The following is a 72,089-nucleotide window of genomic DNA, read 5'->3' as shown; positions in this document are numbered from 1 at the left end:
TGTGAATGGAGGGGAAGGTGGCAGTTAACAAAGGCCAGCACTGAGACTGGGCTGGAGGAAGTGAGATGTGGGGAGAAAACAGGATTAGTCTCCTAGTAGGAGGAGGGAGAGGTTGGGCTCCATGCTAGGCACCTTTCAGGGACAAGGGAGGCCTAAAGGAGCTGCTCTGTGGAAAGGGCTACAAGGATCAAGGAAGTGACAGTCCCATGAAGGAAGAGCGGGTTATTCCTGGGGGAAGAAGAGTCATGATCCTGGAGTGATTCAGGAGTTGAGCCTCTGTGGTGGGTGCTGGACAGGAGTTGGGCAGGGATCTCCAGGAAAGGAAGTGGCACAGAGGCAGGAGTAGGGGACATCCGCTCATCACCATGTCAGCTACCAGAGAGAGCAACAAACCTTAGATGGCATCACCAGATTCTACGCACCCTGTCTCCGGCCTCAGCGCTGAAGTGGGTGCAGGGCTCTTCCAGGAGATGAGAGGAGTGTCTCTGGCACACCCTACAGCTTTGCCATCATTAGTGAAGCCCACCCAGAGACTGTGAGAAAAATCACACAAGTCTTTGTAAGATAGCCAAAGTCACTAACAAAAACTAGTGTCCTCACCTGAAGTATACTTAGCACCCACGCACAAAGTCAGAGCTTGGTTCAGTTACCAAGCACTGTGTGAGCTTAGGAGATGTGTCACATTTCACTGAGTCCCAGGTCCTTCATACACAAATGAAATATAAACAGCTGGCTCGCAGAGGTCCTGAGAGTTAGGGTACCACAATGCTTGTTGACCACCTGCTGTGCACCTGGAACCTGGTATGAACTTCCAGTTCAGCAGTGAGAAAGGAAAGCAGGGTCCCAGCCCCACAGAGGCAGCTGCTGGGGCAAGGGCATATCCCGGCCAGCAGTCCTCACAGCAGGACCAGGTTCTGAGAAAGTGAAGAGGCAGATGCGACAGGGTGAGATGGGTCCATCCTTGTGACACAGGGAGGTGTGGTGTGAGGCACCTGCATGCTTGGCCCTCAGGAAGCATCTTGCCTGCCCACTTCACTTTCTCCTCGTGGTGACCCAGAGGCCACTGCTGCAGAGGGAGGCATAGGAACCGTGGGACATTGGTGGACACCAAAATGTACTTTGTTGTGTTATCTACTAGGTCGCTACCACAGCCGAGCCGAGCCTGTCTTGCAAGGGAGCCTGAGGCATTCCAGAGTGGCTGCCACAGGAGCGAGCCTGAAGCAGGTCCTCCTCCTGTGGATCCAGATCACCATGGCCTGCCTGATGCCCTCATGGGGGAGCCTTCTGAGAGACCCTGAACCGGAGGTGCCCAGGAAAGCTGCACTCGGATCCTGACCTGCAGGCGCAGTGAGAGAGTGAAGTTGCTTTGTTTCCACTAGGCTTCTAAGTTTTGGTTCACTTTGTCACTTGGTGGATAATCAGTACAAACTCAGGTGTGCATCAAGAGGTAACCGAATCTGCTTACTCATACACTGGAAGGCCCTGGTGCAATGAAAGGAGAATGAACTTTTGAAGAAGACTTCAAAATTTCAGGTGAATCCTGAAACAGTTATGTTGAGTGACAGAGCTATATAGAGTACACAGAGCAAGAATCCATCGATACAGAACCTAGACAACGAAAACAAATGTACAGTGCAAAAAAAAAAATAGTGTCCACTGCCTGTGGACACTGGGGCAGGGAGACAAGCAGAGGGGTACAAAGGTGGCCAGGGGGATGAAGGGGCTTTGGGGGGCGTCTGGTGTGCTCCCTGCCTTGATTGCAGTGACAGCGCCACAAATGTCTAATGTACCCTGCAGACTCATGTGCTTTATTGGGTGTGAACTATGATTCGAAGAGGTCATTAAAAGGTGCTTGTTTGGCCAGGCATAGTGGTGCATCATGTCTGTAACTCCAGTACCCTCAAGACACAGACGGTAGCATCATGAATCTGAGCCCAACCCAAGCAACTTGGTGTAAAGCAAGACCCTGTGTCAAAAGAAAGAAAGGAAGGAAGAAGGAATAAAAGAAGAAGGAAGGAAAGAAAAATAAAGGAAGGAAGGAAGGAAGGAAGGAAGGAAGGAAGGAAGGAAGGAAGAAGGAAAGAAAGAAAGAAAGAAAGAAAGAAAAAAAAAAGAAAAAAAGAAAAAAAGAAAGACACTAGGGAGGTACTAGGCTAGCACAAAGATACAAAGATCCTGGGTTCAATCTCTAGTGCTGAAGGAAAGAAAGAGCCTTGTTCTGGTTACGTGATTCTGAAAGGACTACTTTTGCTTGCAGAAGTGATTTTCTTGTTACTTAGCACCTGGAAACCCAAGGCATTTTCTTCTAGCCTTTGCTTTGCATAGATTTGTCTTCTGCTCATCTTTACTATGCATTTTCCTGCCTAGGGCTCCCAGTCAAAGCAATACCCCACCTGCTTTCCCCCCAAATAATGACCCGTTCTAAATGACTAACTCTATTGTTCCAGGTGACACAAGTGAGTATGTCATGTACACTTTGGGCACCGACCTTCCCCGTCTAACCATGCCCCAGAGACAGGACTAAGGCAGCTAGCCTGGCACATTTCCAGCCCATATACAAGCTGGAGGAGTCTGTCAAATAGTATCAGAGAAGTGTTTACTTAGCCACGTTCATTAGCCATGAAAAGGGGAATTAACACTGCACTTTAGACACTGTAGATCCTAACAAGAGTCACAAGACAAACAGGAGTCACAAGACAAACAGGAAGCACTTTCACTCCCCAGGACTCTACACTGGCATCAGGGCCAACCCCCAACTTGTCCACCCTCTAATTTTGTTTGTTGGTTGGTTGGTTCGCTCATAAGGATAACTAAATTTATTGCTAGCCTTCCTCCACTCCTCCCTTCATTGTTCCAGGGACTGTGCCAGCTTCCTGGAGTCACCAGTCTCCGTGACACAAGACCTGTCTGATGTGAACACTAAGTGAGGAATCCAGACAAGATTCTGCTACAAACCCACTACTTTCTAAATCTTACGTGTAAGTGGCTGGAACATTTTAATAGCTAAGCTTCTATCAGCTGTAATTCAGAAGACACTGGATGCATTTCATAATAATTGATTGGATCATTTAATATCAGGAGAGCTGAACAGAGCTCAGATTTTAATTAATTCTGATTGCACATTTTTTATTTCCTATTTTTAGGAATTGCCAATGAAATGATCTCAATACTTTCCATGGACATACACAAATAAACACATAGGCATAGAAGTTAACAAAATTATAGTTTAATTGTATCCTTTTTATGAGAGTCATTTTATAAGGTTGTCAAAAATGCAGTTTCTCAGACATTTTTTGGAAATTTTGAGATGCCCAGGGCTACCAGATGGCACCATGTTTTTCTGTTCCTGTGAATTCATTTCTCCTCCAAATTGAGTGCTAAAAAGAACTGTAGGAAGAGTGTTCTCAGCCCCTCACTGGCTCCCTCTGGACACCCTGTTCTCTTCTGATCTTATGTTGCTCCTCTGTTCTTCTTTCCTTCCCCTTGTCATCTGACACCACAGCTCCTCTCTTTAGCCCTACCAGGAGGGGCTGTGGCAGAGTCTGTGAAGTGTGCAGCTAGTCTGTCTCCTAGTGTCAAAATTATTTGAAAACCAGACAATAAACGAAAGTCAGAGCCAGAAAAGCTGCGGAGGACATGAAAACTGAGAAAATAGAGTCTTCTAGAGGACTATGATGAAGAAGAGGTGGAGCTCTGGAGTTTGAAGCAAAGTTAATGGGAAGAAAATGTGACATCACTTCTGGGGTGGAAAAATGGATCTGCTACCCAACTGGGTGACTTATGGAAGAAATCAGAATCACAGCTGCATTACTAAAAGCTGTGGGATATCACTGTCTCAATGGCCTCATCTATAAAGAAGAGTTAATAATATTTACCTCATGATATTTACTCATTCTCCAAATCCAACACATGGTAAGTAATATAAATATGCAAACTTTTTAGAAAAGTCCCCCACACATATGAGAAGTTCCCTTGGAAGAGTCAGAGGCAGAAGAGTTGTGGATTACACTGCACCCCGCCCATATACTCATTGCAGTCTTAAGATCCTGCACGGACTGTGGGTGGAGAAAGGGTCTGTGGAAAGTAGGTAAGGCTAAATGAGGTTACTGGGTGAGTGCTAATCCAAATGCGTGGAGTAAAAGAGCAAGGAGAGGGATTTGGGATGAGGAGAAGGAACACTGAGAAGATAGAGGACACTCTGTAAGCCAAGGACAGAAAAATAGTCCTGGGAACACCTTGATCTTGGAGTTTTGTCTTCTAAAGTTCTGAGAAAGGGAATTTCTATTGCTTTAGCAACCTAGTCTTTGATACTTTGCCATAGCAGTTATAGCAAAGCTATATAAACCCAAATATTGTACACAAACTAAAACTGACAGAACTAAAAGAGAAGTAAGCAGAGTCATAGTTGTATTTGCAAATATCAAGCCTCCATTCTGAGAATAATCTACACCAAATCAGCAGCCATGTAGAAAAGCGAAGCAGTGCTATCAAAAACCAGCTGGGTACAATTTTCATCCATCCTGCAGTTTGCTACTGTGATTGATTTAGAACTCTAAATTGACGCTTATTAACAACAGTAAGCAATGGCGGAACACATTCACCAAGAGGCCTCTATTTTGGGTCACTAGGCAAATATTATTCATATTTCAAATAATTGAACTCAGAAAAGTATGTCTTTCAATCACAGTAGAATTAAACTGGAAATCAAAAGCCAAAAATATGTAAGAAAATCTCTGCACTGGCAGTCGACAACATGCTGCTACACAACCTCTGGTCAAACACGAAATGTCAAAGCCAATCATAAAATATTTTGAACTGAATAAAAATGCAATGTATAAAAATTTGTAGAAGGCAGCTAAATCAGTATTTATAAGGATTTTAGGTACACAAGTTTTACTATCAGAAAATAATAAAGGCCATAAGTCAACAATAAACCTAGTCTTATTCATTAATAAATTAAAGAAATAAGAGTAGAAGCAGACATCAATAAAATTAAAAGCACCAATAAATTAAATTAAAAATCAGTAAAAGTAAAATCTTTATAAAAGCTGAAATGAAATTAAAATCTTATTTTTAAAAATTTATCAACTTCTGGCAGTACAAACAGAAAAGAGATGATTTACCAGTCACTGAAACAATAGAGAAGATACACTATAATTCACGTTGTTATAGGATGATAAGGAAATAGAAAAAATTCTCTTCACAGACAACTTATATTTTAGCTGAAATGAGCTAATTAGACTAATTAGACTAAATCCATACAAAGTTTTCTAAAAGTGAAAAGATATACTAGAGAGGCCTTAGCTATTTAATAACTTGAATTTATTGTTAAAGACCTTCCAAAAAGAAATCTATAAATTTAAATTATCTTACTAGCAAGTCCCACTAAATATTTTGGAAAAATTAACACTGCTTCTGAATATAGTTTTAGAATATAGGGTAGCTGGAAACATCAACAGTCTTGCCTGGTCAGTATTATCCTTATATCAAAACTAGAAAAAATATTTCAACAAAGTACCTTCAAAACCAATATTCTTCATGAACTCGCATGCAAAAATTTATCAACAAAGTGTTAGCAAATTGAATTGAAGAATACAGGGAGGAAGAGCACATTTTGGACCAACTATGATTTGTCTCACGAAAGCAAGCCTAGCTAACTGTTTTAAAATCTCTCACAAGAGCTGGGAATGCTGGTGCATGCCTGTAATTACAGCACTTGGGAGGCTGAGGCAGGAGGATTGCTGAGAATTCAAGGCCAGCCTATACTACATAGTGAATTCAGCCTGAAGTACACAGTAAGATTCTGTTTTTTTTTTTAAAACAAAAATGTATTTCACAGTAACCCACTACATTAACATTTTAAAGAATAAAATTCATGTGATTTATAGTTGAAAATTGGCATAACTTCATGCCCAGTCAATATAAAAACTTTCAGCAAACTAGGAAAAAAGAAGAACTTCTACAGTCTGAAACAAGTTATTACAAAAATCCTATAGCCAAAGTCACACTTTGTAGAAAAAGATATGTTTCCTCAAGATCAGGAAAGAGGTAAGGATGTCAACACTCACTAACCATGTGTAACACCACAGCGAGAAACCCTGTCATTGTAAAAAGTGATAAAAATATGTAAAAGCTACTGTAAGAGACCAAAAGCAACAGCTGTCACTATTTTCATACATGACAAACTTGTCTATGTAAAAAAATCTCAACGAATCTTTAAGAAAAACCTCTAAAATTAAAAATTTCTCCAAAGTCACAGGATACACAGTCAAGAAGACACAGACACATCATATTTCTATTTGCTAACAACATACAGGGAAAATTTTACAGAATTTTAAACACACATTTGGAACTCTAAAAATATAATACATAAGTATAAAAACATCACAATATTTTCAAGATCTATATGTTGAATATCATAAAATGCTAATGAAAGAAGTCAACAGATCTCAGTAAATCAGCAATACTGTATTTATGGATTAGAAGGTTTAACACGATAAAGATCTTAATTCCACTCATACTGACTTAAAGTCAACTGCAGATTGGAATCAGATTCCAAAATTCTAAAAACTGATATAGATAAACCAATTCCCTAATGTATATAGAAAGGCAAATGAAGTAGCATAGTTAAACCAATTTTTAAAAGAAAGTTACAGTAATTACACTGTCCTCTTATAAATTTCTTTGAATCATTGTAGTATCAGCCAAGAAATAAATACACAGCCATTAAAAAGCAGAAGACCAAAAGCATACCTATACAAATACAATAATTTGATTTTTGATAGGTTCAAAGTATTTCAATGGAGGAATTACAAACTTTTCAACATGTGTTAAAACAAACCTCCTATGAAAAATAAACTCGTTTAAACCTCTTAGCTTTCATAAAAACTAACACCAAAAGAATGATATATACAAATTTATGGGTTCAATTAAAACATTTTAGAAGAAAACAGAAATTGTGCATGATTTGGAGATAAGCAAAACATTCTTAGACATCATGTCACTAACATGATTTATTGAAAAGTGTTGTTTATACGGAAAGCACTTACTGCAAGAATGGAAAAATGAACTTCAAATTAGGATGAGTATTTGCAGTTCACCTGTCTCATGAGGGCTATAACTGGAATATGTAGAGTTTTTAAAACAATAAGAAAGTAAACAATCCGACTGGAAAATACTCAGAAGATTTGAACAGGCTCCAATGAGAGTGCACGGATAGAAAATAAGCACAACAATATTTGGCATCCTTAGCTGTTTGTGAACTGAAAACTGAAACCATAATGATGTGCTCCTGTGTGTCTGTTGGAATAGGAAAAACAGATAGCATTAATAATGCCAAATACAAATGAAAATTTGGAGCAACTGGAACTTTCATACATTGCCTTTGACAATACAAAATAATACAACCACCATCCAAAAATAGTTTGGAATTTTCTTTCTTTCTTTCTTTCTTTCTTTCTTTCTTTCTTTCTTTCTTTTTCTCTTTCTTTCCTTCTTTTTTATTTAACTGGGGATTGACCTCATGAACTCACACTTGCCAGGTAAGTTTACTTATGTTGCTGAGTTATATTCCCAGCCCCCCAAATTTTCTTTTTTTTTTTTTTTTTTTTTTTTTTTTTTTTTTGTCTTTTTCGTTTTTATCGGTACCAGGGATCGAACTCACGACTGCCTGCTTGCAAGGCAGGCGCTTATGCCGCTGAGCTAAATCCCCAGCCCCTCCCCAAATTTTCTTACAAAATTAAATGTTTGCTTATTTTATAACCCAGCAATCTTTTGGTTATTCATTTAAGGAATATGAAAATAAAGGTTCACACAAAAATCTAGAGATGAATGTTTGTGACAGATTTATTCTTGGGAGCTGGTAGCTAGAAATGACTTAAGTGTAAAATGTAACAAATATCTAGATAAAAAAGTGAATTGCAAATCCATAGATAGATTACCAGACAGCAGTAAAAAGCACATTGGGCATGGTGGCATATGGCCACCATGGGAAGCTGAGGCAGGGGGATCATGAATTCAAGCCCAGGCAGGGCAATTTAACAATTTAATGAGATCCTATTCAAAAATTTTAAAAATGGAAAAATAAGTTGGGGAATGTAGCTTCCTGCAAAGGCCTTTGGTTTAGTCCCCAGTACTGAAAAAATAAAGAGGAAACATTATTGATACATACAAAGGTGTTGTTAAGGTTGATGCATTGCCTCAACTTGAGAAGTTTAGTTCAGCTAAGAGACTCAGCAGGGAGCCAGGGTTGCTACTTTGTAAATATCCTTCTCCTGCACCAGAGGAAGGTAAGAAGATTTTATGAGTCCTGCACCAGCCCTGGAAAGCGGGGTGGTCCGTGCACAATATGAGGGAGGAAAAGAGGCTTGCTCTGCCCCATTACTTTTGGAATGGCTGCTTCTGTTGGGTGCTGCCTTAAAGCGTTGCCCCTGTGCCATGCCACACTGCCTTGGAGCCAGCTGATTATGGACTGAAACCTCCACTATCAGTGAGCTAAATAAACTTTTCCTTCCTTCAGTTTGAGTGTCAGGGATTTTGTTCCAGCAAGGAGAGAAAAGTAACTAAGACAAGAGTTATGCTGAGTTACAAAAGCAAATCTCTTCAGGTTACAGATGGTGTGTTTCTATTTATAGGATGCTGTGAATAACCAAAAACTATAGTAAAGAAGAGAGCAATGTTTTCCAGGAGTGGGTCATGTAGGATTACATTTCAGAATTTTTCTTCTACTGTAAAGATATGACTTCTTATATTCTTGTCATTTACAAGACAATCTGTGTTAATATATGTTCAAGGTACATGAAATGTTTCTATTCTTGTGGGAGTCTATATTAGTTAGGGTTTTCTAGAAGAATGGAATTCAGATACAGTAAAACTTTGGCTTGTGAGCATAAATCATCCTGAATATATGCTTGTAACCCAAAGCATTTGTATATCAAAGTGAATTTCCCCATAAGAAATAATAGAAATTCAGACAGCTTGTTCCACAGTACAAAAATATTCATATAAAATGATTGCAATAGTGCTATATTGAGCCAGGCATGGTGGCACACCCCTGTAATCCCAGCACTCAGAAGGCTGAGGCAGGCGAATCATTCAGAGTTTAAGACCAACCTGGGCCACAAAGTGAGCTCAAGGCCAGTTGGACTGCATAGCAAGACACTGTCTCAAACACATAGACACACACACACACACACACACACACACACACACACACACAATATAAAAGCTATATAATTCAAAATAATTAAGAAAACACAAAATATAAAGCAAAATAAGCAGATTCACCTGCACTTACCTTTGAAAGCCTTGTGGCTAGTATGAGAGACACAAAGAAATTTACGGTGTAGGTCAACTTTCACTTTACTAACAGAATCACTGCTTTCTGTTGGCTCTGCAGACTCTTTTTCTTTCCCCATTTAACTTTAATAAGGAACCTACAATGGCAATGCTTCTGCTTCCTGTTGAGGATTCCCTGGAAATGTGACATTGCATTGTTGTTAATCATATTCATCACTTGCACTGCTACAGCCTTATTCGGGTGGTACTTTTCTTCAAAATTTTGCACTGCTTCACACATTTTATACTTCTCCCTAATCTCATTTTAAGTAAGGAATTCCTCCACCTTTTTCGTTTCTTGCAGTTGGGAGAGGATCACCCACAATTTCTCAGAGACAGGAGAGAACCACTGACTCACTTGTGATCACGTGACATTCAATGTCACATCCTATTCATATTGAAAGACATCACCCATGTATCAAGCTAAAATTTATTAACTTGTTCATCTTGCAGAACACTTGTGGAGCATATTACTCATAATCCAAGGCCTATCTCTCTACAGATATGGATATAGATATAGACTTTTGATCCTTTAGGTAGATGGGCTTGTGGGATTAGAAGCTAGAGAGTCCACAATGGGCATCTGCACTCCGGAGAGCCAGAGGATCCAGTAGCTGTTCAGTTCAAAAAGCTGGAAGTCCCAAAATAAGAGGGATGGAGGAGGCATAAAAGCTCCCTGGAGCACTGCTGGTGTGGTCTGCTTTTGGAAGGCTGAAGAAATAGAAGTCTGACAGCTACAGGTGCTAGCAGCAAAAGACACACTGGTCAAGCCAAATGGGGACTGCAAAGTATGGCCGACTTTCTCCTCATTTCCCTTCATTCTGCCCAGGCCAAGGTCCCACTGGATGGGACCAGACTGCCCCCAGTCCCAGTCAGTCTCCCCTAGTCTCCGTTTTCTGGCCTGCATGCCAATCGTCCCTGGAAATACCCCACAGATACCTGGAGGTGTGCCTTACTAAGTTGCTAGGCATGTCTTAATCTAGTCAGAGTCACATTTCATGATTAAGGGTCACACAATGACTTGGGGAAGCAAAAACAAAACAGAAAATTGATCATGGTTTTAATTTTCTGCTAAGTTTTTCTTTTCATAAGACAGTGAACATAGATGGTTGAGCTGACTAAATAGGGACAAACCAGTAGTCAGGGAGAACATAGTGGTAACAGTCACTCACCAGCAATCTGAAGGCTGAGAACTTCACATCTGACCCAAGGTGACATAAAAAGCAAATAACAAAAATGCATTGCACTCTGTGTCAATGGAATATGATCTTAGTGATATGGGGAGATTCATCAGAGAATATTTGTGGGGGTAAAGAGAGAAAGAGAACCATATTATGACATCAGTGGATCTTGGGCACTTTTGCCTTTTAGAGTCATAATATCAACATTAAACTTTTTTAATAGAACTTTTTTGTATGTTGGGGATGAAAACAGGGTTTCATGTATGTCAGACAAGTGCTGTTGCACTGAGCCATATTCCCATAGCTATTAATAAACTTTACCAGTGGTGTTTTTCTGTTTCAGAAACATTTAATAGGTTTATAATGGGGCATTTAATAGATTTATAAAATTCCTCAAATATTAAAGTTTATTCTTTTGTCTTGGTTTTAAAAGAAACTGTATTGTATAGTATAATGATGGATACAAGTTATTAAACATATCCAAAGAATATCTTAATGGAAACTATGGACTTTAGGAGATAAAAAAATGTTCCAGTAGGTTTATTAATTGTAACATACCCCACTCTGATAAGGAATGTTTTTAACAAAAGGTGTCATGCATTTCCGTGGGAAGGTGTCTGTGCACCTTCTTAGTCTTTGTATGAACCTCCAACTGTTTTAAAGGAAAAAAAACCATATTAAAAATACAAGTTCAAACTTCACATGAGCTCTGAGAAGTTACCAAGTGTCTCTCAGCAAAAGACCTAACTGTGCCTACTGCACTGGAAAATCAGCAGTCACTAATTATTGAAAAAATTATTTAAATTTCTTGGCAAAAAGGCCTGACAAAAATGACTCCAGGCTGTCTACAGCTGACCTCAGTTCCTACATGGCTAAGCAAAGGCATCTCCGTCTATGGTCTCTGAATTTTCTTTCTATTGAAATAACCTAAACACATTCCTTTCATCTACATGTGAATACCATATTTTGCCATACTGACAGCTAAAAGAAAAACAATGAACGGTGTAGGCCTCAGGCTTTTCGGGTCTTTGAATCAATAATGCAGCTTTCCTTCTCGTGGTTGGAGCTCCTGAACCAGCTGAGGCCCCTGAGGTGCAGCAATCATGCCGCGGCTGGTGGACAGATAATTACTGGTATCCTCTCTAGGACACGGCAAAATTAATATTTTCCACCTTCAGCCTCACTGTGCTTTATTAAGAAGCCATGATGTTCTCCACTAATGAGGAAGTGTTACCAGGAATCACCTTAGGTCATATCTCTCAAATATATGCATTTATTTAATCTGCGTCTCTACTTATTTACTTCCTTTCTTGCTCACTGTCTGCCTGTGTTCAGCACTCCTTTTTCCTCTTCCATTTATCAGCCTGCTGATCAAACCTCAAAGCCTAGGCTTCAAACATCTGTTCAATGACAACTTTTCAGAGAACTAGTATTTCTCTTCCTTCCATAGACATTGCTGTTATCTCCGCCTCTCCTATGAAACATGTCATAGTGCATATAGTAGTCTTGTCCTTTCCCAACTCTAAGATCACTTTCTCTGTTTTCCCATCTTCCAGTTTTATTAGAAGCTATTTAAAATTAATTGTTGGGCTTGGGAATTGGGTTCTTCAGGCTCATCACTGCTCTCATCTGCTCTGTAGACTCTCCCATGCATTTGAAAGGTGTGAAATATGCACGCATTCATCATTTGAAGAGCTAATGCATGCTGCCAATCCTTTAGACAATCCTCAATTTCTCTGAAATGCTTTACTTCAAAGAACTTGTTAAGGATTCAGGAAGCAGTCTCTGAGTTAAGTTCTAACATATTAGATCAGGTAGTTCCTAAGAAACTACCAGCGACATCTAAAAGCATGCTCCTAAATTGCCTTTCATCAAGAAAGCTTAGTAGATACCGGTGTGCTCAGGAAGAAATGCGTTATTCTTTCCCAGATTCAAGCTGTCAGTGGAAGTATCTGCACTGACCTCACTTACTTCCCACTCCTTTTTACTCTGCTGATGGGGCTGTGGACTGTCTTTCTTTGCAGTAAAGTGTCCAACTCCTATGTTAGGTCACATATCTCATAGCACTTTATGCACGGAAGGTGTCCACAAAATGTTGGGACTATTGTTACTGCTAAATATTCATAGGAAGTTTGATAATTTATAAAATAAAAAAACAAAGACTAGTAGTGACATTAAGTGCAAAAAGAAACTTGGAGATGGAAGGAAAATAAAACTAAAAGTGAAAGACAGTATACACAGACGTTCATGCCTCGAACCCACCAGACCTTTGTTTCAGTATATTCCGAGGAAGCCCTGGACACCTGAGTGTTTTCACTGCTGCGCTTTCTGCTGAGCCTTACCAGCACAGAGTAAGAAGGAGAGGAAGAACAGCTCTATCTTCACAAGTAATTAGAAATTACCGGGCGATAGAAGTAGAGGCAATAAAGCATAGGTTCTTTTTCGACACTTTTCTGGTGTTTAGACTTACTCTTCCTGAATTCCTGTTTCTAGAAATGAATGAGTGGGGGAGACTGTGACAGTTAATTCTGATCATCAGCTTGACTGGGTGAAAGACACCTCAGAGATGAGCAAAGCACATTCGTGGACGTGTCTGGTCCTTGCCTTTCCTCTCCAGAGCTCTCTCCTCGCTCTCTCTTTCCCCACATGCCGCAGGTGAGCAGCTTTCTTCTGCTGTGACTTGTGGCTCAGGGGCAGCTGACTACTGACTGAAACTTCTGGAAACATGAGCCAAAACAAACCACTCCTCCTTTAAGTTGCAGGTATCAGGCTTTTTTCCCATCCATGGAAAAGCTGACCAATACAGGGTCAATGGAAAAGACTTGGGTATATCATAACAGAAAGGTCACAGTGGTATTGCAATAAGGGAGTCTTGAAATTAGTGAAAAGGTTTTGTGAGTAGTTTTGGCTGATGAAAACCATGGGGACATTTCCCATCGCTCATGTGCATCCATTCCAAAGCCTGGAAAACCTCTTAAAAGTAAAAAGTGTTGTATAATAATAATTTTAAGAAAGCTTATCATTGGATTACTAAATATTTGAGTTAGGAACTGTGATTGCCTCTTAAGGCAAGTGTGTCAATTTGGTGTGAGATTATAAATCTCCATTTGCTCATGTGTGCAACCAGTATCAGTCGTAATACTGAAAACTGGGACTGTGAAAATCCAGTGGAAAGTTTGCTCTGCAGCCTATAAAAGAGCTACACAGTGTTTACTTCTTATGCTTAACTCCTTTTAAAATTGAAATTAAAAGAAACAAACAATGGTAAGAAAACACCTCACAAAGTGGGACAAGTGTGACATACATTTGGGAATTAGACATGAAGCAATTCTTTAAATATGCTCTTATTCTGTGTGGCCATTGATTTATCATAAAATATTCATTATATCTTTGGGCTTATCTAATCAGACAAAGGCAATCAGAAAATATGTAGGTCTAAGTGCCTTCGTATATGCGCTCAGGGACTCACAGAATGTCTTTGTTGCCTAGGACACAGGGAGGGAAGTCATGGGCCTGCAGGATCCCTGTCTTCTTTCTTCTTCTTTCCTCTGTATCTTTCCCCAAGGAAGTCTAGGAATATAATTTTCTCATAAGATTGTTACTTTTGCTAGGCTTCAACGGGACTGCTTCATTCCTGTTACATTAAACTTCAAGAACACCATGAAGAAAAATTAGGAAACAACAAAGGAAAAGCAATTCTGTCAATATTGGAATCAGAATTATTTTTAAAACAGAATACAGTATATTTAAAGTTTCCATCTTTAAAATAGATAGGCAAGATAGATCTCCTCAATTCCGTATAAAAACATCCTGCAGAGGCCTTGGGTATGAACATATATACGTTGGGAAAAAAGCTGTATAAAAACCAAAGCAAGTAAAGTGGTGGGGAGAAGGCAACCAGTGCTTCCAAATTATGACATAAAGAGAGGAGTTCTGAAAAAATGCTCATCATGAGCCCTGGCTCCACAGTTCCAAGGGAGCCCTGTGTAGTGAAGATAGAGACAAGTTGGAGAGAACTTTCTGCTAAACTCAAAAGTCCCTCAAGTCGTTGAGCCCTCATCACCATTCCTTTGGAGGGCTTAATAGGGACCTAGTGAAAGACAAAGATTTAATTTCTATTTGAAACTGGAATTTTGCCCAATGGCAATGCCATGACTGGTTTCCTCACTCACATTCCTGTTCTGTTTACTAGGAACTGCCATGAAGTTTGGCCAAGTATTATTATTACAATTCCTTCCTAGAGACAGGAATAAAAGTGATGCAGGCATAAGGTGACATTCTGAAAACTCTGAGAGCATCATTAGTTCATGAGCATTCCAAAATGACATTTTCTCCATCTTCTCTCACATACCACTCATATAGAATATTTCCCCTCCTCTCATCCTTTTAAACAACACACCAAATTAAGCCTAGCAAGTCTAACAACAGAGTACTCTGACTCATGCTGTGAATGCAGTAACAATGTAAGTGAGTCCAACCTGTAGGAAAAGTTTGCATTTCTCCACAAATCTACAATTCCATCGCAAGTCTAGCTTTGTACTTTTGCCTAGTTGGAACTCACAGAAACCCTTCAGGAGATGATTTGGGTCACAAAGGGGGTTGGGAAAACAAATTCCTCGACTGGCTGTGAGAGGAAAATAGAGCCAAATGAATGAATGGAGTAAAAAGACGTAAAATAAACAGCACCTGAGAATGTAAATACCCATATTCACATCACAAACCTGTAAACCCAAAACATCCTCTCGTGGACCAAGGGTCAAACACACTCACAAATCCTAAGTCTTGGGTTGCACTGGTCACCAACCACGCAGCCAGATGAGGACTGGCTTCCTTTCTCCCTTGTCTAATTGGTTTTGGAGCAGCTGTCACTTGCTCTTGTCTCTAACAGGTTGCACCAATGTCCCTCGTTTTGTGTCTGACATCATAAAATATTGGCTTCTAAGGTGATTGCATTTATATAGTGAAAAATAACCTAGATAGACTTACTGGCAAGGCTCGAGTGGAAATTTCAAAGTTCTTCACCCAGGTTAGTCTTCAGTGTGCATGAAACTCGAAGGGCAGGGCACAAGGGCACATTTTCATTAAATAGGTGTTTTGAGTGCATTAACCACAACTGAAGCTCATTAGAGGCAGAAAATGTTATCAGGGCTAATGGCTATCCACACTTACGTGTATCGTTTGAAGCTCTGGGGCCCACTTTTTCTTTTCTATTGATTCCAGAGGACGCCCTTTGCATAAAGCTAGACATTCCTTAAGAAAATCAAACTTAAAAGCTTATCTTTAAGTGTATGACTCTGCATTTCTGTATCATATGATTTGAACTACTCTATTGAATTTATTTTTCAGCAAGGCAAGTTAGAATCCAATAAAAGTAACTTAGTATTGTTCCCTTAAATTGGTGGCCCAAGACTTGGATCATTTAGCTTCTACCTCCCATATGTCAATTCTGTCACCTTTCTCTATGGGAAGACAAAGCAAAGTGGAGAAACAATTCAATCCTGAAGAAGGAAACTCCACGATTGGACATGAAGGAGTACAGACTACAGAGTTTGGATTTTTGGACACAGCACGTGTAAGATTTCTCCTCAGAAAAGGACAGGCAATCTAAACAGAACCAGCAGAACTGTGACTCAGCCTCCAACCCCTATATCTCTTAACCGAAGGACAGGTTGTAAGAGGCAAACATTTGGATTTGCTTTTTTGTTTTGTATTGACTATGGACAGGGTATAATAATGTTAGCCACTACAGAGGTAACAGCAATTACTGCAGCCACCAGAGTACTATTTCCTGACTCCACCATATGGATAACCAAGACAGAAGAAACAGAAAGGAAAGTTTCCATCCTTCCAAAAAAGGAAAACATGAAGAGGTTCTTCTAAGTCCAGAACAGAGGGGTTCTGCCTGGTGTCTTCCCGCACACCAACTCCCAAGCTTTCATCACAGGTTCTGTAGACATGGGTTGGCTGATGAAGTGCATTCGTTGGTATTTTCTTTCCAGTATAATCATAGGGTGATTGGTGTCTTTCCTTCTTAAAGGAAAGTCAGTAACTGTCCAGCTGGAGTGGAGAACAGGGGACTAGAGAATGAGGGGGACCACCTCATACAGGGTGACGATCTCTAACTTTCACCGAGGACACTGCACGCTGTACTTCCCCTTTAGAGAAGCGGTTTTAAAAAATTAATTACTAGACCTTCTTTCTCTGCAACTAAGGATTAAACCTAGGGCTTTTACACTGCAGGGTACCACCACGCTTTCTGCTTTTTACGTTAAAACAGGGCTTTATTCTAAGTTGCTCTAGTTGGTCTCAAACTTATGATCCTCCTGCTTTACCCTTCCCGACCGCAGTGATAACAGGTGTGTGCCATAGCTCCAGGCCTAATCGGGATCTTTTGATAGAATGGTATAGCATTTAGCATTTTCAGCCTGCCTTTTTCACGTAGCAATATTTTTACGTTTCCTCCATGTCTTTCCATGCTTGATAATTTCTTCCCAGCACTGAATAAGATTTCGTTGTATAGAGTATCACACTTACTTTCCATTCACCTTTTGAAGGACATCTTGATTGCTTCCATGTCTTGGAAATTGTGAGCAAAGCTGAAGAAAACTTGGGTGCAGTTTTGTGTAGGATATTTGGGTAAATACACTGTTCACTAAGCCTGTTTGTTTCGCACAGTAGGAAACTGCCAGACCACCTCCCAAGTAACCGTCTCTGCATTCCCACCAGCGATGAATGAGTTTCTGTTGCTCCCCACCCTTACTGGCATTTGACGCTGTCAAAGTTTTCAATTCTAGTCGTTCTACTGAGTGTGCGAGGCATTTCATCGTGTTTTGAATTTGCAATTCTTTTATGACACACGATGTTGAGAATCCTTTATTGTTTGCTGTACTACATCCTTTAAAATGTATTGTTTGTTTACTTACTGCTATTTTAGTTCTCTATAACTTTTAGAGATAAGCTCTTCATAAGATACGTGTTTTGTGAAAAAAATCCCCAGTGTGCCTTTCTTTCTAGTCTTTTAACAGCAGTATCTTTTGTAAAAGTTTTGAATTTTAACGAAGTTCAATTATTTTTTCTTTTATGAATCATGTGTTTGTCATTGTATCTAAAACTCATTACCATAGTCAACAAGATGTTCTCCTACATTGTTTTCTGGGGTTTTCCAGAGAGGTTATAGTTTTATATTAGGCCTGTGATCCAGTTTGAGAAATTTTTGTAAAAGATGTAAGGTCTTCACAGAGGTAATTGACCTGTGGGTGTCCTGTTGTTTACCCACTTTATTGAAAACTCTGTCTTTTTACAACTGGATTGCATTTGCCCCTTTTTGAAAGACTGGCTGTTTATTTCCATGATCTATACTTTATTCTACTTACCAGTTTGTCTATTCTACCAACATCATACTATTTTTATTATTATAGCTTCACAGTACATCTTCAAATCAATAAAGTCAATCCATAAACTTTCTTCTACTTCACTAACTGCACTCTGGGGTTCTTGCTTTTCATGTTTATCAAAGTTTTTATGTAAGTTCAGGATAAACCTAAAAACTTTAAAGATTATTAATCCATAAGGAAGTATATATATGTATATATATATATATATATATATATATCCATTTAAAAGAAAAGCATTGTGATCTTTTAAAAAATTAAAATGAGTTATTTGTCATAAACTCAAATTATTTTCTCCATAGACCTGTATTGTGAGCCACATTGCAAAGGAAAGATGAATTTTTCTTCCTGCTACTTTCAAGTCCCGTTTCTCAGAACTTGATGGAAGGTTAAAACTAATTTCACACTACCACACTGTACGGTGTATGGTGGGCCCTGTCATGAGTAGCACATTTTTTTCTTAAATGGTAAAAATTGTACATGAGGAAAGCTAGTAACTGGTAATAAAATTAGGACTTTATTTAGCCTACACATTGGGCAGAGGTCATTTAAGTCCTTCTTCTTCCGAAGTTCAGACTCATTTAGATCTTCTCCACTTAACCCTGTAAATTTCCATACAAAACTTAAGACCCAATGTGGACTCATGGTAGTTTAGGCAAGACTGACGAACATGCATATGTGGATGACAAAAATGGGCTCAAATTCCTAAAAGAGTTAAACACATAGTGGAGTCAGAGGTTATTCTTGAAAGACGGGTTTGCTCCTAGAGCCTTGTCTACTCTCCTAGTAACCAGACTCCGTTCACAGAATTGCTTCCAAACCTCTTCTCAGCAGGTATCCTTAGACATTTTCTCTTGCTTTTAAACATTTTTGTGAGTGTCCTTGCACTAACAGGCAGGTCCACATTGTCCATGTTCTCAGCACCTCCTGCCTGTGTAACAGTGTTGACTGTTACACTTCATAATGCAGGAGGTACTCACTTTGGCTCATGGGTACAGCCTGTTGTTGGCTGGTTCATGACAGCAACAGCACGGTGGAAGGGTCAAGCACGGACAGCTATTCATGCCACAGCTGTCAGGAAGCAGAGAGCAAAGCGAGGCAGTAGATGGGACACATGGGGCACATCTCCAGGGACCCAGCCCTTGACCACATCCTACCGACATTCAGCTGCTTTGCTTACCAGGGTACGAATTCCCTGATGAATGCAGTGTCCTAAGATCCAATCACCCTCCAAAGGACCACCTCTGATGCATGAGGTTTGGGGGAACATGGCAGAGCTGAAACATGACACCTGCCCTGTCTGGTTATGCCACTGGCAGTTTACACTGTCACATGACAGTGTTAGTATTGGACCTTCGATTGCAGCCAACGGAAAAATTCAGGGAACTTTGCAATTACACATACTCCCAAACACATGGAATGAAAACTTAGCTCACCTTGCCCCATGATCACAGCAGGGAAAACATTTAACTTCGAATAGGGGTCCCACCCAGTGGGGGCTCTGCTTTGGGGTTTCCTGTCTGTTTCAATAGCATTACCAGCCCTTCTGCTTTGTTCCAGCTATGAGATTCAGTTACCACGATAATTTGATGCCATTCTGCTAATTGGCAGGCCTAAAAGAGAAATGACTACAACTCTTGAAATCGATTTCATTTACATGCTGATTTCTTGCATCCTACTAGGGAAAGATGTGCTTGGCTCTGCATTTGATCTAATGGTTCTGAAGCCTGACCTACTTTCATTTTTCTTACCGCTGATGTTTATTTTATTTTCTTTATTTAAGGGCAGAAAATAACAGAAAAAGGTAATAACATGCATTTAGGTCATTGTAAGCGCCCCAGTTACTTCTGCATTTTTCTGGCAGAAGTGTAATGCTGCCTTTGAATGATTTAAGACATTTGGACAAGGAAAAAGATAACCTGTTCTTCCCATAAATCCAGAATGAAAACAAAGAGGATACATAATCCACTTGCCTTGATTCAGGACCATGTAAATGACATCTGCTGTAGTCATGGATTTTGTCAGACTCCCAGAAGTCACCCCCAAGGGTCCAAATCTGGGTAAGGCAGAGAGCTGCCCTTTCCCCCACAGCACGGGCTCTGACACAGCAGGGAGCAGACATCTACCTTTCTGTTACTGAGGTTCTGGGAAGAGTATGACCTTCCTCTCACATGGGAGTTGACATCCACCGGAAGAATCCCAGAGCTCCATCTCATTCTCTCACTGTGGGGAATAGCACAGTAACTACGCTTCAGTGGTCATTTACATGTCAGGAACCAGAATGAAGCTGTTGCAGGTATGCAGAATATTTAAGTAGCAATGAAGATACTGTGCAAAAGAAGGAAAAATTTTGCTAAACTCTCCTGGTGTTTGGGACAGATACAAGAAGCCAACAGAGACCACAGTTTCATAATTACAGGGTTCCAGAGAGCAGTGTGGGTGCACCAGTGCGAGCAAGGAGAGAGACTCATATCAGTTTCTCAGCTGTAGTTTTCTGTTACTCTTCAAGGATTCAGAGCACAGCATTTCCCAAACTGCATCCTACACTGAGCTGGTTGCCTGCAAGGCTGATGCAGTACCTGTTTCTGCAGTCAAGTAAGTTTGGGGAAAGATGATTTGCACATGATTTGTGTTCTTTGGTTTTACTTTGTTGTTTCTGGGTTTCTAATACATCAGTATGTGCTGTAACTCTACAAATGAGAGCAGAAGAAGGAAGTGTGTATTCCAGCAGGGTTGCCTGTAGAAATAGAACATTCACAGACTTTCACATGTTTGTGAAGCTGATCCCAGTGAAATACTCCAGCCCTGATCTCCCCTACCCTGGTTTACAAGGACTCCCCATCTCAGCAGATGTACTTGTCATCACAGGTGGAATATTTATTAACCATTAGTAAAAGAGTTAGAAATCCTTTGGCTTTGTACTCCGTCATTTTCTATCTCTGTCTCTGCCTGTCTGTCTCTCTCCCTCCCTCCCTCTCCTCTCCTTCCCCTTCAATGCATCCTCCACATGCTGTGGCCAGTCTGACTTATTCCTCTTGTACTTACAGCTCTTTCAATGGCTCCCTCTTGCTCTAAGATAAAATTACACAATATAAACTTTTTGGAAAACTCTAGGGTAATTGCTATCTGCCTTAATTTTTTCTTAGGACAAAGTGTCACCCTACTGTATTCTTATATATACTGTGTTCTCTTAACTCCAGACCTGGGAGTATCTCTCTCTCTCTCTCTCTCTCTCTCTTTCCTCTCTTTCTCTCTCTCAGAAATCTTCTGCTACTACTTTGTCCAGCCACATTTTTTCTGAAAAATTTTCCCTTAGTTTTGTTGGATACACTAACAAAATGAAAGAAGGCAATATGTTGTCACTGAAGTACTGGAGATAATGGAACCCAGTGAAAAAAGAATTTCTGAATCTACATTCATTAAGGAATCTTCCAAGGTACAGCTACTTTATTGCAATGTGGAGTTGAATCAACCAATCTGTCATACAGTGTGAAATTTTAATTAAGATTAAATCTATATTCTAGAGGACTTCAGCAATCATCTGATTAGTTGAGGCGACATACCTGCTTTTCTTGACAAAATGTAGCTAATCATATAAAAGTATTTGGCTTATTATTTTCATTAACTAATTGCCTTACTTTCCCCTTTCATTTAGTATCTGTTAATGTAGTTTCAAAGTCCTTCATAAGCACACAAAAGTTAATCCAAAGAATTTTCATGCAAACATCATTGATGCTTGAATTTGTTCAGTCATGCATGAAGCCATAAAACCCAATCAACGATTCAATCAGGAAGGGAAAAAAGGGGGAGAGAGAGAGACAGAGAGAGGAGAGAGAGAGAGAGAGAGAGAGAGAGAGAGAGAGAGAGAGAGAGAAACAAAGAGGGAGAGGCAAAGAGACAGACAGAGACAGAGAGAAACAGAAAGAGAGAGAAAGACAGGGACACACAGAGAAATACAGAAAGACAGAGACAGAGAAAAGACAGACAGAGAGACACAGAGCAACTTCAGTCCTCAGATGCTAACTCATGGTTCTAGTGTCATTAAGGGAAAGTTTATAAAAGAAAAAAGGAAGAAAGAAAAAAGAGACAGAGAAGACAGACAGACTAAGCACTCTCCATTGTGAACATTGCAAATAATTAATAGTTTCTATTTACAAGATAGCCACCTCTAGCCCTTTACCCTTTGCTAGGAGATGAAAATGGATCATGCATGCCAAATTCTTATCCTTAATCCAAATGCTCCTCAAATAAATTTGTAAAGGAAGTATCACTATTCACTGTGTTAGAGAACTCTCATGTTTTCCTCTATTATCTAGTTTAGTCTTTGTAAGAAACAATGATTAAACAGTATCTATCTATTTTTTTCCACTAGTCAGATAACTAAGACTGTCATGTATGCCAAGAAAAACTTTGAACTAGGAATTCTTGTCCAATTTTCTCTAAAACTGAAAGAATATAGTAAAATGCTTAAGATGTATCTTTCAGATTGTGTATAATTGGATTGAAATCTCAAAAATATATCTCTAACCCTTGTTAGAGGGATGTGTATTTAGGACATTTTTCTTCTTCAAAAGTGAAACAGAGTAGGGTGTAGGGAAGTTGTAGTGCTCTCTTTGTGGTATAAATTCTATTTTTTATTTAGAGAAAAAAACAGAAAAAAAGGTAGAAATAATACAGAATTTCAAAAGAATAACAGTAAGAATCACTAGTTGATGTTACATATTTTTATCTTAGAAGTAGTTGTTCAAGTTACAAAATCAAAGCATAAAAAGTGGACAAACAATGACAGCACAAACTATGCTGTTAAACAAACTAACAAAAACTCAGTAGTGTGGTTATCTATCTTGCACACTTAAACATATATACAGTTATGGCCTTCAGAGCACTTTTTTCCTTTCCATTATTATAATACCTATGATACATTTTGGATCTTTTTACTCTCCAGGTTTTTTTATTATTATTTTTATACTACAGAGACAATATGATATTTACAAATGTAAGTCTGATTTATTTCACTTGTGAGGATGGTCTCAAGTTGCCTCCATTTACCTATAAAAGTTTCAAGATCATTCTTTTTATAGCTAAGTAATATTCCATTGAATAAAAATACCAAGTCTTTTTTATGTATTCTGTGGTTGATGGGCATTTTGATTGTTTCCAGCATTTAGCTATTACAAATTGTGCTGCTATAAACATAGGTGTACGTATATTACTGTAACATGACCTTTTCAATTTTCTGGGAAAATACCCAGGAGGGGAATAGCTGGATTGAATGGAACTTCCAATCCTACTCTTCTGAGAAATCTCCATACTGATTTCCGTAGTGGCTGCACCAGTCTATACTCCCACAGACATGGAGCAGTGTTCCTTTTTCCCCGCAGCCTCGCTAACATTTGTCATCCACTGATTTCATGTTAACCCTCTTTTCCAGAGTGAGATGGAATCTCAATGCTGTTTTAATTTGCATTTCTCGAATGACCAGTGATGGTGAACATTCCTTCATATATTTATCTGCCGTTTGTATATCTTCCTCTGAGAATTCATCTGTGTGTTCATCTCAGATACCAATTTTTGGAGAAGGTCTTTGAATTTGATGATTTTCAATTCTTTATATACTCTGGATAGAAGTCCTTTGTCTGAGGGCTTGTTGGCTAAAATTCTTTCCCATTCTGCGGGTTTTCTTTTCACTTTGTTGGTGATTTCTTTTGAAGTTCAAAAACTTTTTAATAAGATGAGATACCAATTGTTGATTCTTTGAAGTATTTCCCAAGTGGTCTGCATTTTGTTCATGAATTCTCTGCCTACTCCTATGTCTCCAAGATTCTTACCTTGTCTTCCAGTAGACTTAGTGTTTCTGTTTTAATATTTACATCTTTCATCCATTTAGATTTTAGTTTAGTGCATGGTGATACACGTGGGTTTAATTTCAGTCTTTGGTGTGTGGAAAACCAGTTTTTCCAACACCATTTATTAAAGAGGCTATCTTTCTTCCAGGGAACACATTTAGCCCCTTTGTCAAATATAAGGTGGCTGAGTGTCTTTGTAGTTGTTTTTACATCTAGTATATTTGTTGCATTCATCCTCAGGTCTATTTCTTTGCCAGTACCATGCTGATTTTATCACTGTAGCTTTGTAGTATAATTTCAAGTCAGGAATTGAGATGCTTCCTGTCTTGCCTTTGTTGTCCAGAATTAGCCCAGAAACTGTTTCCAAATCAACTTCAAGAATGTTTTCTCTAGATCTGTAAGGTATGTTAATGGCATTTTGATTAGGATTGCATTAAATCTGTATAACAGTTTTGGGAGTAGGGCCATTTTCACCATGTTGGTTTTTCCTAACCAAGAGCAAGGAATGTCTTTCCCTTTGCTAATATCCTCTTCATTCTCATATTTTAGAGTAGTATAATTTTCCACATATAGGTCTTTTACATCCTTGGTTAGGTTGATTCCTAAGAATCTCATTTTTTTAGATGCTGTTGTGAAAGGCAATATTTCCATAATTTCCCTCTCAGGGAATTTTTTGTTTGTGTAAAGGAATGCTATTGATTTTTGGTGTTGACTTTGTATCCAGCTACACTACTGAATTTGTTTATTAACTCTAGTAGTCTTTTAATGGAGTTTTTGAGGTCTTCTATGTAGTGTGTCATGTCATCTGAAAATAGTGATAATTTAACTTCTTCTTTTCCTATTTTTATTCATTTTATTTTTTTTCTCTTGTCTGATTGGCCTGGCTAGTAGTTCCAGAACTATATTGGAGTGGTGATAGTGGGCATCCTTGTCTTGTTCCTGATTTTAGAGTGGAAACTTTCAGTTTCTGTCCATTTAGTTTAATGTTGGCTGTTGGTTTGTCATACATAGCCTTTACCAGTATAGTATAAATTCTTATATGGGTGACTCCTCTGATTTGGCGTACTAAATCAATGCTGTGAAACTTGCCTACAAATGAAGATTTTCATTTATTTGTACTGTTGACAAGCATGCGCTCATATTTTTCTAAAGGTTTTATTGTACTGGTCTAGTGACTAACACTAGGATGGTTCTAATTAACAGCAACTGTTTCCCTCCCATTAAAACTTAGTTAGGATGAGAAATGAGTACTCATACTCAGGCTACTCAGTAACTTTCCACTGAGATGTTTTATGACTTCTCACCTGACTATAAACATTGCTTCAAGGTTATGGCTAGGTTGGCCACTGCCCCCGATCTCATTGTGCTGTGGAGCATCTAGAATTGGCTTGCTGCATACCCCCAGCATGCCTTGCGGGGATGAGGGCAGCCCAGTGGTGCCGAAGGCAATGGACATGAGACAAAGTGACTGAGTGGACTTTCCTATGTGGACTTTTAAAAAGCTCTGCTCTGTCCTTCAATTCTTTCTCTTCTAGCCATGGGGTATTATCATGGTTGTACAAAAAAGTACTGTCTGGAAGTTTCTGTAGATCAGAAATCTGGGTGAAACTTGAAGATCAGGAGGCTGTGCATGACTGGATGGTCCCTCTGTCTTGGAGTCTGTGGCCCTTTAGACTTAAATATCCTCTGAAAGTCTCGTGTGTCCGGATGTTGACTGTCACAGGGGCACTAGGCTCATCAGCGGGCTTACCCGTGAGAGACTTCATTGCTATATATGGTGTTGGGAAGTGGGACCTGTTTGGAGGAGCAACACAGGGAGTGGACACTCTTGTCCTTAACCTGTCCTTCTATTCTTTCTGGGTGCCCTGAGTTGAGGGGTCTTCCTCTGCCAGGGTCCTCCACAATGGAGCTTCCGCCTGGCAGCCAGCAGACCAGGAGCTAAATTAAACCTCTCCTCCTTCATGTTGTGGGTACTGGATATTTTGTACTAGTGAGAAGAAAGTGACTAACACAGTCTCTCAGAGGTTGTATCAGAAGGGACTGCAGTCATCTCAAGACTTGCTGAGGTTGGTCCTCTTCCAGCTTCAGCGCCTGTGGTTATGACTCAGGGCATTGCTGAATACTGGTGAAGATAATTTCTCATCATACAGTCTACTCGTAGGACTAGGGACATCATGGCAACTTTGTTCTCCCAGAATAAGGAATGACAGGAGGGAGAAAAGGAGGGACAGAGGAAGGGCAAGGGGAGGAGCAGGGAAGAGAGAGGGGTAGAGACAGAGAGAGAGAGAGAATAAGATAAGCAAAATGTAAGTTTACAGTTTTTAATAGCCAGGTCTCAGGAGTGTCATTACTCACTTTTGCCACATTCTATTCACCAAAAGTAGTCAAAGGAAGATTACAGAGGGGCAGAGGTCCCTGGAGTCCACTCTACAGGCAGTCTACCACACGTGATGATCTGCAAGGCCATGTGTTCTAAATCCTGCGACTGCAAGGCAGAAGTAGCCAGGATTCCTAACTCTACTAGTTAGAAAGGACTGTGACATGAGCAAGAAATAAACCCCTACTACACTAAGCTCCTGAAGTGTCATAATTCATTGTTTCCAGTAACACTAGTGACATTAGACTGACTGGTGTCCTGGTGCTCACTTCCTGCCTCCCTTTATTCTTTCCACAAGGTGTTTTTCTTAAAAATTAAGTTTCCATTTTGATCACTGTCATGATCATTGTCAAGTTGTATTGCATAATGTTTAAGTGCTAAGAGCTAACGAGAAGATGCTAACATCCCTCCTTGAAAGGCACATTTTGGAAACTTAATCCCTAATTCAAGGACATTTGGAGATAAAGTCTAATGGGAGACGTTGAGGGTGTGAAGGCCTTTTGTGCCACCTGTGTGTGTGGGTTAATGCCAGTTAGGAAAGCAGTGGGGGCTGGCAGTGTGACCTTTCCTTACACACGTGTGTATTCAGTGCTCCCTTTTGGAAAGGCACCTGAAAAAGCTTTTGTCAGATATGAGTCCTCCAACTTGGGATTTCTCAGTCTACAGAGCTGTGAGAAATATCTCTCTCTTCTGTTTAAATGATCCTCTCTTAGCACACAAAGGACTAAGAGAGGAATAACATTTCTTCTATTAGAGTGGAAATCACTCATGAGATGGACTGATTTATGTATTTATATGTATTTATTCATTGCAAATATTAACAATATTCTGGGTGTGTTAACTCACATTTTTAATCCCAGCACGGAGAAGTTTGAGGTGAAGAATTGTGAGTTTGAGGCCAGTCTGAGTTATGTAGTGAGACTGTGTCTCAAAATAAACAAACAAAATTAACAATAGATGAGGTTTTATATTTTCTACATTCATCTTTATATGCTTTGTACATTTTGCTCTAACAAATGGGAAAGTTACCTTTATTGAATAAAGAATTTAGAATCCAAGAAAATACCTGTTATTTTTGTCCTTATGCTTACTTTATTTTTTATATAATTATTTCTTAATCCTCTTTGAAGCCTTTGTTTAGATGACATTTTTTTCAAGGGAACCAACTGACCTAAGTACCATTCAAGTGTCTCCGGGAGACCCTATACTCTTCCCTATTGCATACCTCATTTCACACTGTAGCAGCTGTTTTGTTTGTGAGCATGATTTGTTCTCTAGAGTCTAAGCCAGTGACTTAAAAGCATTCCTAATCTCCTAGCACTTAGTACATAGTTCACATTAGGGACACAATCATTTATTAACAGGAGAACAGTGAACAATAGAGATACATAAATAGCAAAGGCGCTAGAACTTTTCAGGAAAGACACATCTGAAATATGAGGATACAGAAACATCTCAAATCTGGCTGGATGATGACTTACCTATCCAGGCTACTCAGTATAATTTTTATGATTGTTCGAGTTAAGTGGAGGTTGATGTGTCTGTCATAAAGCAATAGAAGAGGCAGGCAGAGTCACAATGAGACAAGAGAGACAGATAGTAGCTAGAAAGTAGCAATAATTTCAAGGATGAAAATCGGAGCAATAAAACATGGACCACAGTGCTCTAGAAGATAATAGGTATGAATGTAGAGACCACAGTGTGTGATGAAAACAATGTCTCATGAAAAATCTTCACTAACATATTCTGGAGCCAGCTGTGCACACAACTTTGTAAATATAAATATGAATGTCATTGAATTATACACTTATAGAGATGAATTTTATGACTTGTGAGTAGATATCAAAACAAAATACAAGAGACATTGGAACAGAAAGTAGTCAGTCGGTGGTAAATAAACAATCCAAGTTTTTAATGTTACTGTAAGACATTCTATAATTTTTGTATTATAAAAATGAAAACATCTGAGTTAATATGACAGACAGTTTTCTCATAACTAATATAATGTTTTAGCAAATCATAACAGGCTTATATAAGGCATTTTCTGGCTTGGACTTTTAAATTAAACTTGGTTTTCAAAAATGGGTGCTTGCAGAAAATGTGCACATAATACTGCATTACAATTGGTTCTTATTCATAGATAGATGATGCATGGGCTGCCTTCATTCTAAACTTGGTATCTTGTTCTGCCTTTCAACCAGTGAGAATTGCTTTTGTGAAAAGAAAAATATTTTGTAGTATTTCCCTCCACTTTCTCTTCTCCCTTTTGGACTATTGCTTTTAAAAATTGGTCTTTTGCTACATAATGTTGAGCACAATCCTTTCTGCTATCAAAGTCTTATGAAACCTTCAGTCACTGCCAAAGCTGAGAGAGTTTGACTGTCTATGAAGCATTCCTAATGTAACTTAGAAAAATTTGGTTATCCCTGCTCTGAGGGAAACATCTATAGAACCTGTAGCTGTAAGTAAGAATTCTAAGAAAAATATCTTGTGAAAAAAATTCATTTTTAATAATAAAGCACTGAATTTAAAATATGCTTCACAAGGAAGTTTTCCAAACTCACCAGATATTCGCATTACAAAGGTACACCAATACTCTTCAAGCTCTTTAATTGCTCTGGTTCCAAAACCAGACAAGTATCCTGCCAAAAAAGATAACTACAGACCAATCTCTTTTAATAAATGTTGATGCAATAATCCTCAACAAGATATTGACAGACATCAGTGAATTGTCAAAAACCATATTTCATGACCAGATAGGCTTCCTCCAGGGAAACAAGGATTGTTCAACATATCCAAGTCAGAGAATGCAATATATCACTAAAGAGAAGCAGACACGAGCACATAGTCATCTCAATAGAAACAGAGAAGATGTTTGAAAAAGCCAACATCTTTCATACTAAAAACACTAAAGACAGTAAGTATAAAAAGACCTTATCTTAATCTGATAGAAGCTGTTTATGAGAAAACTACTGCTGACGTCATATTAAATGGAGAAAACTTGAAAGTTTTCCCTGTAAAAAGACAGGCTATCCACTATCACCACTCCCATTCAACAAAGTGTTCAAAAATGAGCAAGAGCAATTGGAAAAGAAAAACAAATAAAGGAGATAATTATAGGAAAGGAAAAAGTCTATTCTTTTCAGATGACATGATCCTATATAGAAGATGCTCAAAAAATCCATCAAAAGAATCTTAGAAATAATAACCAAATTCAGTAATATTCAAAATTTAGAATTAACCTACAAAAATCAATGGAAATCCTGTACACTCATGGTGCACTCACTGAGAAAAAAATTAGTAAAAACACCATTTGCAATAGCACCAAGAAACATTAAATAATTAGGAATTAACCTAAGAAATTGAAAGAGCTCTATAATGAAAACTACAAAAAAGACATCAGACAATAGAAAGATATCTTGTCTTTCTGGGTAGGCAGGACCCTATGGTCAAAATGATCTTACTTCCAAAGTTGATACACAGATTAAATGCAGTCCAAGTGAAAATAACTGCAACATTCTTCACAGAATTGAGAAAAACAATCCCAAAATTAATATGAAACCAGAAGAGACCCAGAATAGCAAGAACAAAGCAGAAAGTATCACAATCCTGAATTTGAAGTTATATTACAAACCTTCAGTGATAAAAAGAGCGTGGTTCTGACACAAAAACAGACATGAGAGTAAATGGAACGGAATGGAGGATACAGAATAACCCCAGGCACATTCAGCTATTTGATCTTTGACAAAGTGGCTAAAAACATACACTGGTGGAAAGACTGCCTCTTTAATAAATGCTTTTGGGGGAAACTACTGTGTCCTCTTTAATAAATGCTCTTGGGAAAAACTATCTCATCCAAAAAACTCAAAGATGCTCTCACAAACAAAGATGGAAAATAAAAACAATAATGGCGACAAAGGGAAACATATCGATATGTTCCATGAGTTCAGTACTATCAAAAAGCAGAAAATCACTGAGTGCTAGTGAAACTACTTACTGGATTACTAGTCAACAAAAGGGAAAAAATCGACCATTTTTCCTGACTTTCCCAAGTAAACTGTTTCACTGGGTAAACAAAGAGCAGAGGAGGCCTCTTTGTAGAAGTATTCCAGCTAATGAAGAAGAATTAGACTACTGTCATTTTGGAAACCCAGACTAATTAGTGTATCTAGTCATTAATCACCTGTAGCTGCTCACATCATAAAGCAACATCTCCACCTTTTGAAGTAAGAGTTCAACACTGCCTGTGATGTACTTTTGCCTAAAAAATAAAAATTAAACCTCAATTTGATTAAGCCTCTATATGCAACTACCAATTTACAGGATATACAGATAGAGACATGCTAAATGATGGCAGAGATGTGCATGCAGTCATAAAAGCCTACAATGTGGGAAGCTACCCGACAAAGCAATTGATAAGTTAGTTACAATAAGACAAAAAAGAAATAAAGGACTTATCCATTAAAACGTGTAAGATAATCACTCAGTAATACATAGATCTTATATTAATTAAAATTAATCAAAATTATATTTTTTAAGCAAATGGAAATTGCAATAGTGGCTTTATATTTGTTGACATAAAACCCCTTTTAAGTTTTTGCTGTGTGTATCAGGCTATTGTGATTATAGTATATGTGTGTGCACGTAACAGAGGACTTGTGTTTTAGAGAACTGTCAAGAGATGATGGTATTTGTGTTTTGCTTTAAATAATATAAGGAGGAAATTAAAAGGTGATATAGACATGAAAAAGATAGGTCATACATTAAAGGAATTGTTAAATCTGAGTGGTGGTATATGAGCTAATATTTTTTCTATCTTTATATTTAAAATTTTCCATGAGTTAAAAAAACTACATAAAATATAGTAAAATAGATGTTAAGAAAAAATGAAACATGAAAAAGAAATTCATAACTATTAGAGTATTTGAGTGCTTTGACAAAATTTGCATTATGCAAATTAATACTGAAGGTAGCTAAAGCCTCTGAAATGAATTCTAGCCTTGCATCCCCCTCTGATATCCTCATGAACCAGAGCAAACTGCCAAGTGCTACACACTATGCAAGCTCTGGGGAGCTTTCTAATGTAACGAAATGACCTGTACTTGAATGAGTTGTCTAACTTTATTGCAATCCTATAAAACCTGGGGGGAAACTAAGAAAAATTGAGTTAGCATCCAGTAAACGGCACACTTTATAAAGCAGAAATTATAACAAATTTATTCATTGCTATGTTTCCAGGTCTGTTTTAATATTTAATTGTGCAAATTTATGGGGTACAATGTTATAATCTGATATAAGTGTACAGTGAGTAATGATCAAATCATGGTAATTAACATTTTCGTCTCCTTAAACATCAAAAAAGTTTGATGAATGCATAATGATTGTAGTTATTCATGTGATACAGTGTAAAGTTTCATTACATGAATATAGTATATACAGATAAAATCTGGGTAATTAATGTTTCATCTCCCTATCATTGCTTAGTGTTTGGTGCCCTCAACTTCTTTTAGTTATTCATAAAATGTATTATATTCCCAAATCTTATGACAATGCTTGGTACATAAGAAATACCCTAAAATTTGTTAACAGATTCAAAGGAGGAGAGGTGAAGGGATAGAAGAATAAATAAATTTTACACAAGTAGATGCCACGTGTATATATATATATATATATATATATATATATATATAAGTAAATTTCAGTATAGTTTTCTTAAGACTGAATATTTATATCTAAATTTCAATAGTTTTTGGCGATCCTTGCATTTCCTTACTATTTTAGCTCTGCAAGGTAGCATGCACAAGAATTGCTTGGAAAGCAAATTAATAGATTGCTAAGTCCCACTGCAAATTCTTAAATTTGCCTTTCAAATGAGCTTGCAGGTAATTCTGCTGGTTGTGACTTTGAGTAGCAGCAATTAAGGCAGATATTCTCACCTACCACTCTATCAGAATTACTGGAGAGCTTTTGAAATATTCCGATTTGCGTAACTCCTCTGACATCTACAGAATGAGAGTTTCTGAGGTCAGTCAAAAAATGTGAATTTTAAGGAAGTTCCTCAGTCACACGAACAGCCCAGACCTGAGAGTAGCCTGCGCTGGTGCTGTCTGCCATGAGGACGGCACTCACTTCTGCAGAATCTGATCCACAGCTACCCCTCCCAGGAACTGCGGTCTAGTCTTACTTTAAGTGATTGAAACTTACATTTAAATTGCCACTTGGGGCTCGTGGCCACTGTGTTAGACAGAGAAGGCCTAGACCTTCAAGTTTTCCTTCTTGAATCAACAGTTTTCTTCCATGGCAGCAGGAAAGGAGACCAGAGTACCGGGTTCCACACCTGTTGGTTTCCTCGGACTTTTCATTCCATTCTGATTGCAGTGAGCTGCCATCCACACCCATCCTGGGACATCCCTGACCTGTGGAAGAAGGTAAGATGCTTTGATATATTTTCAAATGAACAACGCATACTTGGACTGATGGGGTCATTGTTTACCTCCCAAACAATTATAGTTTGAGTCTGTATTAATGCCACCCTCTCAAGAGATCCTCCATGTACAGTACTCATCAACTCACTATCTCATTAATTTGCTCAGAGACTTGTGAGTAGAAAAAAGGACTGGGATTATTGTCCCATTTCCCTGGTAGAAAAACTGACTTTTAAAGAAGAGAGTGGCTTGCTGAAACTTCCCCAAGTGACTCCTGATGGGATGCTATTTTTCCAAGTACTGCTGTTCTCTGTATGTCACTGTGATTCCTGCAGTGAAGGACACCACAGCCATCCTTTGAAAAGCAGTTTGCTTCCTTTGGCACCTAAGTACGTATGAGGCTGGAACTTGAGCCCTAGATGAAATAGAACAAGGCCAAACTGGACTCAAACAGCCTACAATTATAGAGCAGCTTATACTTCTGGGCTTCCAAAGACTCCATGGCACAGACCACAGGCTGCAACATAAATTAATTAGGAGAGGTGTCCAAGCTAATTATATAAATCACAGTAAGGGGAGGAGGACTATTGCAAGTGGATTAAGAAGTGGGAAATTGGAGAGGCATAATAAGAATCCTTCTCCAAATGACAAATCTCAGGTCCTCCCCAGGTAATTCAGTTTTATAGCAAGATATATGCCTGGGGCACTATCTTCAACTAGATTGAGACAAGACCATAGGCCATCTGGAAGTCAAGCCATAAATTAGTAATTACCTACAAGTAGCCCAAGGAGACTCTAAAATGCTGTCAAAGTCCAAAATCTGCAGAGCCAGCTATAACTTTTCTTGGCTTTACACAAGTGATCTGAGTTACCTGCACCAAGCTGAGAGCTAAGGAAGGCAAACATCTCCAGGAGTGTTTCCTGTGTTAGCAGTAGGAAAGACTACTCTGGCCCCACAGTTTTCTTCAAGCCAGAGCTGCTTCTCCATGAAGGGAGGGCAAGGGGATTCTGGTGGGTATTGGGGGGAGGCTACAGAGAAGGGCCAGGGCCAGGGAGCGGAGAGTGGGGTTGGAATAGCGCACCCTGTGTCTAAGGCAGAGTCAGCCTTCAGGAGAGAGGCCCTGGGTAGACCTGATTCACTTAATAGACTTTAAGTGCCCGAGGACAGGGAACAAACTTGTATCACATTATCAGACCCGCCCGCTCAGCATCAGTGGTGAAGGAGGTTCATGAATATGTAAATACTATATGTATCTTGGAAACATGCTTGACAAGAGAATAGCTAAAATGAACTGATTCTAGTTATAAGCCCATCAGCCTGCCATTCTTCATGTTTGAACAGGCAGGCTATTGCTAGGTGACAGATCATTAAGGCCATCTACTCAGTCAGCGGAAATGAAGAAATAATTTGTTCTAATAACCTTCAGATGACCTCCCAGGCAAAAGGGAGTCTTTAAAGTGCTGTCTCTGCCAATACATGTCAGGCAGGCGGGTGGGGCGCTCTGGCCCCGCAGTCAGAGCAGAACCGCTGGTGAAACAGATTAATAAACACCTCCTGACAGGGACAGATCAGGGAAGGATCTCATCACCTGCCGGGATGGGCTGATGAATAATTCAGAGCTCTCCATCAGAGCAGGAGCTGGGCTGCCTCTGCCCCAGAAGGGAGGGGGAGCCAGAGGTGCTGATTGCCAGGATTGAATGGAGGCCCCAGGGACAAGTGTCTGCTCCAGACTGTGAGGCATCAGGCCAGGCTGGGGAGCAGCTGACAGACAGCTCCTGGGGTGAGCCTGAGAGCCTAGGTCTGCAAGGGGCCAGCAGGGCCTCCTCCTCAAAGACTCCTGACAAGCTGAGGCCTGGCCTGGGCCTCGGGAGCAGGCTTCTCCTGTGCCATTGCTCTCAAACTCCCTGCTTCTTTGCATTGCTGGTGGGTTCCAGGTGAATGGGCCAGTCTCCCAGGACGTCCCTCCCTCCTTGGGTCCTTAATCACTGTGGAACAGTTCTAGGGCATGTGGACCTCTGTGAGGAGGACAGGGCAGTGTCCAACTACCAGCTATGTGACCCTGACCGTGCTGTGGAACTTCAGTGAGACGCAGGTTCCCCAACTCTAAAATAGGCTCCATCATAACTGATTCACAAAGTAATCATGAGAATTAAAAAACAAATCCATGGAGGTGTCTTAGCAGAGGGTCTAGTACCAAGCAGTCCCCACTTCATGATGGGAGCAATTGTCTGCCTCTACCTACCTATCTGTCTTTTGACCAGCAGTGGCACTGGAAATAGACTGTATATGCAATTTGGTAATTCAAGGAGAGTTAGAGGCACTTCTGTGGGTGCTGCATGGTTCAGCAAAGCAGAGAATGACAGCGACATGGCCCAGGAATGACACAGAACAGACGCCTCAACCTTTCTAGGTCTCAGGGGACAGAGGAAATTGAGAGATTTTCTGCCCGACAAAAGCCCAGCACAGTGACAGCCAGCCACGGTGACCAGGCAGAACAGCTCACAGGACGTGTGTGCCCTCCACGCTGTGGCCAAGGTTTTCTCCTGGCTGAACTCACTGGATGCCCGCAAGAGGTCCGTTAATGGCTCTGTAAAGATAAGGCTCTCAAGGCACAGAGCAAGATGCAGAGAGCTGGGAACTGCATCTACCGGGACAAAAAGGGGAGACCTGGCCCATCATCAGACTTGATGCATGCATTAGAAGGGTGGAGGGAAGAGCAGGAGGGAGAGAAAGAAGAGGGAGAATTTGAATAGTAGAATGGAAAAAATATTGAGTTTAGAATTAAAGAAACATGCCATCACTTAAACCACCATTTATCCTTTAATAAGCCAGCTCTCCACCTTCTGGTCCCATCATCCATAAAACCAAAAGCTCTGAATTACCTGAATCCAGACCTTCCTGAGCCTGGACTCCATGGCTTCAAGCCTGCTCACAGGGTCATTCTGTCAGTGCCGTTCCCTGCAGGCACCTGCAGTGGGTAGTTGCACTGAAGAAAAAGACTGCCGTTTGTGGATATCAGTGTCACACAAAATTTCTCCCCAGCTTCAAAGTTAGAGTTTCACGTAAATGGCTTAGAACAGGTGTAAAAGGAAAACCTAACCATTCCATGCGTTCAACCAAATTTGAGCCTTTCTGGGCTGGAGCCTTTTGACTTCGCTCAAAATGAAAGAGAGAAAGATGATGTTCCTTCCTAGAGTTGGACTTGGAGAATCCTGTGGCCAGAAAGTTTCAAACGCTGTAGATATTCTTGAGAGTCAGTTTTTATGGAACATCATTGTAAAGAATCTTGTCAAGTGGCTTAAAGATGAAGTCCCTTTTCAGAACAGTTACAAAAGAGAAAGGAAAGTGAGTAGCATTTAGTAATCAGAGAACGGAGCCATAGGAGGGAGGAGCAGGGTTACACTGGAAACAGACGGAGTGCAGCCTGTCAGGATGCTGGGTCAGATGCAGAGGGAAGTTTGCATTCGAAGTTTGGCCCATACAGCTCATTCTGTCTTCTCGGTACTCCAGGTGACTTTGGTCCTACTGTACTTTGTATAGCACTTTATTATAAGGAATACTGTGTGCTAGAGAAAGATGAATACCATCATTTCTCAAATTGACCAAAAGAGTAATTGTTCAGTCATTTTATTCCAGAATAAATATGAAATTTATTTATTCATTAATTCATTCATATGTATTTTCATGAAGTATTTATTGTGAACCTATTGAGTTCTAAGAAGTCTTCTAGAAATATATTCATGGCCCAAATAGATACACACAAAGGTCAGAGAAATCTTTGAGTCATAAATGATTAAGAAGAGCCAGACACTACAGGATCTGCAGAGAGTATCCCAGGCAGCCCAAGAGATGAGGGCGAAGTCTGGAAGAGGCCTCAGTGTGTCCTATGCAGGGGGCAGGAGGAGGGCCACATGGCCAGACAATGGTAGACCAGAGGGCAAAGCGTGAGGCTGCAGAGGAAGAAAGAGAGCAGATGACAGGCCCAGTGCATCTGGCCATGTTAGGGTGCAGTTAGACCACAGCGAGACCCCTGGACATACGCATCATCATGTTTCTTACTCTATATATTTGGGGCTTTTCTTACAGTTGTGATAGGGAAAGGTCTAAAAGGCCATGTTTTGCTATGCATTCTCCTTAGGCTCCATGAATACAAAAGGCTTCAAAAAGGGGCGGATGGATTAAATAACCAAAGGAAGTGCCCAGCTGGATGGACCCTTGTTTAGGAATGGGCAGGGGTCCCCAGCACTGGATCTCAGTTCTCACAGCTTTTGACTTCTCTGTGGTCCATTTTTAGCCTTGGGTTGGAATTTGGAGAGAACAGTAGAATATGTTCTCTGGGCCTTTTCTTTTTCTCATGAGTTAATTTCCTGTACATCCAAGGGTATGATTTCTCATGTATATATAGAACAGGAGAGGATTAGGCTTAGGCATCCAGCTGAGTATGGATGTATGTACACTTTTTGAACAATTTCACCAATTGTTTTTGTTCTTTTTTGGGACTAGGCAACTTTCTTTGTGTTGTGTATTATCTGAAAGTGTTCAGTCTTTTCAGAATTAATTTTGTCTCTGGGTTTACTATTTTTTCAAGTATAGGGTAAGGATAATCAACAATCGTAACTTTCCTCTTTTAAGCAAGACAGTTGAGGTCATTAAATAGGACTGACAAGGGATAAACAGGAAAATATAGCCAAAGAAAGCATGGAGGCAAATGAAGAACAAGGGGGTGATTTTTAAAGAACTGCAAGTGAGAAAGACGTGTTTCTTACTTCTTCTTTCCTTCTTTAGTGTCAAAATTATGCCATGCAAGAAAATGACAGTTTCTGATGCCCAAAGGATGAAGATGTTTGATACAAAAGAAAGTGATACTGTGTACATGCACAGGAAAGGAAATCCTGGTTAGTCTCGTGGCAAACTCTGCTTTCCTGGAAAAGTTCTCATTTGTATTTCTTACTCTGGGATAATTAATAACAATGTCTCCCTTTATCTTCAAAAGTGTCTTTTTTGAATGATAAATTATATCATTGCCTTTGCCCTTAAATCTACCTCTTCCACCAAGCAGGTATTTGTCTGTGGGTGAATGTATCCACTGTCCGCACTTCAGTTTCTCAAGCATGTTGTGCCATTGGAATTAACCTGAACTTTAGCTTAGTCTTCTACGGTCCCATTGAGGCCAAAAGAAAAAGATAGAATTTGGGGAGGTTTATGGTAAATAATATACATATGATATTTTGAATTTTATAAAGTAACTATATCTGATAGTCAATTTCACCTCCTTGTTTAGTGCAACTGCCTCTGGATTAATTAATAATTATTAGCTAATTATGATTGGGACGATTATGTGGGTACTACACAGAAGATCTTGAATGAATAATCTAATTCCTCATAACACTGTCATGGTTTCTACTTTATATGGACTTTAGTCACTTCAAAATATCATTCAAATTTAATTCTGTGTAGCTGTAAAATCTCATTCTTTTAGCCACATGACATAATTAGATGTACTGAGCAAAAACAGCAAAGATCTTCAGTGTAGGAGTTTGATAGGCAGAGGTATTTTATAGTAACAAATGACTACCACTCTTATTGCCTTTAAAATACTTATTCTCCAATCATGTTGCACGCTTATCAAAATTCGCCAGAGCAGACCCTTTGGTCTGGTGCTCCAGTGCCCTGGCAGAAACAACGTGAGGGTTTCATGGGGGAGACCACGTCACTTTTTGTTCAAATTTCATTGGCCAACTTGGGCCATATGACCACACCTAACTCCAAGAGGACAGGACGTAAGATCCCACAAAGAACCAGAAAGGCAGACAGGGACTCTGACGAAAGACACTGTTGGCTTTCACACCAAGGTACTCCTAGGACAAAAGACCCAAAAGTCCTCTCGCAGCTTTGAGATTCTCTCAGCTCTAATTACTCAGCAAAATATCATGGAATTATACGGGCATTTTGATGATACTTATTTCATGTTTCATTAGGCTATAGATTTATCAGATTATCTTTGCTAAAAACAGCTGCATGCTGCCAGGCACGGTGGTGCAGGCCTGTAATCCCAGCACTAAGGGCTGAGGCAAGAGGATTGTTGTGAGTTCAAGGCCAACCTGAACTACTGAGTGAGACCCTATCTCAAATTAAATAATAAAATTAAATCAAAAAATAAAAGCAGCCACTTTCTATCTCAATAAGCAAGTACAACCACATGGATATAAGATATAGTTCTGTCACTCCTTTCTCAGGAAGCCTTTGCAGTATCAACCATACTGCAAGAAACGACAGTTCAGAGAAAGGAAAGGTGTGTCTGCCCCTGGAGAAAGTGTCTTTATGACACTGATCTGCTCTGATGAATCCACTAATGTGAAATTTCTGACCCAATAGGCAGTGATTGCACAGCTCTGAGACGCCTCTCATTATTCACGAAATACGTGCTGCACGGCACCAGCCCTCTCCCTGCAGACTGGCTGCCAAGCAATTACTCATTTCCATCACTTAGCTTTTTTATTATGATTATTTTTCAGTCAGTGTCTATATATTCAGCACATGTCAAGAAGCGAAGCACAGTTCCAGAATGAAAATGATGCTTGTCTTGTTTGATTTTAAATAGAAAAGCACTTTCAAGTCCTTAAAAATTAATGTTGTCTTAAACTTTGCAACAAGCAATAGGGAAAACTGGTGGTCTCAGAAATAAATGGAAAGTGATCAGGAGCATTTCCACCATTGTACATCTGTGCTGCCCAGGAGCTGCTGGAGGGGCTATCTTCTATGTCCTGATTTATTTCTCTGACTCCGCTGCCCCCCACAGGATCCTTAGGAGGAATAATGAACTAGAAATGGTGACAGATCTCTGGGAGCAGTCCTTTGTCAGAGGCACAGGTACTCATGCACAATGCCCCATGCATGGAAAAGGAACAGACTTCCGGAGCCATGACTTTGTCTTCTCACGGGGTTTACTGTTGAGTCCTTGCAGGTACAGCGTGCAGTGCAGAATGGCTGTCTTGTGCTCTTGTGTAATACAATATGTGTGGTGCCTTTGCATTCCTGTGGACATCATAGTGGAGGGATATTTCAACCCCAGAAGTTGCTCCAGAAGAGTTTTTAAACCTGGTGAAATTTTATTAAAAATCTTCTGTTCTGTTCTAGGCTCCAACCATCCCGTGTGATAAGATCTCATGTTCTCTAATCAAGTGAGTGATGAGCTCAGCTCCTCATGGTCTCTGTAGCCATCCTTCCGTGTGGATGGACAGTTCCTCACTGAAAACACACCGCCTCATTTCTGTGTGAGCTGGCTGTCTGATGTGCTCACTCTATAGGATGTGCAGAAGTGACAGGGAGCAGTTTTGAGCCTAGGCCTTAGTGTCCTCGAGGGTTGCCACTACGTCTGTCCAGCACACTCAGTTGCCATGAAAGCAACCAGGTCAGCTTGCAAGAGGAAGAAGAAAATGGGACAATTTCAGGGTGCCCCGCTTGTCTCAAGCTGGCCAATATAGCAGCTGACAGCCTGCTGCAACCTCAGGCATATGTGTGAGGCCCGCCAGAATCTCAGAGCCTCACTCAGCTGACTCCAGACATGGAACACAGTCCACCACTTATTTTTATAACGTTTGTGACTTCTTATTGTAAGGTCTTACCTAAATAGCTGATTCATGTCCCAGTAAGAAATTGCCTTTTTCTCCCTCTGCCATCATCCAGTCTGATAGATTTGATTTACTTTGGTCTTTCACTTTTCTTCAACTTCGTTAATTTGTGCCACTTATTAAGTACATCTCACTGTTCTCAGTGACAGGGCTGATACAGCAACTGGAGGATCAGAGCGCTTCTGCTCAAGAAACTCACGTCCTAACCTAGCAGCTCTCGCTCTCCTTTGTCGTGACACTTAATGGATGGCATTAATATGTGCAACGTGCTCTCGTGAGCAAACCTGGAGTTATGAGCCTTTTCTGGTGCATTTGCTTTTTTTGCACCATATGCCCTGTGCATAAGAAATTGCCCTTGAATGCTCATGAGTGAAAGCAGCACTAAAGAGTTTGAAACATGTTACAGATGTCACCTGCAATCATTTGTGTGCTGCTATTTTACTTACTACTAGTTGCAAATTGCAACATATTTCTCTGCTGACAGCTATGCATTTAGATGTCCTAAAGAACAAGGGGCCTAGCAAAAGAGAATGCTGGCATCAAGGTATGAACTATAGCTCAAAGCACACTGACAGAATGGTTTAGCAAACCAGCTCTTCAAAAAGAATGTAATCATTAGGAATTGCAAATGTGTATCGGTACAGAATAAAATTAAAAGAAAAGCTTTGCAAGAAACAGGCTGGGAAAGGGCTCTCATGATTAAGACAAACACCTTCTACCAGGGCACGCAGGAGATCTTTCACTAAGAAGTGGTGTCTAACCTAAACCCAGGTTTTGACAAGACATGAGTCAGTTCACTAGAAAGACAGCACGGTTACCCCTCTCCTCCAATCCCAGATGGCCCCTATCCTTTTGACTGAGCTCGGTGGAAGCTGAAACTTCAGAGCAAAGAAGTGAAGTGTAATGGGCACACCTTCCTCAGCCCAGGTTCTCCAGTAGTGATATCCCAGGAGTCAGCCTCCTTCATTGGCTTCTGGACAAAAAAGGAAGTCAGCTGAGGCACCATCTCTCCATCGCCTGGTAAGCAAAATGCATAGGGGTGCCATGGACTTCTTCCTGAGTCAACTTATTTTCACTGTATTGTTAGATGACTCTTGGAAAACTTTCCAATCTTGGTTCTGAGCTGTGTTTTGAGCTTTGTCCACCACTGTAAAGGAAGGATTGATATACACACCCTTCCCACTCTTGCTTCTGAGGACCCATCACAGCAGTCACATCTGCCCTTTGTAGAATGAATCCTTTGGAATGCCAGTGGATACTGTTTATACAACAGCTGTTGCCCTGTCTGCTTCTTGTCTGTCTACCCTAGCAAAGTGAGATCAGTAGGGTTCATGCTACCGCATGAGTTTTCCAAGAGCCTTTTCCATTCTGAGAGCATAGGAAAGAGAACCAGCGCTGTACTGGAAAGAGGCCATGAGAAAAGTAAAGTTCTACAGAACAGAGCTGCATAGAGAAGTTTGCTTGGAAATGTATATTCTGCCTGTAGGTTGAAAAATATAGCTTAATAGACAGATAGGAAAGTTGCATAATGTCTTCTCTCCCCTCTAGAAAAATCCTAGTACAGATGCTTAAGATCCAGGAACAAATGTACGCTCTCCTCTGCGTATTCTTATTATTTGAAGAAATAGCTGCTGGCTTGCTACCAAGCCCTAACACGAATAAATGTATGATTACAGGCTGCAACCTGTACACTTTCAGAAGACCTCATTTCCATGTGGCATTTTATACACCAGACCTCTGGGTAGGGACCTCACGAAGGCTTCTGCTACCAGGCTGGGGAGGCACATTTGATGGGATTAGGCTTTCCTCAAGCACATGAGCATATGACTCTGATTCTCAAGGTTCCTACCCTTGCTACATGCTCGTTTTCCTCTCAACTCACCCATGAGGACTTAATAGGAGTTCCCTATAATTGGCTGATCAAGACGAAAAAGCATCTAGGCTTGGTTTAGTGATGGTTCTGCATGATAAACTTTTAGCATCTAAAAGCAGATGTCTGTCACAGTGCAGCCTCACTCGCGGTGGCCTGAAGGACAGCAGAGAGGAGGTGCTCTGCCGACAGCAGAGCACTCAAGCAGTGTCTCTGTCTATTCAGTTGTGTCTAGAGGCAGAGAGATGAAGATTAGAACTGTATCGACTCAAGGGCAGACTAGTGGTTTGGTTGGATGGTCAGGGGCTTGGAGGAATACTGTTTGAAAACTGGTGACAAGAAGGTTTGGGGACAGATCTGCAGATAAATCTTTCAGCATAGGAAGATATGAACAGATATCTGTGTCTTACCAAAGAGAAATCTCAACAGAAGAGGAACTTGAGAATTAGCTGTGTAAGATGACCCATGCCTGCAGATCTGAATAGCCTGTGTCTTAGAGGAGGTCCATCTGTGTATTTCCTAGCCAGCCTCCTGGTGCCTGGTGGCCTTATCAGCTGAAAAAGATGTTAATCATGGGCACATCACTTTGAACTTCCACTGGCCATGGCTATATCCTCAAAGGGCTGTATTCCTTGCAGGCTGGACACTCAAAGAACAGAAGTGAGGCAGACATCAGGGTTCCCTCAACTTTAGGAAGGGTATTGCCCCATTATAACCGTAGGACGTGCTGGGTTTACCTTGTGTCTATTCTGGCTCTGACTCAGGGGCTTGCCAGTGTGCCTCAGATGTGCTCATAATCCTCTCTCTCTCTCTCTCTGATTTTTCAGCTTCCACTCCAGATCTTCTGTTCCCCAGCAGGGGGTCACATTTGTGCAATACCTAATTCCTGTAATAAATCCTCTCTCCTCTAATACTCACGGAGGTTTTGCTTCTCTCACCAAACCTTGGCCAATAAAAGGGAATTAGAGAACGGGCCTGCATACTATGCATGTTTAATCCATGGAGGTGGGCAAGATGCCTGGCTTTTCAGGATAGAACTTGTGTGCACAATTTGTCCTTGGTCTTGAAAGGGAGGAGTAGTGTGGAATAGGATTTCTATGCATAGGAGTAAAAAGCAAAAGACCAGAAGACAATACACCAAATCTAGACCAGCAGTAAAAGCTTTCTTTTGGTGCTGACACTATGCAAGAGATATGCTTTCCTTTTTTCCCTACTGTTATAATTTCCACGCTTTTATGGTAAATATAACTCATCAGTAGAAAAAGAGAAAAACTTTGTTTTGAAAGAAAAATCAGGGAATTAAAAACTTACAAAATCCTTTGATGACATATGCATATGTTAGGACTTAACAAAAAAATCAATTTCTCTAGTAGAGTTGAATTAATCCATTTATACTCATTTTGTATTAGATTTCCAATTCAGAAAATGCCATAGCTTTTTGTATCACAAATAGTAAATAAGAATAACTGGGAGTACTAGCGAACTCCTTCAGTTACAAAATGAGGCCAGGGCTCAAAGCAAGGTGTAGTTAATTGTAGGACACGCAGAACACTGCAACTGATGGACTCGAGTTGTCCTAGATATATCAGAGCCACAGGCATAGCTAAGAGACTAAGCTTAGATCGAGCCTCTCACTCTGAGGTATCTCTTGGGAATGTCAGTGACAACCATGTGTAGTCAGTACTCAGATACTCTGTAAATAAATGAGTCTGGTGTGTTTCCTCTCCAATATTCTCTCTGTCTCTCTCTGTCTCTCTCTGTCTCTCTCTCTCTCTCTCTCTCTCTCTCTCTCTCTCTCTCTGTCTGTCTCTCATTGCTACTAAGGAGATTAGATAGTTTATAAGAAAAGAATTAAAGCCTGTGGGTTTTGTATGTTACAAGTACTTTTTCTTATAAGCAATAAGAAGCTATGGTGAGGTTTGAAATAGGAAACTTGTCAGAAAGTTATCTCTAAAAAGTAATCTGAGGACAGGATTAATAACAAAACACTCTACTAACTGTGTAAAAAGAGAAAAACTCCAGAGACAGAAAATCCAGCTAGGGAGCTATTGTAACAACCTGGCAAAGACTGGTAATGAAGTGGCTCAAGAATCAAAAGGGCCCAAAATTATGTAGGACAAACCAATAAACATCATATTAGCTTGGTTAGAAACTTATTTGGCTTGAATGAAAGGTCACATTTGTTTTATCAGTGAAGAGCAGAGAAAGGTTTGCTTTTAGGCAAACGTAACAACTTATTTCTGCCTCAGAAGACAATCTGATGATACATGATCTTATGCTTGCCACACCTGGATGGAAGGACAGTATAGACTGGACCGAACATTTGTCGCTGTAGCGGGGGCAGTGCTGCAGTGACAAATAACTCTGTGTCTTGATGGCTTAAAGCTACTCGCATTATGTGTCCAGGATCAGTCTGGAGGTGCAGCCAACCTCCATGCCCACGCGTCTGGTGGAGTAGATGGAGAGACACAGTGGTCAGTAATGTACCAGCAGCAAGCAGCCCTCTAGAGAAGAACACATCACCTCTGCTCAATTCCATGGCTAACTAATCATCACACTGCCGCAAACAATTTCAGGGGAGCAAAAAAGTACAGTCCTACCGTATACTCCAGTGGAACCAGAAACTTTTCAGTGGCTATGGCTTTGGCACTAGCAGTGCTATCTTGGCTGCCTTAAATCTTGTGACCTACTCAGAGATAAAAACACTTTACAGTAAGACCCTCACCCACAGCAGCCAGTGGTGATGCTATTAATTGCCACAAGCTTAGTTAGGAAGCAGCTAGTTTTCCGCTACGCATAGTCCCAGGGAGTTTCCTGACTGTGCATGAGCGGTACACCAATAGCCATTGTAGAACTTCCACTCTGTTTCTGTCCTGTCAGGAATCTTCTCTGCCGTCTATCTCTGGGCTCCCCAGTCATGCCAGCGCCTGTCCTTCACCTCCTGTCCTCAAGCTTGTGGCTGTGAAGCGGCTGTCCTCCCTTGCTGTGGGCAGGTTGCAGCAGCAGAGCAGGGGCGACCCCTGGGAGGCAGGCTAGGTGGGAGAAGAGTACTTACCTGAAGGAGAAGAATGGGCTCCGGATATTTCGGTCTGCAACCTCTGTGCTTGCTCTCTGTCAGCATGCACACGGCTTGCTAGCGTTTGGGCCTCCTGCTCTGTGTAAGCGTGGAAGTGCAGTGGTTTGCTCTAACCCTCTTGCCTTCTCACGCTCTATAAACAAAGGAGGCCTGATCTGTCATAGCGTTTCTGCAGTCCGCACCAGAAACAGAAGCATGATCGAGGGCCCAGCGCATCCCAAGTCCAACACACTTGCCCACACCTTGCTTTGCCCCTGCGTTTCCCCCGGGCAAGTGCAGATAAACAGCCACGTGTAAACGCAGATTATCCAGTCTGTAAGAAAACGATGAACCAAATGTTTCAGTAAGGTCTATACATCTGACTTTAAAAACACCTAAAGAGAATCTTACTGTCAAATAAATTTAAGCAACACTATTAGTATCTGTTTCCATCCTGTAGTATTTGGACATCCTTAAAGCTGGAGGATGACATAATTCGAATTTTCATCCACAACCTTAGCTCCATGTGCTGCCTCCTACTGTAGAGTTCTTCAGTGTGGAAGAACACCCCATCAGCGTCTTTTCACCTATTTCTGTGTAACATGGGGCTGTTGTCTCAAGACATTCCACTATTTATGACTAGTTTTTAATCTTAAAATGATGTTAAGGCCAGGATTAGTGCCTCTATTTTGTGTTTGTCCCTTCCCCCTCCCTCCTTCCTCCCTACTGTCATATATATTTATCTCTAGCTTTATGTGTCACTGTTTCAACATCTGTATCTACCTCTGCCTTCTACTGGGGTGTAAACTCTAGTGGAGTGTGCCTTCTCCGGAGCATCCAGGACCTCCCCTCATCTATTAGATGCTCCCAGCAAATGAGTTTTGTGCATGCGTTTAACTAAAAAGAAGATTTTGAACAAATCTGAGACATCTCGAGTGTCTCCAGTATCTGAAGGGTTAAACAAGTACCTGCCGAATTACCTTGGCTTTGTCAACATGATCAGTCCCTTCTTCCATCCTCTTCCCAGTCTCTGCTGTCTTCCCTGTGTAGGTTTCCCTGGAGAATGTTAATATAAAAGACAATGAAATAGAAGACCAGAGCAGAAAACAAATATGTATGGGGCAAAAGCCCCACCCCTGATTTAGCCCTCAAAAATTTGTTAGTAGTGGGAGGGAAAAATCTCTGTGTTTGTTTTGATGTGTAAGTGATCCATACCCAATCAATGAGCATTTTCTCTTCAGCTTTTTTAGGAAGGAGGAATGACAGACCCCATGTCCACATCTGAGGTTTTTGCTGGGCCTTTGGGAAACCCTGGCTGTCTTGATGCTGAGGTTGCTGGCTAGAGAACAGTGGAGCAGGTAGGCTTTTCCAGGCTCTCTTACCTGGAGATGGTCTGCCTGACAGCGACAGAAACATGGAGAGAAACAGAGCCAAGTGCTTGCCAGGAAAGGAAACAGGGATGCTGCTGGAACAACCAGGAACACTGGAAGCAGAAGGCCCTGTCCCAGGATGCCTACCATGAGGGCAGGCTGGTTGGGAAGGAGCAAGCTGTCTTTTCAGGGAGTGTGCTGCCAGGTTAGACCATTGCCATCCTTTACTGGCTTGATTCTCAGACTTTCCTGCCCCCCCACCAGTTTGTGTTACCTGACTTCTGCAGCAGATTTTTCTATTCTGAGTTCTTTGAGGGCAAGACACGGTTCCCAGACTGCCTGGTGGCGCTCAGAGTTGAGTGCACAGGAACTGCACAATCAAGGGAATGCATGTAGTTGATCAGAGAGTGCAGGTCTCTTGACCTACAATTCCAAGGTAATGGTGCTTCTAAATTTCAGGGTCACTAAGGGAAAAACAAATCTGTCTTTCTCCACCTAGCTGGGGCAAGGAGTCAAATGCGAACCTGCGTTGTTGACTCTACTCTCTTCCTGTGCCAAAGGCAGCCTCTGGCCAATCTGTCAGAAGACTCAGCTGAGAGGCAGGCAGAGCTCCTGTGCTCCTGCCAGCAGGGGCACTTCTCTGCAGGCCCCTTCTGAGAGCTGGGGCACAGCAGGCCAGCTGGCCGCCTGCTCTCAGAGGATACCAGAGAGAGCCTGGCACCCCCAGTGCATACTAGGGGAACCGAAGCAGCACCCAGTGGGAGAGGACAGGAGACAGGGAGAGACAGCAAGCAGAGAAGGTTGTTTTGTTCTGTTTTAAATATTTACCCCAAAGGAAACTGAAACAGCCACCCCTCTGTAAGTATGTGGAACCCACTGAATGGAGATGCAGGCTGCATAAAACATACCTGTCTCATTTCCATGTGTAGGAACCTTGCATCCTAAACCTTGGAAAAAGGTGGTGGAGTAACTGTTTCTGCTTGGGTACTGTTTTGAAGAGATCATTTTTCCTAATGACTAATGTTATCACCATGCAGGATTTCACTAGTTTTTTTTTTTTCCTGTAGGAAGAGGCCGCCCTGATGTTGGTTCACACAGCCTTGTTGCCATCTGTCGAATCACGGCATTACTTCACATTTTTCACTTGAGCTACCTTCTTCTTTCAGCTCATGCTGAAATGATAGCTCTGTACGGAAAGCACGTTTCAAGCAGAAAAACTAATCTTTCAACTAAAAGTAAATGCTGGTGAGCACAACCCAGTAATTCAGCATAAATTTGTTTCCTTCCAGCAAGTGTTTTGGTCAATAATACCTCTTCACGGGCAGAACTTACTTCCAGATGCTTTCTGTCGTTTTCAACTGTGCCAGGCTCCTTCCCTCTTACTGTGTGCCTTGCAGGTAAAGTTTAACCAAAATTTAAATGCAGCAAAGGAAAATGACCAAAGATTCCTAGAATATGGATAAAGTCAGATTCCACAATGCTAAAGAGATAACACCAGTAGTGATTAGCAACTCTTCTCCAGAGAAGATGAACAGTTTTGCTCCCTGGATATGCCCAACTTCTAAAGGCCTGTTTTTTTCCACTCCATGAAGAAGATACCTAGAGAATACAACAGTCCTCTCAGGACACCCACATGATTTTTAGGAATGCTAACATCTCTTTATAATCCTGCATTATTTCCTTGTGCTATGGAACTCGAGGTCTTTCCCTTTCTGTAAAATGTCTACTTAGAGTATAGAAATTATTACCGCATTGTATTCACTGGTAAACAGTGGTGCCAAGTAACTAACAAATCTGTTACAGTAAATATACTACCTTTTGTTTTAAAATAATATCTTATTGTGTGAAAATGTGAGTTGTAGGAAAAATTTTGTATTATGTTCAGTAGGTCACACCATACATTCTGCTTCGCTGGCTTTTGCTTAATTTTTAAATAACGTATAAGCCCAAATCATTTTTCTATTTGCTGCTTTTATTTTAAAATGCACTCTTAGTTTTCTAACAGAACACAAAACCTTAGTGTGGAATATATAATAACAATTTTTAATAAAACTTTTAACAAAATCCCAAATGGTTCCAGTGGGCATCTTGTCTTTAAGAGTATTTACCAGGTAAGTCATTTTGCTTAATTAGGTGTCTAACTGGTAGGACCTTTCTTACCAAAAACACAAACCAAACTAAAACAAAACAAAACAAACAACACATTTGTACAATCTTCAAGAAGTCTTTCATTGGACCATTTTGTCACTGTGTAAGTGAATATGAGTAAACATTAAATTCTTGCTTGTAACCTCTAGGAGTTCATTAAGTTCCAGGGTACATTGTAAAGCTCACATAGCCAGCTTAAAGGAACAACAACTTAACTAACAGTAACAGTAACAGAGTAGAAAGTAGTAAACATTCCAGGTGCTTCTTTAGAAACGGTTTCATGCTTTGATATAATGCTTTAAATATGGGAAATTCCTCATATTTTAAAGTCTGTTTTAGAAAAAGCACAACCTAAGTTAGAACTCTTAAACAGTAAGATCCAAGTCATTTTTAAATAAAGGAAGGAACCTCAGTGATTATAGTGTACATTGAAATGGTATTTAAATAGACTGTTCTTTCACTGAAAATCATTAAATGATATGTCAATTTTAAAGTATAATATAGAAAGAAAAAGATAGAGTGTAACACTCTAGTATCAACCTTTAAAAAGATCAAACTATTTAAGATACTAACCCTAGAGTAAATGAGCAAAGTCGGTGAATGGTTTAGGTGGAAATTGCTGGAGCAAAAACCCAGAACATCATCTCTTTCTACCAATATGACAATTTAATAGGCAATCCAAGCCATTTTCCTTTTTCCTTCTTGGGTAATATCCTTTTACATTACCTTGGATAGGATGCTGCGTTCTAGTCTTTGAATTTGAACGTTCCCCAAGAATCCCATGGTGACTGCTCACAGCTCACAGTTCTAACAACTCTATCAGGAAGGGGAAACAGCACTAATTGGCTCCCAAGAGCTTTTCCTTGCAATAGTCAAGGAGTGGAAGATAACATGATTGAGCTACGTAGCCAGGCAACCAAGCTTTGGAACACCATTTGGCAGAAAACGGCCAGAAAAACAAGGACCGTTGGCCCCTGGGACTCCACCCAAGCAGAAGTGGCTTTGAGAAAGTTTTCACACAAGCTGTTCAGGATGAGAAGTCCCCCAACAGTCTATCACTTGCTTATAATGAAAAGATGCTACAATCTGTGCCTCTGAGAGATGCCTCCTTCAGTCTGTGACCTGCTGAACCCCAAGCCTGCTGGTGGCCCCTCATTAAACTGCCTTATATGAGCCGCCTTTCATCTCCCTAAATTCTACTTTTAATGTTGCTCTTTTCCTCATCGATTTTTCCTTCCCAAAAAATTGACTAGAATTTTGCATATATTAATTACCAAAAACTTTAAATGATTCATTTATATGTAAAAATATCATAACTAACAAAATGGAAGATTTTTGTAGATTTTACCAAATCTTAATAACTTGCTTTACTCTCATTGCTGGAACAGAATACCCAATGCCCAAAGTTAAAGGAGTAAAGGTTTGTTCAGCTCACGGTTTTTGGAGATGTCTGTCCCAATCAGCTGGCCCCAAGGCAGAGTGGCATGGTGAGGGGCCACAGTTCATAGCTGCAGAAGGCAGCAAAAGCAACACAAGTGAAAGAGGGGGAGCAAGCCCCTTCTCCTCCCTTACAGTATAGCTGTGTGCCCCAGGTGGGTGGAGCACTCCCACCATCTCCGTGCCCTCCTGTTGCACAGGCTCAGGATGTTTACAAGTCAAGAACCCTGATCCCTGTCCAATCACTTTGTTAAACTTCTAAGCTCCTTGAGCTGACAGGGTGAACAGGAAGGGTGGGTCCTCTGCAACCTAGGATGTAGAAATGCTCAGTGACTTACTTCAGCTTCTAGACTTTTCGAGTTGACATGAAGTATCAACCATTACAATTTTTAAAGTGGCAGATGCATTAGACAACAGGATCATTTTGTATTCACGCATGATTGCAGTATGCAATGATTACACTCAACATGGGGAGTTGGTACAAGGATGCAACACCCCTGAATTCTTCTATACACCTTCTCCTTCCTGTGCTCTCCCTTCCTCCTCTCCAGCCCCTTGGTATTTGCAAATGATCTGTCTTGGTGTTCCTGTTACAGAAGCACATACGAGCAGATCCAAAGAGGGTGGGCTAGGAGCACTCATCTCTCATCAAACTGCCACCAACTTCTTGTATGTTCAGGGACTAAAAATTTTCTGGTTTTCAGGTATTCTAGTGTCTAAAATATGGCAATTGGAATCTAAAGAAAGCACATTATTTTTGCTGCAACATCTACTTTTTATTGACCCTTCCTGTAAAATAACAAGAAAATGCCCTGTAGCAAGAGATGATTTTTCTTAAGTAAAAATTTGAAAAGACAAACTTATTAGCAATGATTCATACCAGCTGCAAAAGGTAGTTATGGAGTGTGACAGAGAAATAACCATCATAAGCATAATTTACTGACCACTTCCCACAGGCCAAAGTCCACCATGGGCTTTATTAATGCGATGGGCCAACAAACTATTATTTAAAGCCTGTGTTGACTTTTACCACTTTTGCCTTCTCAGATGCTTACCACAAGTCCATGAAAGGTCAATCTGTCTCCTGTCGCTTTTTTCTTTCAGGATCTGGTAACAAAAATGGAAGATTTTGATTTTGAAGTCCCTTGCGGGGCTGGCTGTGTGATACTGAGATGGATGGGTCATGTCTCTTGCCCTGATGTGGCAGTGCATGCTTGTGGTATCAGCTCTCTGGAGACAGAGGCAGGAAGACCGCAAAAGTGAGCCCAGCTGGGCAACTCAGTGAAACCCTGTCTCAAACTGAAAAAAAAAAAAAAAAAGGCTGAGAATGCAGCCAAGTGTGAATAGACACCACCATTAAATTTAAAAGAAAAAGTATAAAGAATCTTTAAGTAAGTTTTTGATAGGCCTTCAGGCCAGTGGAAGGAATGATAGCAAGCCATTTCTTAGAGACTGCACAATTGAGGAGCCCTCTTGGGTACTTTATTCTTGTTATTGGAAGAAAATACCCAGCACCCACAGTTAAAAGAGGAGAAGTTTATCTAGCTCACAGTCTGTGGAAGTTTCAGTCTGTAATCAGCTGGCTCCAAGGCAGGGTGGCATGGTGAGGGGCAACAGCTCAAGATGGCAGAGCACAGCAAGAGTGACTGAAGGCAAAGGGGAGAGTGAACCCCTTTTCCTCCCTTACACTGTAAGCAAGCTACTCCGGAACAGCTGCAGCACTCACACCATCTGGTGCCTTCCTCTTACACAAGTTGAGGATATTTACCCTGTCATCCTGCTGAGTCACACGGTTAAACTTCTAAACTTCTCAGGTTGACACAGTAACCATGACAGTAACTGAAGTGATGATACACACTGGTGAGTTTACCACACCACATAGTTTTGTGAAGCCCCCTATCTTCCACCCCCATAATGAAGTTTGACTCATATAAATGCCTCGTGTGTACAGAAGGGCTCACATTGTACAAGTCAGAATGAAGTCATCATGGAAAAGAAAACACTGTTCACAACTTTCCTATGTATTTCACAATATGCACCAAAAAGCCGCAAGCTCAGGTGAACGTCATCTGGGATTATTATTTGTGAGACAAGTGCCATAACAGTGGTACCCACCATTGATCAAACTGAGCACACTAATAGAAGCAGGTGTTGAAGCCAGGATGGGATGTCGTCACATCGATTAGCTCTGGGATCCTCCCAGGGAACTGGAGGAGCATATTTGGGATGGAGGAGTTGGTGCATATAACACATCTCAGCTCCTCTTTTCATCCCCTTTCCTCCTCTTCTACGCCTCTTACTTCATCTATTGATCTTCTTCACACTCAAGAAAGATCTATCTCCTTCTTTTGTTATCATTTTTTATTCTTTATTACAATTTGAATTCATTATATAAGATAAACTATGCAATATTTAAACTTGTGTGTCTGATTTACTTCACTTAAAATTATGGTCTCAAGGTGCATCCATTTTCCTACAAATTACTAGACTGCCTTTATTTTTGGCAGAATAGTGCTCAACTGTGTGAAAACACCACATTTTTTAAATCCATTCATCTGTTGATAGACATATGGGCCACTTTCAAGACTTAGCTCTTCCCAATTGTGCCACTATAAAAATATGTATTCATATATCACTGTAATATAATGTCTCTAACTCTTCTGGGAGAACACCTAGAGGTGAGTAGCTGAGTCAAATGGAATTTTTAGTTTTAGATTTTTGAGGACTCTCTGCACTGATTTCTACAGCGATTAAACTAATTCACATTCTTACCAACAGTGTAGAGTTCCTTTAGCCAGCAACCTCACCAGCATGTGTAATTATCTGAGGTCCTGATGACAGCCATTCTTCCTGGGGTGAGATGAAATCTCAGCATTGCTTTAATTTATATTTCTGTAATGGCCAGCAATATTGAGCTTGTATCTACTGTGCCTTCTCCCTGAGACCAACTCACTGTGTGAGATGAGCAGTTCACAGCTGGAGACAAACAGTGACTGCCAGTAACCCCAGAGACCTCAAAGAAGAGGTGCAGGGGTGGCGAAGAGCAGTGGATGTGAAGGCTGCACTGGGTGGTGGTGAGTGCCAAGGCCACAGCTGTGCATGTGAGAAAGCCATTGGCCAGGACCTGTCTTGGAGAGTGGCCAGCTGAGCTCAGAGTTCAGAGCTGCTGCCCTCTCCACCTAATGGCTCCCATCTGGGCTCAGGCCCACAGAACAGAACGTGCATGCACAACAGCAGGCCAAATGAGTCTGGTTTCAGCCAAAAGGTGAAGGCTCATTGAGATTATCACCACCCCATCAAAACCTGCTGCTGGCTTGCTGGGAAAAATCAGCTCAGATCGGGACTCTGACTCCACCTGTCATCTACCAGTGACAACAGAGAGAAACCTGGAAACTGAATCATTTCTTTCTCTCTCTCTCTCTCTCTCTCTCTCTTTCTCTCTCTCTCTCTCTCATTTGTTTTTCATTGCTGTAATTGTAGTTTTGTTTTTGTTTTTCTCTTCTTCATTGTTAATCTTGTTTCTTTATGAGTATGAATGTGGTTTCTAGCCTCTTTGTGGTTGAGGCTCTGCTCTGTTCTTTTATCTTTTCCTTTTCTCTTTCCCTCCTGTCTTCTGCACCAGTTTCCCAAAGTTAGTGTGAGCCCCTTTGTTCTCCAGCCTTGCTTCTAATCTCTTCCTCTTTTTCCACCTCTCTATTTTCTCTCTAACCCCTTTTAAATTTTAATCCTGAGGGCAAAATTGACATATTAAAGACTCATATACTGCATATAATTTTCTGATTTGTTTTAGATTGTGTTATATAAACCACAAATCTATTTCATATGGCCAAAGATGTCAAATTACTTGTTAGCTTAGTTTGCCATTTTCTAAGCTGTGTTTGATGCTATTATAATTATTGCTTATGGAACCACTACAACCAAAAGTGACATAATTGCTCTAAATAGTTCTTCTTCCTGGTATTCCAAGACTGAGATTAAGTAAGGATTACAGAAAATAATGTGGCACAGTGCCAAAGACCCAGGGGCTGTGTCAAAAATAGACAGCAACTCCTCATCCCTAACAAATTGAAGAGGCAGGATCTTGCAACAGGCTGAAAACCCCAAAACCAGCACCACATGGAAGATACCTCAGAGAAGTGGTCATTTCCTAAGTTCCAAAGGCTAGCAATAAAGCAACCCACTATAGGCAGTTTATATGAATCATCCCAAGAACTAAACTGAAAAAAGAAAAGAAAATGAGAAGACACCTAAACAAGACGCAACCCCAGACGTTCAGTGCATCACAGCCAAAACTACAAGGTGATAAAGTGGAACAATCCAAAAGCCAACTATTGGCCTCTCTGAAGGGATAACAACAAAGTGATTGAATTAGGCTCTAGAAAAAATCAAATCAAACTGATATGGAGCTGTGGTGACTGGCAGAAAGGGAATCCAAGATGGGCTTCTGTTCACGTTGTTGGCCTGGAGCTGCAGCAACTGCCAGGAAGTGGGTCTGAGGCATGCTTCCATCTGCACCATCGAGCCAGAGCTGTGAGAAATGGCAGGAAGTGAGGTCAAGATGGACTTCTGCTTCCTCCACTCATGAGAATCAGGGACTGGAAACCAGTGGGAATGCCAGCAATACAGTAGGACCCTCTCTAGAGCACACATGGTATACAGATAGGACTGGAGGCATGGAAAAGTCTAATGCAACAATAACAATATGAACCAGCAGGTTACCAGTTAGGTGACCCAGCTTTGTACTGGGAGAGAGAGACATGTGCAAGAGAAGTGTGTGGGTAGAACCACCTTGTCTTCTTTTTTTCTTCCCTATTTGTCTTTCTTTTACTTTTCTTTCTTCTCTCTTTACTTTTTTCTTTTTTGGAAAGGCTCTGGAGAACTTCAGCCATTTAAAACTAATCCCCCTCCCCAACACCACCTGCAAGCTTTGCTTGAGTATACATTCTAGGATGAAACTTGGATGTGCCACAGAACTGTAGACACTAGAGGAATCTCGCTACTTTTATTTTTCTCTCTCTAATAGGTTTTCTTGTTAGTAGTCTGCTGGGTTAGTGTTTTTGCTTTTGTTTGTTTGTTTTGCTGTTGTTTTTATTTTCTTCTGCTTTATTTTTATTCTTTTTTCCCTGTTTTTTTTTCTTTCAGTATGCTTGTTGTTTTTTCCATGTGTATGGTTACTTTGGTCTCCTTTTTTTCTCTTCTCATTTTTTTCTTTTTCTTTCTTTTTTACTTTTTATTCTCTTTTATACTTTCTTTTCCCTCTTGCTCATGATTTAGGCTGTGAATTCTCCCTTTGTATTATTCCACTCATCGTCTGCCTCTCTTTCATCAACTATTCTGGATTTTATGAGACTTTTATGTGGGTAAACATTGTATCTTTCTTTTCTCATTCACTTCAGTACTCCTGTGACTTCTCTTTCAACCCATGTCTCTTATGTCCTAAAATTACACAAGTTATGTATAATCACCCTATTCCCACCAAATTTGCAAATAGTCTATTTAACCTCATTACCTCTCCATCCTACTCCCTACTCCCTTTAACCTCCCCCTCACAGACACACACACACACACACACACACACACACACAACTGGGTAAAATCACTCTACCAAGTAGAAAATCATTGCATACAAGTTCCTGGTATAAGTTTGATTTATATTACAGAACAAAAGGACTTGCTCCTATGGTTTAAGATATCAAACTAATAGTCACCACAGTTTATCAATAGTCAGGATTTAGTCCATTGTTATTGCTAAGTATACTACTTTAACCAGGATGCCTTACCTGTTATAATACATTTTTCTCCCATGTATGAAAACACAGAGATTTCAAGCATTCATTTCCATCATGATAATATAATACCAAAGGAATGGGCCTTTATTCAAATAGCACCTCTACATTCTTAATGTACTGGGAAGGTAGTTTCTTTGGATAGAAACACAGACTAAGAACCATCTATATCTAAAAGACATCCCTGAGGGACAGACATCACGTAGGAAAGCCTTGACACTAGGGATAAAGCTATCTAACATAAATCTTCTAAGCATTAACACAGATAACAAAATAAATGAAATTAAAAAAAAAAAACAAAATCACAAGAGGAAGAAGCAAAATGCAACCTCAAACGTGCAGCCAATTCAGGACAAGTCCAGAGCACAAAGAGATAGAGGAAATCAGAAGCCAATCACTGGAACTCTCTGAAATGATAGCAGCAGAAGTGAAAAAACAAGTGGAAGAGGCCATAGAAAAAAATATCTAAAATACAAAAATGACAAAATAAATTAAAGCAAACAAAGATAAACAGAACAGAGGAACTTAGGAAAATGATATAAACCATGAATGCCCAACATAGAAAAGTAATCAATGAAACAGACCCAAACAGAAATCCAGGAGATTAAAAACTCCATTGAAAGTGTACACAACAGATTGAATGAAGACAAGGACACAATATGAGACCTACAAGACAGGAATGTGACTAGAAACCAGGAAAAGCAAGCCACCTTAAAAATAGCAAGGAACATGAAAAGATCCATCCACCAGTTACAAGATGAAGCAGAGAACAACATAAGACTGACTGAAGTCAATAAGAAAGCAGGAGACAATGCAAAAGCCATTAGAAACCTCTTCACTGAAACCATCACAGAAAACTTCCAAAACATAGATTAAAAATTTGACGTTTAAGTGAATGAAGCATATAAAACTCCAAATAGCCATGACCAAAAGAAATCTTTTTTTAAATTTTATTAAAAAGGAAAAAGAGAAAAAAAAAGCAGTGTAAGGGTACAAGTAATACAGAACTACAAAAAAAAAATAAGAAATCACCAGTTAATAGATTACATATTATCATCTTAGAGATAGTTGCTCAAATCACAGTATCAAAGCATACAAAGTGGACATTCAAACAGTGAGACTGCAAACAGTTGTGTTCAATGATCCAACAAAAACATTAATATGGTCAGCTATCTAACACTCCTAAACACACTTGCTGTTGTATCCTTTAGAGCTCTTTTTTTCCCTCTCTTTTTTACAACAAAATTTACACATTTTGGGTTTTATTACTCTTTAGTTCTTATTACTTTTTTGGGGGGAAGAGAATAAAGTCAAATATGGCAAAACAAAGCTGTCAGTCAAAACCAAGGATAGACATAGCACATGATGTAAAACAGAGTACAAGGTTACCAACAATGGTTATCAACAATGTTTCTTGTTTCCTTAAAAAGAATTGTCTATCTCATTAGATATTATAAAGTTGAACAAAACAGTAGAGAACAAGACCAATAAAACTTAAGCATTGTAAACATTACAGGACTTCCAAAGGAGACAATAGTCAAACCAGAATGGGCATCTTAGTGAATCTTATTGCCTTCAAAGTAGTTGCCTATACCCTCAAACTTGATACTATCATACAGAATGGAACAGGGTCTAATCAGTCAAAACAAGGTAGTGGGATTATTACAGGACTTCAAAACAAGTTAATAGGAAATCAAAAAAAGTTACTATTATATATCCTGCTAATGTTTAAAATTTTTCCCCTTAATTAAAAAAACAAAAAATAACTAAATATTTTTTTTAATGAATAAGGGAGAGATTGAGATAAAACAGGACATAACAATATAACAATACAGGTCAAAGCACGACTGTTTCAGCAACCTAGTGCTTCACCACCAAATAACCCGACTTAATAGTAGTTACCATAGTGTCTGTCTTTTTCCTTGAAATATTTGAATAAAACTTCATATACTATAGCTTCAAATATTTCCATATCAAGAAGTCCAGAATAAAGCCTTTCCAATAAATAAGTGAAAACTTTATAAGGCTTCAAGGCCACATAATGGGGAATCATGATTACCACATTTTTTTAATATATTTGAATCATTACCTACATTAGGGAAACTATTCGGTATTCACACATGCAAGATTGATTTATTTCACTTATGAGTATGGTCTCAAGCTGCGCCCATTTATTGATAAATATCTCAATGTGATCCTTCTTTATAGCTGAATAATACTCCTTTGTATAGAAATACCACAACTTTTTTATCCATTCCTCAGTTGATGGACACTTGGGTTGTTTCCAAGATCTGGCAATTACAAATTGTGCTGCTACAAACATAGGTGCACATATATCACTGTGGTATGATGCTTTCAATTCTTCTGGGAATATGCCTAGAAGTGGAATAGCTGGAATAAATGGGACTTCCAATCCCAGCTTTTTGAGAAATATCCAGACTGACCTCCACAAAGGCTGCACCAGTCTACACTCCCACCAACAGTGTAGGAGAGTTCCTTTTTCCCCACAGCCTCTCCAGCATTTGTTGTTGTTGGTTTTCTTGCTCCTGGCCATTCTTTCAGGAGTGAGATGGTATCTCAGTGTGGTTTTAATTTGCATTTCTCTAATGACCAATGATGGTGAACATTTTTTCATGTATTTATTTGCCATTTGCATTTCTTCATCTAAGAAGTGCGTATTCATCTCAGATGCCCATTTTTGGATTGGGTCTTTGAATTTTAGGGGTCTGAGTTTTTTTAATTCTTTATATGTTTTAGACAAGAGTCCCTTGTCTGAGAGAGAGTTCACTAAAATCTTTTCCCAGTTTGTGGGTTTTCTTTTCACTATGCTGGAGATTTCTTTTGACATGCAGAAACTTTTTAATAAGAAGTGGTCCCAGTTATTGATTCTGGGAAGTATTTCCCGTGCGGTTTGAGTCCTGTTCATGAATTCCTTACCCACTCTTATGTCTTCAAGGTTTCTACCCAATTTGACTTCCAATAGATTTAGTGTTTCTGTTTTAATATTCAGATCTTTGACCCACTTACATTTTAATTTAGTACATGGTGATAGACATGGGTCTAGCTTTAGTTTTTGGCAAATGGAGAGCCAGTTTTTCCAGCACCATTTATTAAAGAGACTGTAGTTCTTCCAATGAATCTGCTTGGCTCCTTTATCAAAGATAAGGTGGTTGAGTGTGTTTGTAGTTGTGGTTGTATCTTCTAATCTATTCCATTGATCTTTGGCTCTGTTTTGATTCCAATTCCATGTTGATTTTACTACTGTCGCTTTGTAGTATGACTTCAAGTCAGGGATTGTGATGCCTCCTGCTTTGTCTTTGCTGCTTAGAATTGCCTTTGCTATTCTAGGTCTCTTCTGGTTCCAGATGAAATTTAGGAGTGATTTCTCTAGATCTATAAGGTATGTTGACGGTATTTTTATTGGGATTGCATTGAATCTGTATAACAGTTTTGGGAGAATGGCCATTTTCACAATGTTTGTTCTTCCTATCCATGAGCAAGGAATGTCTTTCCATTTTCTGAGATCATCTTCAATTTCCTTTTTCAGTGTATTATAATTTTCACTGTATAAGTCTTTCACTTCTTTCGTAAGAGTAATTCCTAAATATTTCATTTTTTGCTTGCTAATGTGAAGAGTGTAGTTTCTCTTATTTCCCTCTCTGTGATTTTGTTGTTCGTGTATAGGAATGCTATTGATTTCTGAGTATTGATTTTGTATCCAGCCACATTACTGAATTTACTTATTGTATCTAAGAGTCTTTCAATGGAGTTTAGGGGGTCTTCTATGTAAAGTATCATGTCATCTGCAAACAATGATAATTTAACTTCTTCTTTTCCTATCTTTACCCCTTTTATTTCTTTCTCTTGCCTAATTGCTCTGGCTAGTACTTCCAGTACTATATTAAATAGGAGTGGTGATAAAGGACATCCTTGTCTTGTGCCTGATTTTAAAGTAAAGGCTTTCAATTTTTGGCCATTTAGTATGATGCTGGCTGTTGGTTTGTCATAAATGGCCTTTATTATATTGAGGTAAAGACCATCTATTCCAATTTTCTGTAAAGTTCTTATCATGAATAAATGTTGGACCTTATTGAAGGCTCTTTCTGCATCTATAAAAATGATCATGTGATTCTTACTTTTGGCTTTATTGATATGGTGGATTACATTTATTGATTTACATATGTTGAACCATCCTTGCATTCCTGGGATGAATCCCACTTGATCATGGTGTATAATCTTCTTGATGATTTGCTGCATCCTATTTGCCAATTATTTATTGAGGATTTTTGCATCTGTGTTCATTAGGGAGATCGGTCTATAGTTCTCTGTTTTAGTTGGGTCTTTCTCAGGTTTTGGTACTAGAATAATATTTGCTTCCAGGAATGACTTAGGAAGGATTGCTTCCTTTTCAATTTCATTGAATAGTTTGAGGAGTGTCGGCATTAGGTCTTCTTTGTATTTCTTATAGAATTCTGCAGTGAATCTGTCTGGGCCTGGGCTCTTCTTTGTAGGTAAGGACTTAATTACATTTTCAATTTCATTAACAGAGATTGGGTTATTCAACAGTTTTACATCCTCTTGATCTAGCTTTGGTACTTCATATGTGTCTAAGAATCTGTCTATTTCTTCTGTGTTATCAAACTTTTGAGAGTAGAGGTTTTCGAAATAGGTGTTGATGATCTTCTGTATTTCTATTGGGTCTGTGGTGATTTCACCTTTTTCATTTCTTATTGCATGAATTTGAGCTTTTTCTTCCCTTTTTTTAATAAGCTTGGCTAGGGGCTTATTGATTTTATTTATTCTTTCAAAGAACCAACTCTTTGATTCGTTGATTCTTTAGATTGTTTTCTTAATCTCTATTGCATTGATTTCTGCTCTGATTTTTATAATTTCCTCTCTTTTTTTGGCTTTGGGCTTGACTTGCTCTTCTTTTTCTAGCTGTTTGAGGAGTAGCATCAAGTTATTTATTTGTATTCGTTCTCTTTTCCTGATGTGGGAACTCAGTGCAATAAATTTTCCTCTGAGGACAGCTTTCATTGCATCCCACAAATTCCAGTAAGTTGTATCTGCATTTTCATTTTCTTTTAGATATTGTTTAATTTCTTCTTTAATTTCTTCTGTGACTCACTGATTACTCAAGAGTGTGTTATTCAGTTTCCATGTGTTTGTGGGATTTTTGCAGTATCTTTTATCATTAATTTCTAATTTCAGAGCGCTATGATCCAATAACATGCAAGGGATAATTTCAACTCTTTTGCATATGTTTAAATATGTTCTGTGAGCTAATATGTGGTGTATTTTAGAGAATGACCCATGTACTGCTGAGAAGAATGTGTATTCTGATGTTGTTGGTTGGAACATTCTGTATATGTCTATCAAATACATTTGTTCGCAGGTGTGATTCAGCTCTGTTATTTCTTTGCTCATTTTCTGTCTGGTTGATCTGTCCCTTGGTGTCAATGGTGTATTAAGGTCTCCTGTTACAATTGTGTTACTGATAATTTGAATTTTCATTTCTGTTAATAGTTGTTTTATATAACTGGGTGCTCTGGAGTTTGGTACATATATATTTAAGATGGTTATCTCTTCCTCTTGGAGTTTTCCCCTTAAGAGTATGTAGTGGCCTTCTTTGTCCTTTATGGTCATTGTTGGTATAAAGTTCACGTTGTCTGCAAACAGAATGGCTACGCCTGCCTTTTTTTGGATTCCTGCTGCATGAAGTATTGTTTTCAATCCTTTGACTTTCAGTCTGTGAGTATCCTTCTTGGTTAGATGGGTTTCCTGTAAACAGCATATGGTTGCATTTTGTTTCTTGATCCATTCTGCTAGTCTGTTTCTTTTGATTGGTGCATTGAGACCATTTACATTAATGGTTATTACTGTTAAATGCTGGTTTATTGTTGACATGTTATCTCTCTGCTGTTGCATCTTTATCTTTCTGTTCTGTTTAATTATCTGCTTTGCTTAGTGGTTTTTTCCTTTGTGTATCTAAACTGTCTTTCAATATTTTTTGCAGGGTTGGTTTGGTGTTCATGAAGTTCTTCAGCTGTTCTTTGTCATGGAAGTATCGTATTTCACCATCAATTTTGAATGATAGTTTTGCAGGATACATCAGTCTAGGTTGGAAGTCATTTTCCTTTAGGATCTGGAATACTTCACTCCATGCTCTTCTTGACTTTATTGTTTGTGCTGAGAAGTCTGCTGTGATTCTGATAGGTTTTCCTTTATAAGTGATCTGTCTTTTCTTTCTGACAGTTTTTAATAATCTATAGTATATTGGATTTCTGGGATGGTGATTATTATATGTCTGGGTGTAGTTTTATTTTGGTTATGATTATTTGGAGTTCTATATGCTTCACTGATCGTGATGTCGGTTTCTGATCTCAGCTATTACTTCTCTAAATATCCTCTTGACATCCTTTATGTTGTCTCCTTCTTTTTCATTAATCCCTATCATTCTTATGTTATTTTTCTTTGCATCATCTTGCAGTTGTTGAATTGTTGTTTCCTGATTACTTGTTATTTTTAAAAGATCTTTCTTTTCCTGTTCACTAGCTGCAACACTGTCTTCAAGGTCTGAAATTCTATCTTCACTTTCATTAAGGCAGTGTTTACAACTTTCAGTGGAGTTTTTTATTTCCTGTATATCTCTGTGCATCTGCATTATGTATTCTATTTGTTTCTTATATTGCTCGTCTAGGGATTCTATGTTTTTGTTTAGTTCCACCAATTTTTTATCTGTGTTTTCTTTAGATATATTCAGAATCTCTTTCATTTCTTTTATCATTTCTTCTTTTACCTTGGAGATTATTTCGAGTTTGAATTTCTTTAAAGCTTCCTGGAGTTGCTTGTTAATTTCAGTAGCTATTGTGTCTGATATTTGAGGTGAATGGCATATATTTTCTTCTATATACATTGCTCCTAGGGTTTCTTGAAATGGGCTGGAGCTTTGAGGTTGTAATTTGGTCTTTCACTTTGTCATTTTCCTATATTTCTGTGTTTCAAGTGTTATTTGAAAGCTTCCTCAGGGTCTGTTGGAAATCCCCTTCTATGTTTGCAGCTCCTGAGACTCTAGCACCCCGTTACCCCAAGCCTCTGGGCCTGCAGAACCAATGGCCCTCCTCTGCCTGTTCAGAACTCTGCAGTTCCAGATAATCTCGGCCTCAGGGAAACTGTGTGCCCACCTGCCCATTGGAAGCTCCACAGCTCTCCAAGCGCAGCCGGGATGCGGAGGCGGATGTAGATGCCTCAAACCCACCTCTCCACTTCACTGCACCCGGAAGCCTGGAGGGACCCGAATAGTCTGGGCTTTGGGCAGAGTGCACTGAGCACTCACCACAGGCTGTAGGGTCTCTGGAACCTGCGATACTCCCCTGCCCGCTGAGACATCCACAGTCCTCCAGACACACGGGGAGGCTGATGCAAGCGCCCCAGATCTGCCCAGCCCCTCCTCTGCACATCGATGGCCAGTTTCGGGAGTTCCAAACAGGCTGGGCTCCGGGGATAGCGTGGGCCCGCCCACCCATTGGAAGCTCCACAGTTCTCCAAGTGCAGCTGGGAGGGGGAGGTGGATGTCGAGGCCTCAAACCCACTTCTCCACTTCACTGCACCCGGAAGCCTGGAGGGACCCGAACAGTCTGGGCTTTGGGCAGAGTGTGCTGAGCACTCACCACAGGCCTCTGTGCCTCTGGAACCTGCCATCCTTCCCTGCTTGCTGAGATATCCACAGTCCTCCAGACACACACCACTATGGTAGTTTCTTATAGGTGAGAGTATTTTAGGATGTAGGCTTCTGTCTTTCTGCTTTCTTTATTGAGGTGAACCAAAGATTTACTTTAACAGAGGAGATTTTTCTAGAATTGCCAGCTACCATCTTGGTTTCTCCCCAGGTTTCGACCAAAAGAAATCTATATCAAAGCAGATAATAATCAAGATCCCAAAAATTCAACAAAAGAAATAAATATTAAAAGCATCTAGAGAGAAGAAGCAAATCACCTATAAGGAAAAGCTGAACAGAATCACCACAGACTTCTTACACAAACCCTCCAATCAATGAAATCCCGGAGTGAAGAACTTCAAGTCCTAAAAGCAAATGAACTTCAACCAGATTGAGGTAACTTGCAAAATTATCTTTCAATTTCAACAGAGAAATAAGATACTTCCATAACAAAGAACAACTAAAGAAAATCATGACCACCAAGCCATATCTACAGAATGCTCTGATGGATAATAACATGTTAGAGATAATGATGACCACAAACATGTGAACAATAATAGGAAGAAATCACCAAGGAGGACAAGCAATTAAACACAGAACAAAAACAGGGAACCTACTACAGGAAAATAACACAAAAAAGATAAGCCAATACATATCAGTCATAATTATTAATGTAAGTGGTCTCAATTCACCAATCAAAAGAAATGGACTGGCAGAATGGAAAAAGAAACAATATCCAACAATATGCTACATTCAAGAAACACATTTAACCCAAAAAGAAATAAAAGTCAAAGGATGTAAAGCAATTGCCATGCCACAGGACCCCCCTCAAAAAAGCAGGGTTAGCTATTTTATTTTCAGAAATTGTAAATTTTAAACCAGAATTAATCAAAGAGACAAGGAGTATCATTGCATACTTTTTAAAGGAAATCTCCAAGAAGAGATAACAACCATAAATATACATGCACCAAACAGCAGTGCACCCAACAATATAAAACAAATATTAAGTGCCATAAATAATCAAATAAATACTAACACAGTTTTGCAGGAACACAATACGCCACTCTCACAAATAGATAGCTCAACTATATAAAAAAATCAGCAAAGAAATATCAAAATGAAACCAATCCTGTGAACAAATAGACTTAGTAGTTGTCTACAGAGTGTTCCACCTTAAAAATTGGAATAACATTCTTCTCAGCTGCACATGGGACATTCTCCCAATAGATCACATAGTAGACCACAAGATGTTTAAGAAGATGTACATGAATTGAGATCATTCCTTGCACACTGTATGGCCCTATCAACAAAACTGGAAATCAATGACAAAAGAAATCACAAAAATTACATTAACATTTGGAAATTAAGCAACACATTTCGAAATAACCAATGTATAAGAAAGAAAATTACACACAAAATTATACAGTATGTAAGATTAAATGATAATGACAATACAACATGCCAAAACTTAGGGGATACAATGAAAACAGTAGTGAAAGAGAAATTTATATTGATAAATGCTCATAGCAGGGAAGTATAATGAGTTCAAATAAACAACATAATGTTGAAGCCCAAACTTCTGGAAGAAGAACAAATCAAATCCAAAGCTCATAGAAGGGAGGAAATTATAAACATAAGAGCAAAAATTAATGTAATTGACACTAAGAAAATGATACAAAAAATCAATGAATTTAAAAGTTGATTCTTTGAAAGAATTAATAAAATTGATAAACCAATGAACAGCTTCATCAAATAGAGGAGAGAAAAAACACAAATTCAAGAAATTAGAAATGAAAAGATGAAAACCACAACAGATCCTACAGAAATTCAGAGGATCATTATGAGAACCAATATTCTATTAAGATGGAAAACACAGAAGAAATGGACAGACACCTAGACAGTCCAATTGCCAAAACTAAATCAAGAAGATATAAAAATTCCAAGTACATCCATATCAGCTCATGAAATTGAAAATGTAAATAAAATTTTACCAACACATAAAAGCCCAGTCCCTGATGGAGTCACAGTTGAATTCTATAAGAAATTAGAGAACTAATGCCACAAATGTTGAAACTCCTTAAGGAAATTGAAGGAGAAATGATACTTCCAAAAATGTTGCTGGAGGCAAGCAGTAGCCTGATTCTAAAACCAGAAAAGAGCCCAACCAAAAAGAAAACTACTGGCCAATCTCCTTAGGGTATATAGACCAAAAAATCCTCAATACCATACTAGCAAACAGAATGCGGCAAATCATCAAGAAGATTGCACATCATGACCAAGTGATGCACTGATTCCTGGGATGCCTCCCAGGAATGCAGGGATGGTTTGACATACATACATCAATAAAAGTAATACGATAAATTAACAGAGTCAAAGACAAAAATCACATGATTATTTCAATAGATGCATAAAAAGCATTTTTCAAAGTCCAGTATCCATTCATGATAAAAATCCTACAGAAAATTGGGACAGATAGTCTTTGCTTCAATTTTATAAAAGTCATCTATAAGAAACCAACAGCTAACATCTTACTAAACAGTCAAAAACTGAAAGCTTTCACTGTAAAATCAGGAAGAAGACAAAGATGTGCACAGTCCTCACTCCTATTCATTATAGTTTTGGAAACATTAGCCTGAGCAATCAGATAAGAGAAAGGAATAAAGATAGAAAGGAAGAATTTAAATTATCATTATTTGCACATGACATGATACTCTACCTAGAAGGCCCTAAAAGCTCCACCAAAGACTTACAGATTTCATAACCAAATTCACTAGTGTAGCTGTATACAAACTCAACATTAAACACAAGCTATAAAATCACGCAGAGAAAAACTAGGGAAACAACACCCTTTACAATAGCATTAAAAATGAAATATCTATACAATGAAAACTACAATACTCTGAAAAAGATCAAAGACAATATCAGAAAATGGAACTATATCACTTCGCTTGGATAGAAAGAACCAACATAGTGAAAGTGGTTATACTCACAAAACTGTTACACAGATTTAATGTAATCCAAATCAAAATACCATTAACATACCTCATAGAATGAGAGAAAACATTCCTAAAATACAGCTGGATCCAAAAGAGATGTAGAATAGCAAAAGCAATTCTAGGCAACAAAGGCAATACAGGGGATATCACAATCCCTGATGTAAAATTACATTACAAAGGTACTTCACTAAAAGCAGCATGGTATTGGCAAAAAACAAATCTGAGGATCAGTGTAACAGAACAGAAGATGCACACACAACTCCAAACACACTCAGCGACCTTATCTTCAACAAATGAACCAAATATGTTCACTGGAAGAAAGATAATCTCTTTAATAAATGGTGCTGGGAAAACTGGGTCTCCACATGCTAAAGTCTTAAACTTGACCCAGGAGTATCACTGTGCACTAAAATAAAGTCAAAATGGATCAAAGATCTAAATATTAAAACAGGGCTGAATGTATAGCTTAGCACACAATACTTGCTTAGAAAGTGCTGGGTCCTGAGTTTGATTCTCAGTACCAAAAAAGTAAATAAATATTAAAATAGAATCACTAAATACACTGGAGGAGAAGGTAGGTAGAAAGCTTGAAGACACAGGTATAGGCAGAGACTTCATGAATAAAACCCAACCCACACACACAAAAAAAAAATCAATAAATGGGTTCTCACCTTATAAAAAAGCCTTTTTATATCAAAACAAATCACCAACAAAGTGAAAAGACAATCCACAGAGTAGAAAAACTTTATTGCCAGTTGTCTCTCAAAGTACTTCTATCTAAAACATATAAAGAACTGAAAAGAATCAGCTCTCCATATTTAAAGACCCAATCCTAATACAAGCATTGAGATGAATGCACACTTCTCAGATGAAGAAATGCAAATAGCAAATAAATATATGAAAATATGTTCAACTTTACTGATCATTCAAGAAGTGCAAATTAAAAGAACCCTGAGATTCCATCTCACCTGAAAAGAATGGCTATTATTAAGAAATTAACCAATAATGAATGCTGGAGGGGCTGTGGAGAAAAAAAAAAAAAAAACCCTTCTGCACTGTTGATGAGAGTGTCACTGGTGCACCCAAACTAAGATTAGACGTCCTTTGGATCCAGCTATTCCCCTGCTGGGTATCTTCCCAGAAGAATTAAAAACATCATACCACAGAGATATGTGCACTCATGTTTATAGCTGCACTATTTGTAATAGCCTGATGCTGGAAAGAAGTCAAATGCCCATCAACAAAGGAATGGATAAAAAAGATGTCTTTTTATGCAGTGGAGTACTGCTTAATCATAAAGAAGGATGAACTTGAAACTTTTATAAAAATAAAAGTATGCGACTCAAGACTATATTTATAAATGAAATAAATCAGATTTACATGTATAAATATTGTGTTGTCTTTAGTGTGAGAAGCTGAAATAGAAAATAAGATCCAAAACATACAATAGATATTGTGAAAAGGGAAGAAACTGTTTAAAAGGAAAGAGTAACTGGAATGGGGGAGGGGGGAAAAAGGATGGAAAAAGCAAATATATATATATATATGTGTGTGTGTGTATGTGTGTACAAGATAATTAAGATGGCTATACTACTAATTTCTCTTAATTTATTGAAAAAAGATTTTTGCTAATATTGTGTTAATTATAGGATAATTAAATTCCTATATCTTGTACTCTGAGTAATTTAGAGATAGCATGTAAAGTATTAATCATTGTTATTTTCCTATTATCTTGTTCTGAAATTTTATTTTATATTTTACTCTTTAAAATAAATTTTTGAAGACTTTCAAGGAAAAATAATTTATCTTTGTAAAAGATATGGCCTTTAAATAATATTTCAATATGTTTAAATTAAACATAGCTAAGTAAAATTGTGATTGCTGAGTTTGCTTCCATAAATTGATGTTTTAAAAGTATTCCATATATGTTATCCTTCTTGGAAAAAAAACCCTAACCTAGGTACTCAATAATGGAAAGTAAAAACAACAAAAGAGAGTAAACTCAAAATAGATTGAATCAAAGAAAAAACTACTCTGTGTTTCGGATGAAGTGGTTTCTTCCCAAGATCTGCATACCTGGATTCCAACCAGTCGAGGTTTCTCTGCCCACCTTCAGAGTCTAGGGCCCTTGAGGCCTCTCTGTCCATTTACTGCAGACTTGGTTGCCAGCCAAACCAACGCATGTCCTTGCTCACACTGGGAGTAAGGAAAGTGACCAGACCTCTGGCCTCTGCTGGATCTAGGCCACATGGCAGGGGTTCAAGTAGACCACAGGACTTACAGTGCTACCCCATGAAATCTGCTCTCTTTTCTCCCTTAAAATTGTCTTCATCTAGAATCACATCAGTCAGCTTGTCCAGAACTCTGCTGCTTAGTGCCAAAGGGAAGCAAAATGTAGGGCCCCCAGGAGTTGTGGACGGTTGTGCCCTTGTGTTGGGAGGGGTGCGTGTGTCTAGCATGCACCTGATTGGTCACATGGTGGGGGTCACTGTTCAAACAAAATAAAATAAAATCTCAAAAAAATAAAATCTCCCCCAGATTTCCATAGGACTCTTGTAGATTTTTTTTCTGCTTTTGTAAAAAGAAAACAATTTTTAAAAATTAAATTTTTGCTTCTAGATATTTCTTGACCCCATTTAGATAAATTTTTCTTTTACAGTGTCAGTACTGTGCTCATTTCAGCAGCCCATATACAGCATCAGTAGTTACTGTCGTCCTGGGGCCTTTAAGTTGATTGCATTTCATGCGGAAGATCAAAGCAAACCTCCAAATTAGTTCTTCACAGTGGTTCTGCTAAGCATCAATTCTAATGCTGAAATGTTTGTGATTATAAAATTCTTCTCCAGGTCCAGGGCTGAAAGTGCTGACAGGATCAGAAAAGATTTCTGTGAACCCTGATACATTTTGTTCTCTATCCTTCTGGGGTATCTGTTAGAAGTCAGGATGCATTATGTATCCTTAGGATGGAGCAAAGCAAATCCATACAGTATGAAATTGAAGCTTTTGCTTGCCACTGATATTTTTAATCTATTGGATTACCTGTTTTCCAAAAACGAGAAACATCTGACGAAGCAGAGTTGATGAATAAAACCTATACATGCTTATGGAAAATCAGCAAAATCTGTTTTATGCATCTCATAAAATAATCTAAGGGTTATACATTAATATTTTAAAACATAAAACTGTTGGAAATTCATGACAAAATTAGAGAAAAAGTTTTTTTAAAAAATTTAAAACCAACCATTTTATTACAATATATTTTGGTCATATATGCATATGTGCAGAAATCTCCAAACACCTACATAATCATCTATTTGAAAGATCATGATTTACACTGTTTTAAAACTGTTATTTACACTGTTTCTATTCAATAAGAACAACATTTTTACGGTATGTTAATTGGGAAAAACATAGAGATGTTGGTCAATGGGGATAAATTTCAGTTATATAAGATAAGCTCTCGATAGCTCATGTACAGCACAGAAACTATAATAATGCTCTGGAATACACTAGACATTTATTGAGTTAATTGTAAATGCTCAGCATTAAAATTTTTTTAAAACTATCTGAAATAATGGCTATGCCACTTAGTCCAATTGTGACAACCATTTTGCAATGTATACGAATGTCGAAAAAGCACTGTGTGCCATCAACATACCAAATTTTTATTTCTGTGTAAGTATATAAAATTGTACACAATAAATACAGAAACTATTAAGTCATGTAATAAGCTCTAGATAATTTTAAGTCATTGAATAGTTCCTTATTGTTTAGGTAAACATATATATGTGTATATATATATCACCCTTTATACATATATATATATTAGTAGTGATATATATATACTACATAAAATATTTAATTTTTTTTACTTATTGAAACCATGGTAGCACAGATGATAATCACATTAAGAGTAAAATCTGATTTTTCTTTTTAATGCAGCAAGAAAAATTATTTGATGTTATAGCACTCATTTCCCAAAAGTACCAAGAAGAAAGCAGACACAAATGATTTTGCTTTTAAGGTATGGTCCTCATATCTTCTGAATATGTATGTCTGTGCTTTGCAAATGACTCTGGTTGGAACAAACAAAACAATAGCTCTGTCCTCTGTGCTGTAAACAATCAGGGGGACCCAGAGACAAGAAGAGGATCCAAGCGCAGCAACACACTGCTATTACTGGATTTTGAGTTCATAGAGTCTTTTTCTGTTACATCCATCCTGTATTTTGCTATTTCCAACTGGATTCTAGTAAAGTTATTACAGCTGTGTCCCAGATATTGGTCTTCTTTGCCTTATCTGATATTTGTTGAAAAATCATTACAACTTCTTTGATTTCTTTGACAAGAGACTCCAAGCATGTTCATACCTGGGTTTTGCTGTTGTTTTATGTACTACAGAATTTTTTTTCAGGTTTTATTTTTCCTCCTGCCATAATTTGAGTCTTAAATGTTCTCGAAAGACCCACGTGTTGAAGCCTGGGGTCGTACTGGGAGTTGGCAGAAATGTAAGGGGTGGAGCCTAGCAGGACATTGGCAGGTTTTCCAGGGAAGGTCCTAGAAGGTGATGTTGCGATCCCAGCCCCTTCGGTTCTCTCTCTTTTTTGAATTTCTGCAGTCGTGAAGTGAGAAGTCTTTTTCTGCACACATCATAGCCACCACGTGCTGCTTTCCCACAGCCCCCCAGCAGCAGCACAGCTAAAATGACTGTCTCGCTGCCCCCCAAAGCCTCAAGTAGCCATAGGGGGTCGCTTGTCAGAGGTGGCTGGATCTACAGTGTGTGGTGCGCTGATGAATGTGTGGTGACTGGTGACATAGTTCTGCCTAGAACTGAGGGTATGAGTGTTACACCTGCCCTAGTTCAAGCAGCATGCATAAAATATAAGGGACAGAAAGAAGACCGATGTGCTCTTGCCAGCCTGCTTGCCGGGGACAGTTTCTCCTCCACAACGTCCCTCTGTGGTGTCCCCTGCCTTAGAGCCAGCAGGGAATGGGCTGAAACCTCTGCAAACTGTGAGCCAAATACACCTTTTATCCTTTAACTTTGTATGTGGGTTATTTTGTCTCTCAACAAGAAAAGTAACTAAAATACAGACAAAGCAATGATGGAACAAAACCTTCAAAACCGTGAGCCAAAATGAACTCTCCATAGGTGGATCCATCGCAGACACTTGTTATAGTGAGATGAATCTGACCAGTATATCTTCTCCCTGCCTTGTTTCCTGTGTTTCTTCCTTGGATGATGGGTCATTTCCACCCCTGTCTGTAACACAGTTTTAGTGTTTTGTTTTTCTCCTTCCAAATCCTTTGATAATACTTTAATGGATTAACTACAAAGGAAGATCTCTGAATTACTTATTTCTTATTAATAAGGCACTAAATAAGGAATAATTAGGTATTTCCATTGCCAAACAAAAATGTCTCTTTTAATTAATCAATATAAATGGACTTTTACTGGAAAAATTAAGGGGAATTATATCTAGAGTCAGGATATGGCTATGTCAGGTACCATCATGCCCTCTT

The 72,089-nt window shown here is 39.4% G+C and overlaps 1 long non-coding RNA gene across 1 annotated transcript; it reads right to left on the bottom strand.

Annotated features, from left to right (window-relative positions):
* Nucleotides 1-31,067: 31,067 nt before the first annotated feature.
* Nucleotides 31,068-49,469, bottom strand: LOC134476170 (uncharacterized). Its single transcript, XR_010047743.1, has 3 exons — nt 46,094-49,469; nt 45,114-45,447; nt 31,068-32,547 (listed from the first exon to the last, which is right to left on the bottom strand). It is a non-coding gene; the product is annotated as an uncharacterized LOC134476170 (long non-coding RNA).
* Nucleotides 49,470-72,089: the final 22,620 nt, after the last annotated feature.

The sequence above is a fragment of the Cavia porcellus genome, unplaced genomic scaffold (assembly GCF_034190915.1).
Source record: "Cavia porcellus strain 051 isolate PalLab524CR breed Dunkin Hartley unplaced genomic scaffold, mCavPor4.1 scaffold_1, whole genome shotgun sequence".
Classification (NCBI taxonomy): domain Eukaryota; kingdom Metazoa; phylum Chordata; class Mammalia; order Rodentia; family Caviidae; genus Cavia; species Cavia porcellus.
Note: the sequence above shows the minus strand (reverse complement) of the source record. Positions and strands in the feature narration are given on the sequence as shown.